Source organism: Kogia breviceps, chromosome X, assembly GCF_026419965.1.
Source record: "Kogia breviceps isolate mKogBre1 chromosome X, mKogBre1 haplotype 1, whole genome shotgun sequence".
In the NCBI taxonomy this organism is placed as follows: Eukaryota; Metazoa; Chordata; class Mammalia; order Artiodactyla; family Physeteridae; genus Kogia; species Kogia breviceps.
Genome location: NC_081330.1, coordinates 63,606,084 through 63,678,172, shown reverse-complemented (window position 1 = coordinate 63,678,172; position 72,089 = coordinate 63,606,084).

Genomic DNA, 72,089 nt, shown 5'->3' with positions numbered 1-72,089 from the left:
ACACCACAGTCACATCAATTGACAGATCTTCTAAGTAGAAAATCAATAAGGCAAAAGAGATCCTAAATGATAAAATAGAACAGTCAGACTTAACTGATATTTTCAAGACACTACATCAAAAAGAAAAATAAAAAAATAGAAAAGAGAATATACATTCTTTTCAATAGCACATGGAACTTTCTATAGGGTTGATCACACACTAGGGCACAAAACAAGCCTCAACGATTTTAAGAGGATAGAAATTATTTCAAGCATCTTTTCTGCCCACAACAGCATGAAACTAGAAATCATCCACTGAAAAAAAAATGAGAAAAAAAGATTACATGGAAACTAAACAACATGCTACTAAAAAACCAGTGGATCAATGATGAAATCAAAGAGAAAATTTAAAAATAACTTGAGACAAATGACAATGAAACCACAATTCTCCAAAATCTATGGGACACAACAAAAGAAGTTCTTAGAGGAAAGTTCATAGTGATAGAGGCCTTCCTCGGAAAACAAGAAAAATCTCAAATAAACAACAAAACCTACCACCTACAAGAATTAGAAAAAGAAGAACAAACAAAATAGAAAGTCAGCAAAAGAAAGGAAAGAATAAAGATCAGAGAGGAAATAAAGAAAATAGAGATTAAGCAAACAATAGAAAATATCAATACACAAAAACGTTGGATCTTTGAAAGGTAAAGAAAACTGATAAACCTCTGGTCATGCTCACCAAGAAGAAAAGAGAGAGAACCCAAATAAAATAAGAAATGCAAGAGGAGAAATTACAACCAATACCATAGAAATACAGAAAAAAAGAGAGAATACTATGAACAATTATATGCCAACAAATTGGAAAAACCTAAAAGAAATGGACACGTTTCTTGAAATATATAGCCCACCAATACTGAATCACAAAGAAACAAATTATTTTAACAGACTGATAACTAGAAGAGAAATATAATTGATTTTTAAAATCCCTGAAAACCAAAGTCCAGGACCAGGTGGCTTCACTGAGAAATTCTAACAAACATACAAGGAAGAACTTATACCAATCTTTTTCAAGTTTTTCCAAAAGATAGAAGAAGAGGGAACACTCCCAAAGTCATTCTATGAAGCCACCATCACCCTGATACCCAAACTGCACAAAGACACTACCAAAAAAGAAAATTACAGGCCAATATTTTTGATGAATATGATGCAAAAATTCTCAACAAAATATTAGCAAACTGAATACGGCAACACATAAAAAAGATCATACGGGCTTCCCTGGTGGCTCAGTGGTTGAGAATCTGCCTGCCGATGCAGGAGACACGGGTTCATGCCCCAGTCCGGGAAGATCCCACATGCTGCAGAGCGACTAAGCCTGTGAGCCATGGCCACTGGGCCTGCGTGTCCAGAGCCTATGCACTGCAATGGGAGAGGCCACAACAGTGAGAGGCCTGCATACCGAAAAAAAAAAAAAAATCATACACCACAACAAAGTTGGACTGATCCCAGGGTCACAAGAATGGTTCAACATAAGCAAATCAAACAATGTGATATATTGCATCAATAAAAGAAAAGACAAAAACCACATAATCATCAGTAGTTGCAGAAAAAGCATTTGATAAAATTCAACATTCATTCATGACAAAAACACTTACCAAAGAGAGTATAGAGGGAACATATTTCAACATAGTAAAAGCTATTTATGACAAACCCACAGCCAACATAATACTCAGCAGTGAAAAGCTGAAAGCCTTCCTGCTAAAATCCGGAAAAAGCCAAGGATGTCCACTCTCACCACTTTTATTCAACATAGTACTGGAAATCCTAGCCACAGCAATCAGACAAGAAAAAGAAATACAAGTATCCAAATTGGAAGGGAAGAGTTAAAATTCTAACATGAAGATGGCATGGTACCCTATATAGAAAACCCTAAAGACTCCACACAAAAGCTAATAGAACTGATAATTTAATTCATCAAGGTAGCAGGATACAAGATTAACAGACAGAAATCTGTTGCATTTCTGTGCATTAACAATGAAATATCAGAAATGGAATGTAAAAAGAAAATCCCTTTTTAAATCACATTAAAAAAAATAAAATACTTAGGAATAAACCTGACCAAGGATGTGAAAGACGTATATGCTGAGAACAGCAAAACATGATAAAGGAAATATAAGATTACTTAAAAATGTGAAATGGAACAAATATCTTATGCTATTGGATTGGAACAATTAATGTTGTTAAAATGGCCTTACTACCCAAATAAATCTACAGATTTAATTACCCATGGTATTTTTCACAGGACTAGAACAAATAATCCTAAAATTTATATGAAACCATAAAAGACACATAATTGCCAAAGTGATCCTGAGGGAAAAGAGCAAAGCTGGAGGTAAAATCCTGCCAAACTTCAGACAATACTACAAAGCTACAAAAATAGACGTAGTATCAATGGAACAGAATAGAGATCCCAGGAAAAAAATACCCACATGCTTATGGTTAATCAATCTTTGACAAAAGTTACAAGAATATACATTGGAGAAAAGACAGTCTCTTCAGCAAGTGGCACTAGGAAAGTTGGACAGCCACATGTAAATCAGTGAAGTTACAATGTACCCTCACATCATACACAAAAGTATGCTCAAAATGGCTTAAAGACTTAAATATAAGACAGGACACCATAAAAATCCAAGAAGATAACATCTGCAAAACATTCTCTGACACTATCAAACTCTTAGATGAAAACATAGGCAGAACACTTTATGACATAAATCACAGCAAGATCCTTTTGGACCCACCTCCTAGAGAAATGGAAATAAAGACAAAAATAAACAAATGGGACCTAATGAAACTTAAAATCTTCTGCACAGAAAAGGAAACCATAAACCAGACTAAAAGACAACCCTCAGAAAGGGAGAAAATATTTGCAAATGAAGCAACTGACAGAGGATTAATCTCCAAAATTTACAAGCAACTCATGCAGCTCAAGAAAAAAAAAAAAAAAAAAAACACAAACAACCCAATCCAAACATGTGCAGAAGACCTAAATAGATATTTCTCCAAAGAAGATATACAGATTGCTAACAAACAAATGAAAGAAAGTTCAACATCATTAATCATTAGAGAAATGCAAATCAAAACTACAATGAGATATCATCCCACACCAGTCAGAATGGCCGTCATCAAAAAATCTAGAAACAATAAATGCTGGAGAGGGTGTGGAGAAAAGGGAACACTCTTGCACTGCTGGTGGGAATGTAAATTGATACAGCCACTATGGAGAACAGTATGGAGGTTCCCTAAAAACTACAAATAGAACTACTATACGACCCCGCAATCCCACTACTGGGCATATACCCTGATAAAACCATAATTTTAAAAGAGTCATGTACCAAAATGTTCATTGAAGCTCTATTTACAATAACCAGGATATGGAAGCAACCTACTTGTCCATCAGCAGATGAATGGATAAAGAAGATGTGGCACATATATACAATGGAATATTACTCAGCCCTAAAAAGAAATGAAACTGAGTCATTTGTAATGAGGTAGATAGACCTGGAGTCTGTCATACACAGTGAAGTAAGTCAGAAGGAGAAAATAAAATATCATATGCTAACACATATATATGTAATCTAAAAAAGAATGTCATGAAGAGACTAGGGGTAGGACGGGAATAAAACACAGACCTACTAGAGCATGGACTTGAGGATATGGGGAGGTGGAAGGGTAAGCTCTGTCTAAGTGAGAGAGTGGCATGGACATATATACACTACCAAATGTAAAATAGATAGCTAGTGTGAAGCAGCCATATAGCACAGGGAGATCAGCTCAGTGCTTTGTGACCACCTAGAAGGGTGTGATAGGGAGGGCGGGAGGGAGGGAGACAGAAGAGGGAAGAGATATGGGAACATATGTATATGTATAACTGATTCACTTTGTTGTAAAGCAGAAACCAACACACCATTTTAAAACAGTTATACTCCAATAAAGATGTTTAAAAAATAAAATAAAATTAAATTAAAAGTCTACAAATAACAAATGTTGGAGAGGTTGTGAAGGAAAGGGAACCTTCCTACACTGTTGGTGGATATGTAAATTGATACAGCCACTATAGAGAATGGTATAGAAGTTCTTCAAAAAACTAAAAATAGAGTTGCCATTTGATCCAGCAATACCCCTTCTGGGCATATATATGGAAAAAAAAAAAAACGATAGTTCAGAAAGATACATGCACCCCTATGTTCATAGCAGCACTATTTACAATATCCAAGATATGGAAACAACCTAAATGGTGAATGTATAAAGAGCGTGAATGAATACAATGGATTATTACTTAGCCATAAAAAAAATAATTCCATTTGCAGCTACATGGATGGATGTAGAGATTATCACACTAAGTGAAGTAAGTCAGAAAGAGAAAGAGAAATACCATAGGATACCATATATGTGGAATCTGAAATATGACACAAATGAATTTATCTATGGAACAGAGGCAGACTCACAGACATAGAGAACAGACTTGTGGTTGCCAAAAGGGAGTGGGTGAGGGAAGGGTTTGATTGGGGCTTTGATTGGGGGTTTGAGATTAGCAGATGCAAACTATTATATAGAATGGATAAAAAAGTCCTATTGTATTGTGCAGGGAACTGTATTCAATATCCTGTGATAAAGCATTATGGAAAGGAAGAATAATTTTAAAAAACAGAAAATAATACGTGTATTAAAATGGGAATACTGTGTACTTAATTTAGTACTTAAAGATAACTAATTGGCATTAGCAAAACTGTCAAGCTGTATTTGTGTTCCCTCCCATGTTTCTTTTTGTGCCTTTTCCACCTCTTTCCAACTCTTGCCTCTCTCTCTTCTTAGTTATATATATATATATTATATATAATATATATTATATATAATATATATATATCCACAAACTTGGTTATCCACAATCCATAAGGAAGCTAGATTAAAAAACAAACTCTTCTCTGCTGCTGTTATCTTAATATTCCTTAGACTGACCTTCCCTGCTCCCCAGAGTTTTCCATCATATTAAGGGATATCAACTACAAATGTTTCCAGAAAAGACTTTAGCCTTATGAGAAATAAAGCAAAACATCCATGGAAGCAGTCCTTTTCTCCTGAGCTATGGTGAGTGGATTCATACCACTTTTGTGGGTTCACTTTACTCAATTTCTAGTGTGGATAAAGAATCTACAATCTCTTTTAATTCCTGAGTATTTATTTATAACTAGTTCCATAAGGAGGTTATTCATAATTGTCACTGTGTCTCCAGGATTATTTTTTATGGAGTGTTTAGAGAAAAGCAAAGTTTAGGGACAAGTCTCCATGTGCAGTCTATCCTAATATTTTCTGCTGAACTTCAGTTTAGTCTCAAGGATTTTTTTTGATAAGAGTTTTTGCTTTTGTTTCTGACTGGTGTAATTTATCTGAAGTAGGAAGAAATTGTACTGGTGAGGTAGGTATAAGCATATTAGTACTTTTACAAAGCTTTATTTTTTATCAAGATTAGTTTAGGTAGAAAATACTGATGTTACTTTTTAATTTCCTTTGAAACATCTGATCACCATGCAATCTATTACATTTGATCCATGTTCAATTTGTTTCATGTAAACCAAAATGATCATTGGAATCCAAATGACCATGTGACAATCTGCCAATTTAGTGCAAATCAACTAGAAAATAGTCAATGCAGTTTTGCAGATATAATTTGTGTTTGTCTATGAAGTCAATAAGAAAAAATCAATTTCTACTAAATCACTTATTACCTTTACAATGTCAGTTATAAATTAGCCTTTTGTTTTAACTGAATCTTATCAGAAGTCATAGGAAGTTTTTGGCAAAACACTTACTGCACCAGTCTATTAAATTAAGCAAAATTATAGATTTTTACTTGAACTCTTTGTAAGTATACAGTGGTAGAACCATTACAGCAATATACTCAATGTTACTGGGAGGTGGGCCAACTATTTTCTCATTTTCTTTTTTTTGGCCACACCATGTGTCTTGTGGGGATCTTAGTTTTCCCACCGGGGATTGAACCCGCACCCTCAGCAGTGAAAGCACGAAGTTCTAATCACTGGACAACTAGAGAATTCCCTCTCATGGTTTTCTTGCCCTGTTCTTCACAACAGTCTACAAAACAAAGCTTGTCTTGCTAGACTTGGCTTCCTATTTCTCTGTACTACTGTGGTAATCTAGCATAGTTTCCCTATTAAAATATAGTAAAGTAAATAAACAAGGAAAAATAACGAAAAGCCAATATTTCTTTAACAATTTAGTTCCACAATTACACAGCTCACAAGTGTAAATTATAGTGTACTATGAAAAGAGTATGAAATTGTTCATTTTATTGCAGGATTTAAAATTGATAGTTGTTATAAGATGGGTTTTCTAGGAACCCTTGCATGATCAGAAATCCAGCTATGAGCAAGCAGCACAAAGCTTCAGCCCTAAGTGAATTTTTGTAGTCAAAACGTCCATAACAGTGGTTCTCAAACGTCAGATTTTAAACAAATTACCACTTTTGTTGATAAAATGTTTAGATTCCTAGGCTTCAAAGTTAGATTTTCTGACTGACAATGAGTCTTGAGTAAGATATAGGTATTTTTAAGAGGTACCGCCAGGTGATTCTGAAGCTTTTGTTATTTGTAACACATTTTGAGAAACCCTATGCTGCTTCTGGCGCTGCTCCTACCCACGCAGATTTATTCAAATCAAATAACTGTTTAACACTTTCAAGTAACTCCTCCCAGAAACTTTGGCTGCCCCAGATACAGCTAATGCCACCATCAAGGCAAGTAGTGGTGCTCTCCTGTCAACAGCCAGTCTCTTCATGATCTCGTTCTCCCTCATACATCTCTACTGTTAAGATACTCAGGCCAAGAAACATCTACACTTCCTTATCTTCTAAACCCAATTCAACAGAACAAAACAAAACAAAACAAAACAAAATAGTATCTAGACATCCAGTGTGACAAGGGGAAAAAAAAAGCAGATCTTCAATGAATCTGCTAATTCCACACCTTATTTTATTGACAGAAAATGTTAAGGATCCCAAATTTGATTGGTTTGAAGAGCATGTGAAGGGTTTGACTAGATAATGAATTACAATATTAAATCTGCAGGAGTTTCCCACACAAAATGAAGAGAGACATCATCCAAAATTAGTTGAGATAATATTCTTAAATGTGGCTTATGTGGTGTGGTCACATAAAACTCTACCTTGGAAATGAGAATAAATCTTAGAGATAAAGTATGGGATGTGGAGCAGAGGTTCACTTTTCATTTGGTTCATTAAATCTATAAGGCCATAAAACAGTTAGGTAATACAAAAACTTCCATGATTCTTTTTATACGTACCTCAGAAGAAACTTCCTGGTGTTACTGTAAATACTCAGTATAGTGTTTCAACAGTATTAACATAATATTTTATATCTGAATGTTGTACATCTATATTGGATTGTGCTTGTGTTTGTGTATTTATGCTTTGATTCATAGTAACTTCTTATATTATGGAATTTGTTTGCATTGAACATAAATTGTAAATAAAAGATGGTTGACAAAACTCACCTTAAATAGATTACCTTTGTACATTCTATGAGAAACCTACTAAATGCCATGGTTCAGCACAATTCTTAAGAGTGATTCCAGTGATTTGAGGTTGAAAAGTATAGAAAATAAAAATACAAGATGCCCAGTTAAACTTGAATGTTAGATAAGCAACAAATAATTTTTAGTAAAAGTATGTCCCATGCAATATTTGGAATATGCAATACTAAGAAAGTACTAATATTTTTCTTTTAAAATATTTTGTGCTGCAACAATTACCATCACCAGTTAGATTTGTTAAAATTGTAAACAAGGGATGATGAGGAGTCTTCAGGAATAACTCTCAGCTGTCCAGTATTAAGGAAATAAAACCAACCAAACTCCATTCCTCCTCACACATGAAAAAAAAAGGAAAAATTAAAGTATACCAAGGATAAAAATTTCCTGATCCATTTTCCTTTAACCTTCATACTTATCTGTCTTGAACATTCCTTTTCTCTTTCTCCAATGAAAGAAATGTCTTCTTCTTTTCTCCAATGCTAATTTCTTCACTTTATTCTCTATCTTCTGCACCTTGATATATAAATATGCCTTTCCTCTTATATCTGTAGCATCTTCTCCTAAGTCTAAAATACTCATGTCCACCCTATCCTCAAAATTTTCTTCTTAAACCTACCTCCACCTCAAACTACCACTTTTCACCCCCTGTTTCCATAACTACTACAGTTCCTGAAAGAGAAACCTACATATACTTTTGTCTCCTTACCACTTCTATCACACCCACTTTAAATTTTTTTCAAATTTTTTAAAGTTATTTTTAAAAAATTTTTGGCCATGCTGCGTGGCATGTGGGATCTTAGTTCCCTAACCAGGGATTGAACCCACACCCCTTGCATTGGAAGAGGGGAGTCTTAACCACTGGATGGCCAGGGAAATCCCATCAACCCACTCACTTTATACCCTGGCAGCCCCACCATACCACAGAAACTGCTCTAACAAAATTTACCAGCTCTCTGCTTTTATAGAGACTTACTATATCCTCTTTTTTAGGCTTCTTATATTTTCACAAAAATAAAAATATTACAAAGAATATTCATATACATTTACCTCAATTCATCTGTTGTAAACATTTCACTCTCTAGCCCTTTAACATTAAACACTTCAGTCTGTATTTCCTAAGAAAAGAGATATTTTTCTTATAAAAACATACATTATCAACTTCAGTAAAATTGGAGGTAGACATAGTAATCTACTCTTTGTATTATAATTTTGTCAGATGACCCAATGATGTCCTTTTTAGACTTTCTTTCTCTTACAACAAAAGATCTAATCTAGGATCAAGTATGGCATCTAGTTGTATTGACATTTTAGCCTCCTTTAATCTAGAACATTTCCATGGCTTTTCCTACTCTTATCTAAAACCAGTATTTATGAAGATAAACAGAATATTCCTCATTTTGGGTTTGTCTGATTTTTCTTTTGGTTAGATTCAGATTATTCATTCTTGTTCCTAATACTCCACAGGGGATATAGTTTCCTTCTCAGGATATCAAATCTGGAGGTCCACAATGTCCATCTGTCCCTTGTTACTAATGTTACTTTTGATCATTTGGTCAAGTGTTATCCAATTTTTCTACTGTATAATTATTGTGTTTTTTTTCTCTTTTACAACTAATAGCAATCTTTGGAGACACATTTAAGACCAAGCAAATATCATGCTACTCATCAAAATTTCCCTCTAGATTTAGCATCTTTTATCATTTATTTCCTGATCAAATCTTTATTATGATGGTTACAAAAAGATTATTTTCCAACTCCAGATCTCCATGTATACTTCTCAGTCAGCATATTCATTTTATTGTAAGAATTCTCCTCGGCCCTTGCCATTTATCAAACTATTTATTTATTTTCCAATTTATTATTGGTATTAGACTCATTAATTACTATGTATTCAATAGTTCATAATTCATCACCATATTTAACTATTTTGGTGTTCATATTTTTCCAGATTTTTCCAGGGGGACCTCCTTTCAAGCTGGCTACTGGGTTATTGTAACAGTCCTAATTTTTTTAGTACTTCCTTACTTTATGTCATTTTCAGTCATCTTTTACTGATTGTGACCCTGTAATTAGTGATTTCTCCAAAGGACTTCTGGTTCTTTTCAGGGGAGAATGATATCAGAGGCCAATATCTGGATGCTAGGTGTTCCCACTCCTACTTGGATGTCTTTGTTTCTTGACTCATTCAGTGGTACTATTTTCTTTTCAGTCATTCTGCTTTATCAATGTCATATGTGATGTTGTTGATAACCCTTTCCGTGAAACATACTCTTCTCTTAATCTCTGTGACATGATTCTTTTTGGGCACTCTTTCTTTTTTTATCTGTTCTTGGTTCTCTTTTTGAACTCCTTTTTTCAGTGTTATGCCTTAATTTTTCATTACTAAAAGTGTGTACCAAAGTTACTTCTCACTGTATTGACTGATCTCAGTAATATCCATGCCTTAGAATTTCACTTATGTATTCATAAATAGGGAACAGTTTATCATCATCAAATAGCTCTCTCTGGAACAATAGACATAATTATCAACAGCAAACTGAACACCTCTACTTCAATATCCTGCAGGTATCTCAAACTCATCATGCTATAAAACACCTCATTATCTATCATCCTCTACTGCCCTTCTCACTAAAGAAACAAGCCTCAAGCTTTTCTTCTATTAAACTGCCTATACTTTACCATCTTCTCAATCTACCCAGTAAGAAACCAGAGGGTAATCTTTGACTCCTTTCTCATCCTTTTTGCCACCAGTCATTTGGTCACTAAATTCTATAATTCTCTACCTCCTAAATAATTGTGGAATCTAGTCCATCTTCCTCATCATTAATATAAATTGTCTTTCCTCTCTTCTTAATAATCTTCTTAATAATATATTATAATGGCCTCCTAATTAGTCATTTTGTTTCTTATCTTTCCCTCTCATCCTGTACATTGAAGCAGGAGTGATCTCCTAAGACGTAAATCTGGCAAAGACACCTTTTTAAAATAAAAACTTCTATGACTATCTACACCCTTATAAATAGTATAGTATTCTGGTTTCATCTTTTCCCACTATCTCTTATAATTCCTGTGTTTTACCCCAGAAGACTCTGTTTTTTAAAAATTCAGCAACTACATATGTATCTTTTCATATCTTGGTTATTGTAAGTAATGTTACAATGGATGTGGGAGAGCAGATATTTCTTTAAGATATTAATTTTGTTTCCTTCAGATATATATACTCAGGAGTGAGATTACTGAATCATATAGTAGTTTAATTTTTATTTTTTTGTAGAACCTTTATATTGTTTTCCATAATGACTGTACAAATTTACATTCCTACCAATAATGCACTAGGATTTCTTTTTCACCACATCCTCTCCAATATTTGTTTTCTCTCATATATTTGATAATAGCCATCATAACAGATGTGAGGTTATATAACTTTGTGGGTTTGATTTGCATGCCCCTGAAAATTAGTGATGTTGAGCACATTTTCATGTGTCTTTTGGCCATTTGTATGCCATCTTTAGAAAAATGCCTATTCATATTCTTTGCCCATTTTTATTTTTTAAACAATTGAGTTTATGTATTCCTTACATATTTTGGATATTCACCACCTATCATATATATATATATATAATTTGCAAATATTATCTTACATTCCTTAAGTTACCTTTTCATTTTATTGATTATTTCCTCTGTTGTGCAGAAGCTTTCTGATTTTTTGTGTGTAGATCCACATTTTTATTTTAGCATTTGTTGCCTATGCTCTTGGTGTCATATCCAAAGTAACTATTGCCAAGATCAAAATCAAGGAGCTTTTTCCCTGTTTTCTTCCAGGAAGTGACATCTTCAAGATGTTAAAATTGGTCAGTCCCAACTTCTGTCCACCTCACAAGAAGACCAACTTGCAACTATCCATATATAAGACATCATTGTGAAAATCCCAGAACCCAAGGTGTAGGCAGAAGCACCACCTGGAACCACATAGACCGAGAAAGACAGCATTGGAAGAATAAGAAGAGTGTCTATACTTTGACTGCATCACTCCTTCTCCAGACCAGTGCAACACCAAGAGGGATCCCTGGTCTTACAGTTTCTCCAGTTGGAATAAAAGAGCACAAGTGGACACCTGGCTCCTCTAGTGTTGCTGGATGCTTCCCAGGAAGCCCAATAAGTAATCATATCACAAGGATCACTGGGATAATCTGTGGGATTCGAGCACTGGGGATAAGATAGAGACAGACAAGAGGGGGAGGACTTTCACAACCAGTGCTCATGTCTTGATGGGTTACATTCTTGCTTACAGTGACATAAGAGCAGAGATCTCAGCCAGTGATTCTGCTCATCTGTAAAGCTGAGTCAGTTGGCCCCATCTGGCCAGGAAACTTGACTAGTAGTTATGTCTGATCTCTCTCCCCAGCCAATGAGCTGTAGAAGCCTTGGAGCTCATTCTATGACCTTGCGTGGGAAGATAATTAAAATATCAGCTCTGCCCAAATACTGAATGCCTCTAATCTTGTCCAACAAGGAAAACTGGCCAGAGAATCCGAGCAGCACTGGAACCCATCCTACAGCCCTGCCTGGGCATGGAGCCAAGCCAGCAGCCCATCTCAAGTGTTAAATATAACTTCTTGTCCAGCATAACCAGGAAGCCTGAGCAGTGACAATGGGTAGATTTGGAGCCTAGTCTAATGTTCTTCCCAGCTGTGGAGAACATCTTATAACCTCACTCCATAGCAGAGCCCAGCTGAAAGTCCTGCCTATTTGCTGAACACAGCCTGTGGCCTTGCCCAGGCAGGGAGTCCAACAGGTGACCCTGACTAACTGTGGAGCATAGACTGTGACTCTACCCAAGGAGGGAAACTGAACAGTGAGCCCACACAATTGCAGAGCACAATATGTAGTTCCACTCAAGTACAGAACACAGCTGGAGATATCTCTTGACAGAGAGTGTAGCTAGTGATATTGCCCAACAGCAGAGCACAGCCTGTGGCCCTCTCCAAATCTAGGAGGCAGCTTTGGCTCTGAATAATAGGGCATAGCTTGAGACTCCAGCCAACCAGGAATGAACCAAGTCGATAGTCTTGTCCAATCATGGAGTCCAACCAGTGACACAACCCTATCAGTGAACACAGTCTGTGACCTCGCCTGAGCAAAGGTGGTTCCAGAGCTCAGCTAGTTGCCCCACCTGAATACAAGACACATCCATTAGCCCCACTCAATGAAGAAGTAAACCCAGTGACCCTGCATGAACACAGAGCCCAGCCAGCAGGCTTAACCAACTGTGGAATATAAACATCAGCAGTCTACTGACTTCAGGGCATGGTGAGTGGCCTTGCCTTACTAGAATCCCTGTAGCAAGCCCAACTTGCCCATGAATGCTACCCACTGACCCATCCAGAACTCCAAGCTGAGCTTACCGGTTAAGGCATTTTCTTGCTAAAGCAAACCTTTAACTTAAAAAAGAGAGTTTACTCAGATACACAGATAGCAATGCAAAGAATCAAGGATCATGAAAAATCAAATAAACATGATACATAAACTAATAAAACTCTGCTAACAAACCCTAAATAAATGGAAAACTAAGCCTGACAAATAATTCAGAAAATTTTATTCAAAGTAATTCAGTGAATAGCAAGAACAGCCACATGGACAACTAAATGAAAGTAGAAAAACAATGTATGGTTAAAATGACTAGATCAACAAAGAAATATAAATCATTAAAAACATAGAAATCCTAGAGGTGAAGAATACAATGTATGAACTGAAGAATTCAATAGAGAGCTTCAATATCAGACTCAACCAAGCAGAAGACATAAGAAATAAGCTGGAAGATAGGCCATTAGAAATTATTTAGTCAATGCAGAAAAAAAAGGATGGAATCAAAGCATACCACCAAAAAAAGTCATCTAAACAAAGAGAAACACAACAAGAGATGAAAGAAGGAAGAAATAAAGGATCTACGAAGGAGTCTAAAAGCAATGAAAAAATAGTAAAGCAAGTCCTTATATATTAAAAATTACTATAACCATAAATGGGTTAGATTCTCCATTCAAAAGGCATAGAATGACTAAGTGGAATAAAAAAAACAAGGTGCCCCTCCTCCTTCCTTCTCCCCACTGGTAACCACTAGTTTATGCTCTATATCTGTGAGTCTGCTTGTTTTCTGTTACATTCTCTAGTTTGTTGTACTTTTTAGATTCCACATATAAGTGATAGCATAGACTATTTGTCTTTCACTTCTGACTTATTTCACTTAGCATAATGCCCTCCAAGTCCATCAATGTTGCTGCAAATCACAAATTTGTGGGTACTTTTATGGCTAAGTAGTATTCCATCATGCGTGTGTGAGTATGTGTGTGTGTGTGTGTGTGTGTATGAGCACATGCCACATCTTCTCTATCCATTCATCTGTTAACAGACATTTTGGTTGCTTCCATAAATTCACAATTATAAATAATGCTGCAATAGGGAGAGACCTTCAAGATGGCAGAGGAGTAAGAAGTGGAGATCACCTTCCTCCCCACAAATACATCAGAAATACATCTACATGTGGAACAACTCCTACAGAACACCTACTGAATGCTGGCAGGAGACCTCAGACTTCCCAAAAGGCAAGAAACTCCCCACTTACCTGGGTAGGGCAAAAGAAAAAACAGAGACAAAAGAATAGGGACAGGACTGGCACCTCTGGGAGGGAGCTGTGAAGGAGAGAAAGTTTGCACACACTAGGAAGACTCTTCAGTGGCAGAGACAAGGGTGTTGGAAGAGGGAAGCTTTGGAGCCACAGACGAGAGAACAGCATCAGGGGTCCAGAGGGCAAAGTGGAGAGATTCCCTCACAGAGGATCATGGTCGACCAGCACTCACTAAGCTGAGACATTTATCTGCTCAACCACCAGGGTGAGTGGGGTCTGGGAGCTGAGGCTTGGGCTTTGGAGGTCAGATCCCAGGGAGACGACTGGGGTTGGCTGTGTGAACACAACCTGAAGGGGGCTAGTGTGCCACAACTAGCTGATAGGGAGTCTGGGAAAAAGTCTGAAACCACCTAAGAGGCAAGAGGTCATTGTTTCAGGGTGCACAAGGAGAGGGGAATTCAGAGCACTGCCTAAACGAGCTCCAGAAATGGGTGTGAGATGTGGTTATTAGCATGGACACAAGAGTTGGGCATGAAATGCTAAGGCTGCTGCTGCAGCCACCAAGAACACTGTGTGCAAGCACAGGTCACTATCAACACCCTCCCTCCTGAGACTCTGTGCAGGCCACCACAGCCTGGATCATGTTATCCAGGGACAACTACCCCGGGAGAACACACAGCATGCCTCAGGCTGTTGGAAGGTTTTGCCAGCCTCTGCCTCCATAAGCTTGCCCTGAATTCTGTACTCCTCCATCCTCCATGCCTGAATGAGCCAGAGTCCCCTAATCAGCTGCTACTTTAACCCCGTCCTGTATGAACGAACAACAGAGGCCCTCAGGCGACCTACATGCAGAGGCAGGGCCTAAACCAAAGCTGAACACCAGTAGCTTTGTGAACAAAGAAGAGAAAGGGAAATTTCTCCCAGCAGCCTCAGGAGCAGTAGATTAAATCTTCACAATCAACTTGATGTACCCTGCATCTCTGGAACACCTGAATAGACAAGAAATCATCCCAAAATTGATGTGGTGGACTCTGGCAGCGACTTCAAACTTGGAGTGTGATTTCTGCATCAAATTTGTTTCTGGTTTTTGGTTTATCTTAGTTTAGTATTTAGAGTTCATTATCATTGGTAGATTTGTTTATTGATTTGGTTGCTTTCTTCCTTTTTTGTTTATATATATATATATTTCCTTTTTCTTTTTTGTGAGTGTTTATGGGTATAGTTCTTTGTGTGATTTTGTCTGTATAACTTTACTTTTACCACTTGCCCTAAAAATCTGTCTTTTTAAAAAATATATAGTTTTCATTGCATGTTATCATTGGTGGACTTCTTTTTTGGTTTGGTTTCTATCTTCTTTCTTTCTATTTTCCTTTTTTAAATACTTTTTAATTTTTTAATTTTAATAAATCTTAATTATTATTTTAATAATTTTATTTTATTCTTTCTTTTTTTTCCCCACATTCCTTCAGCGCCGTGTGGCTAACAGGGTCTTGGTGTTCTGGCCAGGTGTCAGGCCTGTGCCTCTAGGTGGGAGAGCCAAGTTCAAGACATTGGTCCACCAGAGACCTCCCATCTCCATGTAATATTAAACAGTGAAAGGTCTCCCAGAGATATCCATTACAACACAAACACCCAGCTCCACACAACAACCACCAAGCTATAGGGCTAGACAACCTATTCCAAACAACTAGCAAGACAAGAAGACAACCCCACCAATTAGCAGTGAGGCTGCCTAAAATCATAATAAGTTCAAAGATACCCCAAAACAAACCACCAGATGTGGACCTGCCCACAAGAAAGACCTCATCCACCAGAATACAGGCACCAGTCCCCTCCACCAGGAAGCCTACAAACCTACTGAACCAACGTTAGCCACTGGGGGCAGACATCAAAAACAATGGGAACTACGAACTTGCAGCCATCAAAGAGGAGATGTGAAACACAGTAAGTTAAGACAAATTAGAAGATAGAGAAACACACAGCAGATGAAGGAGCAAGGTAAAAACCCACCAGACCAAACAAATGTAGAGGAAAAAGGAAGTCTACCTGAAAAAGAATTCAGGGTAATGATAGTAAAGTTGATAAATATCTTGGAAATAGAATGGAGAAAATACAAGAATTCGTACAAGGACCAAGAAGAACTAAGAAACAATGATGAACAACACAATAAATGAAATTAAAAATTCTCTAGAAGGGATCAATAGCAGAATAACTGAAGCAGAAGAATGGATAAGTGACCTGAAGGATAAAATAGTGGAAATAACTACCACAGAGCAGAATAAGGAAAAAAGAATGCAAAGAATTGAGGACAGTTTCAAAGACCTCTAGTAAAATATTAAACATAAGACATTTCGACTTATAGTTGTCTCAGAAGAGAAAGACAATAAGAAAGGGTCTGAGTTAATATTTGAATACTTTATAATTAAAAACTTCCCTAATATGGGAAAGGAAATAGTGAATCAAGTCCAGGAAGTGCAGAAAGTCCAATACAGGATAAATCCAAGGAGAAACACGCCAAGTCACATACTAATCAAACTATCAAAAATTAAACATAAATAAAAAAATAAAAGTAGCAATAGAAAAACAAACAAAAAAAATAACATGCAGGAGAATCCCCATAAGGTTAACAGCTGATCTTTAAGCAGAAATTCTACAAGCCTGAATAGAGTGACAGGACATATTTATGTGATGAAAGGGAAAAACCTACAACCAAGAATACTCTACTCAGCAAGGATCTCATTCAGATTTTGCAGAAAAATTAAAACATATACAGACAAGTGAATGTTAAGACAATTCAGCACTACCAAACCAGCACTACAACAAATGCTAAAGGAAATTCTCTAGGCATGAAACACAAGAAAAGGAAAAAAACCTACAATAAAAAACCCCAAACAATTAAGAAAATGGTAATAAGAACATACATATTGATAACTACGTTAAATGTAAATGATTTAATGCTCCAACCAAAAGACACAGATCGGCTGAATGTACAGAAAAACAATACCAATATATATGCTGTCTACAAGAGACCCACTTCAGGCCTAGGGACACATAGAGACTGAAAGTGAGGGGATGGTAAAGGTACTCCATGCAAATGGAAATCAAAAGAAATTTGGAGTAGCAATTCTCATAGCATCCAAAATAGATTTTTTTTAATATTTTACTGAAGTGTCTGAGCAGAAGAAGGGAGAACAGAATATATCTTTTTTTTTTCAGATGCACAGGCTCAGTGGCCATGGCTCATGGGCCCAGCTGCTCCGCAGCATGTGGGATCCTCCCAGACCGGGGCACGAACCCATGTCCCCTGCATCAGCAGGCAGACTCTCAACCACTGCACCACCAGGGAAGCCCCCCAAATAGATTTTAAAATAAAGATTATTACAAGAGGCAAAGAAGGACAATACATAATGTTCAAGGGATCAATCCAAGAAGAAGTTATAACAATTGTAAACATTTAGGCACACAACATAAGACCACCTCAATAGATAAGGCAAATTCTAACAGCCATAAAAGGGGAAGTCTACAGTAACACAAACATACTAGGGGACTTTAACACCACACTTTCACCAATGGACAGATCATCCAAAATGAAAATAAAGAGAAATACAAGCTTTAAATGATACATTAAACAAGATGGACTTAACTGATATTTATAGGACATTCCATCCAAAAAGAACAAAACACACATTCTTCTCAAGTACTCATGGAACATTCTCCAGTATAGGTTATATCTTGTGTGAACAAAAAAGGCATGGTAAATTTTTAAAAATTGAATTTTTATCAAGTATCTCTTCCAACAACAATGCTATGAGAGTAGATATCACTTACAGGAAAAAATCTGTAAAAAATTACAAACATATGGAAGCTGAACAAACCACTACTTAATAACCAAGTGGTCAATGAAAAAATCAAAGAGGAAATTTAAACATATCTAGAAACAAATAACAATGAAAACATGATGTCCCCAAATCTATGGGATGCAGCAAAGACAGTTCTAAGAGGGAAGTTTATAGCAATACAATGATACATCAAGAAACAATAAGCAATTCAAATAAACAACCTAACCTTACACTTAAAGCAATCAGAGAAAGAAAAACAAACAAAAAAAACAAATTTAGCAGAAGAAAAGTAATCATAAATATCAGATCAGAAATAAATGAAAAAGAAATGAAGGAAACAAAAGAAAAGATCAATAAACTAAAAGCAGGTTTTTGGAGAAGATAAAAAATTGATAAACCACTAGCCAGACTTATCAGAGAAAAAAGGGAGAAAACTCAAATCAATAGAATTAGAAATTAAAAAGGAGAAGTAACAACTGACACTGCAGAAATATAAAGGATCAGGAGAAATTACTACAAGCAACTCTATGCCAATAAAATGAACAACCTGGAAGAAATGGACAAATTCTTAGAAAAGAACAACCTTTGAAGACTGAACCAGGAAGAAATCGAAAATATGAACAGACCAATCACAATCACTGAAATTGAGACTGTGATTAAAAATCTTCCAAAAAACAAAAGTCCATGACCAGATGGCTTCACAGGTGAATTTTATAAAATATTTAGAGAACAGCTAAAACTTATCCTTCTCAAACTCTTCCAAAATATAGCAGAGGGAGGAGCACTCCCAAACTCATTCTATGAAGCCATCATCACCTGATGCCAAAACCAGACAAAGATGTCACAAATAAAGAAAAGTACAGGTCAATATCACTGAAGAACATAGATGCAAAAATCCTCAACAAAATAATACTGAACAGATTCCAACAGCACATTAAAAGGATCATACACCATGATCAAGTGGAGTTTATGCCAGCAATGAAAGAATTCCACAATATAAACAACTCAGTCAATGTGATACACCATATTATATATTGAAGGATGAAATCGTATTATAATCTCAATAGATGTAGAAAAAGCTTTTGACAAAATTCAACAGCCATTTATGATAAAAACCCTCCATAAAGTAGGCGTAGAGGGAAATTACCTCAACAGAAAAAAGGACATATATGTCAAACCCACAGCAAACGTCATCCTCAATGGTGAAAAATTGAAACAATTTCCTCTAAGATCAGGAACAAGACAAGGTTGTTCTCACTCACCACTCACACCATTATTCTTCAACATAGTTTTGGAAGTTTTAACCACAGCAATTAGAGAAGAAAATGAAATAAAAGGAATCCAAATCAGAAAAGAATAATTAAAACTGTTACTGTTTGCAGATGACATGATTCTATACGAAGTGAATCCTAAAGGTGCTACTAGAAAACTACTAGAGGTAATCAATGAATTTGGTAAAATAGCAAGATACGAATTTATTGCACAGAAATCTCTTGCATTCTTATACACTAATGATGAAAATTATGAAGGAGAAATTAAAGAAACACTCCCATTTACCATAGCAACAAAAATAATAAAATACCTAGGAATATAACTACCTAAAGAGAGAAAAGATCTGTCTGCAGAAAAATATAAAACACTGACAAAAGAAATTAAAGATGATACAAACGGAAGGAAAGATATACCATGTTCTTGGATTGGAAGAATCAACATTATGGAAATTACTATACTACCCAAAGCAATCTACAGGTTCAATGCAATCCCTATCAAACTACCAATGACATTTTTCACAGAACTAGAACAAAAAATTTCACACATTGTATGGAAACACAAAAGATCCTGAATAGCCAAAGCAAGCTTGAAAAAGAAAAAGGTGCTGGAAGAATCAGGCTCCCTAACTTCAGACTATACTACAAAGCTACAGTAATCCAGGCATACGGCACTGGCACAAAAACAGAAATATAGATCAATGGAACAGAATAGAGAGCCCAGATGTTAACCCATGCACATGTGGTCACCTTATTTTTGAAAAAGGAGGCAAGAATTTGCAATGGAGACAAGACAGCCTCTTCAATTCATGGTGCTGGGAAAACGGGACAGCTACATGTAAAAGAATGAAATTAGAACACTCCCTAATACCATGCACAAAAATAAACTCAAAATGGATTAAATACCTAAATGTAAGACCAGACACTATAAAACTCTTAGAGGAAAACATAGGCAGAACACTCTATGACATAAATCACAGCAAGATCCTTTTTGGCCCACCTCCTAAAGAAATGGAAGTAAGAACAAAATATAATCAAATGGGATCTAATGAAACTTCAAAGCTTTTGCACAGCAAAGGAAACCATAAAAAGGCGAAAAGAGCACCCTCAAAATGGGAGAAAATATTTGCAAATGAAGCAACTGACAAAGGATTAATCTGCAAATTTACAAGCAGCTTAATATTCAAAAACAAAAAACCCACTCCAAAAATCGGCAGAGGACCTACACAGACATTTCTCCAAAAAAGATATACAGGGCTTCTCTGGTGGCACAGAGGTTGAGAGTCTGCCTGCCAATGCAGGGGACATGGGTTTGTGCCCCGGTCCAGGAGGATCCCGCATGCCGTGGATCGGCTGGGTCTGTGAGCCATGGCCGCTGGGCCTGTGCGTCCAGAGCCTGTGCTCTGCAACGGGAGAGGCCACAACAGTGAGAGGCCCATGTACCACACACACAAAAAAAGATATACTGATTGCCAACAAACACATGAAAGAATGCTCAACATCACTAATCATTAGAGAAATGCAAATCCAAAATACAGTGAGATATCACCTCACACCATTCAGAATGGTCATCATCAAAAATCTACAAAATATAAATCCTGGAAAGTGTGTGGAGAAAAGGGAACCCTTTTGCACTGTTGGTGGGAATGTAAATTGATACAGCCATAATGGAGAACAGTATGGAACTTCCTTAAAGAACTAAAAATACAACTACCATACAACCCAGCAATCCCACTACTGGGCATATACCCTGTGAAAAACATAATTCATTAAGAGTTATGTACCACAATGTTCATTGCAGCTCTATTTACAATAGCCAGGACATAGAATCAACCTAAGTGTCCATGGACAGATGAATGGATAAAGAAGATGTGACACTTATATACAATGGAATATTACTCAGCCATAAAATGAAGCAAAATTGAGTTAGTTGTATTGAGTTGGATGGACCTAGAGTGTGTCATACAGAGTGAGGTAGTTCAGAAAGAGAAAATCAAATACTGTATGCTCACACATATATAATGGAATCTAAAAAATAGTAATAAATAATGTTTCTGATGACCCTAGGGGCAGGATAGACATAAAGATGCAGATGTAGAAAATGGACTTGAGGACATGAGGAGGGGGAAGAGTAAGCTGGGATGAACTGAGAGAGTGACATGGACATATATACACTGCCACATGTAAAATAGATAGCTAGTGGGAAGCAGCCACATAGCACAGGGAGGTCACATAAGTGCTTTTTGACGACTTAGAGCAGTGGGATAGGGAAGGTGGGAGGCATACACAAGAGGGAGGAGATTTGAGGATATATGTATATGTATAGCTGATTCTCTTTGTTATAAAGCAGAAACTAACACACCATTTTATAGAAATTTTTCTCCAAGAAAGATGTTAAAAAACAATGCTGCTATGAACATTGGAGTGCATGTATCTTTTTGAATTAGTGTTTTTGTTTTTTTTCCAGATATATACCAAGTAGTGGAATTAATGGGACATATGGTAGTTCTTTTTTCATTTTTTTGAGAAAACTCTGCAATGTTTTCCACAGTGACTGCACCAATTTATATTCCCACCTACAATGTGTAAGTGTTCTCTTTTCTCCCCACCCTCACCAACATTTGTTATCTATGTTCTTTTTGATGATGGCCATACTGACAAGTGTGAACTGATATCTTATTGTGGTTTTGATTTCCATTTTTGTGGTGATTAGTGATGTTGAACATCTTTTCCTGTGCCTTTTGGCCTTCTGCTTTTCTTTTTGGAAAAATGTCTATTTGGTTATGCACATTTTAAAATCACGTTTGTGTTTTTGATGTTACATTTATTAGCTGTTTATATATGTTGGATATTAATCCATTATCACTGACATCAGTTGCAAATATCTTCTTCCATTCAGTATGTTGTGTTTTCATTTTGTTTATCGTTTCCTTTTCTGTGCAAAAGGTATTAATTTTAAATAGGTCCCTTTTGTTAATTTTTCTTTTATTTCCTTAAATTTAGGAGACAGATGCAAAAAAAATATCGCTGTGATTTATTTCAAATTGTTTTCTGCCTATGTTTTCATCTCGGAGATTTAATAGTATCTAAACTTACATTTAGGTTTTTAAATCAATTTTAATTTTTTTTTAATATATGGTGTTAAAGAATGTTCTAATTTTATCCTTTTCCATGTAGCAGTCCAGTTTTCCCTCCACCACTTATTGAAGAGAGTGTCTTTTATCCACTATATGTTCTTATCTACATTGTCATAGATTAACTGACAAAGTTTGTGGGTTTATTTCAGGGATCTCTATCCTATTCCATTGATCTATGTGTTTGTTTTTGTGCCAGTATCATATTGTTTTGATTACTATAGCTTTGTAGTATAGTGTGAAGTCAGGGAGCATGATTCCTCCAGCTCTGTTCTTTTTTCTTAAAATTCTTTTGAGAATTCACGGTCTTTTGTGTTCCATAAATATTTTTAAATTGTTCTAGTTCTGTGAAAAATGCTTATACAAAATCCTAAATATGCAACCAGAAACTACCAGAGCTCATCAATGACTTTAGTAAAGTTACAAGTTACAAAATTAATATACAGAATAGTTTTGCATTTCTATACACTAACAAAGAACTATCAGAAAGAGAAATTAAGGTATAAATCCAATTTATTATCACATCAAAAAGAATAAAATACCTAAGAATAAATCTACCTAAGCAGACAAAAGGCCTCTACTCCAAAATCTATAAGACACTGACAAAAGAAACTAAAGACAAGACAAACAGATGGAAAGATATACTGTGTTCCTTGGATTGGAAGAATCAATATTGTTAAGGTAACCATGTTATCCACAGTAATCTACAGATTCAATGCCATCCTTATCAAAATACATAAAAATTAAACAACAAATACTGGAAAAACCAATGGATCAAAGAAGAAATCAAAAGAGAAATTAAAAAAATACTTTGAGACCAAAATGGAACACAATATTCCATATAATATAACGTAGCTAAATCAGTGTGGAGAGAAGAATATACATTTTGTTAAAAAAGAGAGAGAGCACACAGCTAAACAACCTAAATTTACACCTTGGGCAGCAAAAACAAAAAAAAAAAAAAAAAGAAGAAAAAATAGAATAACCCAACTGAGTAGAAGGAAGGATTTATAATAAACATTACAGCAAAAATAAATGAAAAACAGGCTAGGAAAAAAAAAGAAAAGTTGAATAATATTAGAAGCTTTTGTCTGAAAAGATAAATTGGTAAAACCTTCGCTAGGGTAATCAAGAAAAAAGAAGGTCCAAATAAGTACAATCATAAATGAATCATGATAGTTGCCACAGAAATACAAAGGATCATAAGAGAATACCAAGAAAAACTGTATCCCAACAAACTGGACAAACTAAAATAGATGGATACATTATTAAAAACATAAAATCTACCAATATTAAATCATAAAATAATAAAAATCTGAATAGACCTATCATAAGTTTTCAATAAAGAAAAACTTCCTACTCCACATTAACAGAGTAAAAATCATATGACCATCTCAGTAGATACAAAAAATATTTCACAATATTCAACATCCGTTTACAATAAAAATTCTCAAGTAAGTGGGTATAAAGAGAATGTAACTCAACTGAATAAAACCCACATATGAAAAGCCAACAAGTAATATCATACTCAATGGTGCAAAGCTGAAAGATTTTCCTCTAAAATCAGGAACAAGACAGAGATGCCTACTCTCCTCACTTTCATCAAGCATAGTAGTGGAACTTCTAGCCAAAACAATAAGGCAACAAAAAGAAATGAAAGGCATCCAGTTTGGAAATAAGTAAGTAGAATTGTCACTCTTTGCAGATGGATTGATATTATATATATAGAAATACTCCACCAAAAAAACTATTAAAATTAATAAATGAATTCAGTAAAGTTGCAGGATACAAAATCAATATGCATAAAGCTGTAGCATTTCTATACAGTAATAGCAAACTATCAGAAAGAGAAATTATGAAAACAATTCCATTTACAGTTGCATCCAAAAAAGAAAAAATACATGGTACTAAATTTGGCCAAGTAGGTAAAATTCCTGTGAAAAAAAAATTAATGAAAAAATTAAAGAAGACAAAAATAAAAGGAAAAATATTGTGCTCATGGCTTACAAGAATTAATAATGTTAATACATGCATACTACCCAAAACTAGGTACACATTCAATGCCATACCTACCAAAATTCCAATGACATTTTTTACAGAAATAGACAATCTTATACAAATGAACTTATTTAGAAAATAGAAACAGACACACAGACTTAGAGAATGAATTTATGGTTACCAGCGGGAAAGGTGGGGAGGAGGAATAGATTGGGAGTTTGGGATTGACATGTACACACTGCTATATTTAAAATAAAACACCTTTCCATTAAAAAAAAAAAATGGACAATCTTAAAATTTGTATGAAAGCAAAAACGTCCCCAAATAATTGCCAAAGCAATCTTGAGAAAAAAAGCAAAGTGAAGGCAATATTTTCCCTGATTTGAAACCATATAACAAGACTATAGTAATCAATACAGTACGGTATTGGCATAAGAAAAACAGACACATAGATCAAAGGAACAGAATGGAGGGCTTAGAAATAAACTCACACTTATGTGGTCAATTAATATATGACAACAGAGCCAAGAATATACAACTGTAAATTGACAGTGTCCTCAAGAAGTGGTGTGTTAAATCAGAACAGACACATGTAAAAGAGTAAAACAGGGTCAGTATCTTACATCATACAAAAATTACACAAAATGGAGTAAAGACATGAATGTAAAACCTGAAACCTTAAAACTTCTAGAAGAATACAAAATTGTAAGCTCTTTGACATAGGTGATAAATTTTGAATCTGATACCAAACTAAAGCAACAAAAGTAAACAACAACAAAACATATGGGACTACATCAAATTAAAAAGCTTCTGCACACTAAAGGAAACTAACAGCAGAATTAAAGGACAATGTAAATTATATATTTTTTAAGGTATTAATGTTCAAAATATATAAATAACTTGGACACCCAATATAAAAAATTCAACTAAAATGTGGTCAGAATATCTGAATAGACATTTTTCTAAAGAAGACAAAAAGACACATGAAAAGATGTGCAAACTCACTAATCATTATGGAAATGCAAATTAAAACCACAATGAGATGTCACCTCAAACGTGCTAGAATGATTATTATCAAAAAGACAAGAAATAAAAGTTAGTGAGGTGGTGGAGAAAAGATAACTTTTGTGTACTGTTGGTGGGAATGTAAATTTGTGCTGTCACCATGGAAAACAGTATGGAAGTTCCTCAAAAAATAAAAGTAAAATTACCACATGATCAAGCAATTCCAATTCTGGGTAATTATGTGAAGAAAACAAAGCACTAACTCTAAAAGATACATGAACATCTAGGTTTATAGCAGCATTATTTACAAGAGCCAAGATTAAAAAACAAACTACGTGTCCATAATGGATGATGAATAAAGAAAATGTGGTTTTTATATAAGATGGAATGTTAAATAACAAAAATGAATAAAATATTACCATTTGCAACAACTGTGATGTACCCCAAGTTGTTATGTTAAGTGAAATAAGTCAGACACAGAAAAACAAACACCATATATTCTTTCTTATATGTGGAATTTTTTAAAAACTAAAAAAAAATAAACAGACAAAACAAAAAACAAGATCATAGATACAGTGAAGAGTTTGGTAGTTTTCAGAGATGAGGTATGTGGGAGTGAGAGAAATGTGTAAGGGCACAAAATGTACATGTTTCCAGTTATAAAATAATCAAGTAATGGTGATGTAATGTACAGCATGTTGACAATAGTTAACTATACTGTATTTTATATTTAAAATGTTCTATGAGAAAAGATCTTAAAAGTTCTCATCAGAAGAAAAATATTGTATTTGTATCTATGTAAGGTGATGAATGTTGACTAAGCTTATTGTACATTGTACAAAAATATCAAATCATTATGCTTTACACTGGAAACTAATATAACATTATATGTAAATTATTCTACAATATTTTTTACATCTTTATTGGAGTATAATTGTTTACAGTGTTGTGTCAGTTTCTGCTGCAAAACAAAGTGAATCAATTATATGTATACATATATCCCCATATGCCCTCCTTCTTGCACCTCCCTCCCACCCTCCCTATCCCACTCCTCTAGGTGGTCACAAAGCACTGAGCTGATCTCCCTGTTCTATGTAGCTGCTTCCCAATAGTTATCTATTTTACATTTGGTAGTGTATATATGTCAAAGCTACTCTCTCACTTCATCCAAGCTTACCATTCCCCCTCCCTATGTCCACAAGTCCAATCTCTACATCTGTGTCTTACTCCTGCCCCTAGGCACATCAGAACCTTTTTTCTTTTCTTTATTAGATTCCATATATATATATATATATATATATATATATATATATATATATATATATATATATATATCTGTGTTAGCATACAGTATTTGTTTTTCTCTTTCAGACTTACTTCACTCTGTATGACAGACTCTAGGTCCATCCACCTCACAACAAATAATTTTGCTCCTTTTTAATGGCTGAGTAATATTCCATTATATATGTACCATGTCTTCTTTATTCATTCATCTGTCAATGTACACCTAGGTTGCATCCATATTCTGGCTACTGTAAATAGTGCTGCAATGAACATTGTGGTACCTGGCAATTTTTGAGTCGTGGTTTTCTCAGGGTATATGCCCAGAGGTGGGATTGCTGTGTCATATGGTAACTCTATTTTTAGTTTTTAAAGGAACCTCCATGCTGTTCTCTGTAGTGGTTGTATCAATTTACATTCCCACCAACAGTGTAGGAGGGTTCTCTTTTCTCCACACCCACTCCAGCATTTATTGTTTGTAGATATTTTGATGATGGCCATTCTGGCTAGTGTGAGGTGATACCTCATTGTAGTGTTGATTTGCATTTCTCTGATGATTAGCGATGCTGAGCATCTTTTCATGTGTTTGTTGGCAATCTGTATATCTTCTTTGGAGAAATGCCTATTTTGGTCCTCAGCCCATTTTTGGATTGGGTTTTTTGTTTTATTGATATTGAGCTGCAAAAAGTGTGTGTATATTTTGGAGATTAATTGTTTCTCAGTTACTTCATTTACAAATGTTTTCTCCCATTCTGAGGGTGGTCTTTTCATCTTGTTTATGGTTTCCTTTGCTGTGCAAAAGCTTATAAGTTTCATGAGGTCCCATTTGTTAATTTTGGTTTTTATTTCCATTTCTCTAGGAGGTGGGTCAAAAAGGATCTTGCTGTTATGTCAAAGTGTGTTCTGCCTAGGTTTTCCTCTAAGAGTTTTATAGCGTCTGGCCTTACATGTAGGTCTTTACTCCATTTTTAGTTTATTCTTGTGTATGGTGTTAGGAAATGTTCTAATTTCATTCTTTAATGTGTAGCTGTCCAGTTTTCCCAGTACCAATTGTTGAAGAGGCTGTCTTTTCTCGATTGTATACTCTTGTCTCCTTTGTCAAAAATAAGTTGACCTTATGTGTGTGGGATTATATCTTGGCTTTCTACCCTGTTCCATTGATCTATATTTCTTTTCTTGTGCAAGTACCATACTGTCTTGATTACTGTAGCTTTGTAGTATAGTGTGAAGTCAGGGAGCCTGATTCTTTCAGCTCCATTTTTCTTTTTCAATATTGCTTTGACTATTCAGGGTCTTTTGTGTTTCTACACAAATTGCACAATTTTTTTTCGAGTTCTCTGAATAATGCCATTGGTAGCTTGATAGGAATTGCATTGAATCTGTAGATTTTTTGGGTAGTATAATCATTTTCACAATGTTGATTTTTCCAATTCAAGAACATGGTATATCTCTCCATCTGTTTGTATGTTCTTTAATTTCTTTCATCAGTGTCTTATACTTTTCTGCAGACAGGTCTTTTGTCTCCTTAGGAAAGTTTATTCCTAATATTTTCTTCTTTTTGTTGCAGTGCTAAATGGGAGTGTTTCCTTAATTTCTCTTTTAGGTCTTTCATCATTATTCTATAGAAATGCAAGTCATTTATGTGCATTAATTTTGTATCCTGCTACTTTACCAAATTCATTGATTGCCTCTAACAGTTTTCTGGAACTATCTTTTTGTTTCTATATATATAGTATCATGTCATCTGCAGACAGTGACAGTTTCATTTCTTCTTTTCTGATTTGGATACATTTTACTTCTTTATCTTCTATGATTCCGAGGCTAAAAATTCCAAAACTACATTGATAATAACAGTGAGAGTGGGCAACCTTGTCTTGTTCCTGATCTTAGAGGAAATGGTTTCAATTTTTCACCATTGAGAACAATGTTGGCTGTGGGTTTGTCATATATGGCCTTAATTATGTTGAGTTAGGTTCCCTCTATGCCCACTATCTGTAGAGTTATTATCATAAATGGGTGTTGAGTTTTGTCAAATGCTTTTTCTGCCTCTATTGAGATTTTCATATGGTTTTTATCCTTCAAATCATTAATTTGGTGTATCACATTGACTGTTTTGCATATACTGAAGAATCTTGCATTCCTTGGAAAAACCCAAATTGATTATGGAGTATGATCCTATTAATGTGTTGTTGGATTCTGTTTGCTAGTATGTTGTTGAGGATTTTTGCATGTATGTTCATCAGTGATATTGTCCTGTAGTTTTCTTTTTTGTGACATCTTTGTCTGGTTTTGGTATCAGGGTTATGGTGGCCTCATAGGGTGAGTTTGGGAGTGTTCCTCCCTCTTCTGTATTGTGGAAGACTTTGAGAAGGATAGGTGTTAGCTCTTCTCTAAATGTTTGATAGAATTCACCTGGGAAGATATCTGGTCCTGGGCTTTTGTTTTTTGGAAGATTTTTAATCACAGTTTCACTTTCAGTGCTTGTGATTGGTCTGTTCATATTTTCAATTTCTTCCTGGTTCATTCTTGAAAATTTGTACTTTTCTAAGAATTTGTCCCTTTCTTCCAGATTGTCCATTTTATTGACATATGGTTGCTTGTAGTAGTCTCTCATGATCCTTTGTACTTCTGCAGTGTAATTTGTTACTTCTCCGTTTCCATTTTTAATTTTGCTGATTTCAGTCTTCTCCCTTTTTCTTCTTGATGAGTCAGGCTAATGGTTTTTCAACTTTTTTTGACTTCTCAATGAACCAGCTTTTAGTTTTATTGATCTTTGTTATTCTTTCCTTCATTTCTTTTTCTTTTATTTCTGATCTGAACTTTATTATTTCTTTCCTTCCTTTAACTTCACTTTGTTGTTGTTTTTGTTCTTTCTCTAATTGCTTTAGTTTTAAGGTTAGGTTATTTATTTGAGATTTTTTCTTGTTTCTTGTGGTAGGGTTGTATTGCTATAAGCTTCCCTCTTAGGACTGCTTTTGTTGCATCCCATAGGTTTTGGGTCATTGTGTTTTCATTGTCATTTCTTTCTAGGTATTTTTTTTTCTTGGATTTCTTCAGTGATCTCTTGGTTATTTTGTAGTGTATTGTTTAGCCATCTTGTGCTTGCAATTTTTACAGTTTTTTTCCTGTAATTAATATCCAATCTCATAGCATGTGGTCAGAAAAGATACTTGATATGATTTCAATTTTCTTAAATTTACAGAGGCTTGTTTTGTGACCCAAGATATGATCTAACCTAGAGAATGTTTCATGTGTGCTTGAGAAGAAAGTTTATTCTGTTGTTTTTGGATGGAATGTTCTATAAATATCAAATAAGTGTCTGGTCTAATGCGTCATTTAAAGCTTGTGTTTCCTTCTTGATTTTGTTTTTGGACGATCTGCCTATTGGTGAAAGTAGTGTGTTAAGGTCCCCTACTCTTATTGTGTTACTTTTAATTTCCCCTGTTTGGCTTTAGCATTTACCTTATGTATTAAGGTGCTCCTATGTTGGGTGCATAAATATTTAGAAATGTTATATCTTGTTCTTGGATTGATTCCTTGATCATTATGCAGTGTCCTTCTTTGTTTCTTGTAATAGTCTTTATTTTAAACTTGATTTTGTCTGCTATGAGAATTGTTACTCCAGCTTTCTTTTGTTTTCCCTTTGCATGGAATACCTTTTTCATCCCCTCACTTTCAGTCTGTATGTGTCCCTAGGTCTGAAGTGGGTCTCTTGTAGACAGCATATATATGGGTCTTGTTTCTGTATCCATTCAGCCAGTCTGTGTCATTTGGTTGGAGCAATTAATCCACTTACATTTAAGGTAATTATTGATATGTATGTTCTTATTACCATTTGCTTAATTGTTTTTTGTTTGTTATTGTAGGTGTTTTCCTTCTCTTGTGTTTCCTTCCTAGAGAAGTTCTTTTAGTATTTGTTTGTAGGTGGTTTGGCGGTGCTGAATTCTCTTAACTTTTGCTTGTCTGTAAAGGTTTTAATTTCCCTGTAGAATCTGAATGAGACCCTTGCTGGGTAGAGGAATTTTGGTTATATTTTTTTCCCTTTCATCACTTTAAAAATGTCCTGCCACTACCTTCTGGCTTGCAGAGTTTCTGCTGAAAGATCGGTTCTTAACCTTATGGGGTTTCACTTGTGTGTTATTTGTTGCTTTTCCCTTGCTGCTTTTAATACTTTTTCTTTTAATTTAATATTTTCTTCTTTTAATTTAATTTTTTTTTTTCGTTATGCAGCCCTCTGACTGTTGTGGCCTTTCCCGTTGCGGAGCACAGGCTCTGGATGCGCAGGCTCAGTGGCCATGGCTCACGGGCCCAGCCACTCCATGACATGTGGGATCTTCCCAGACCAGGGCACAAACCCATGTCCCCTGCATCAGCAGGTGGACTCTCAACCACCGCACCACCAGAGAAGCCCTTAATTTAATTTTTGATAGTTTGATGAATATGTGTCTTGGTGTGTTCGTCCTTGGATTGATTTATCCTGTATGGGACTCTCTGTGCTTCCTGGACTTTACTATTTCCTTTCCCATGTTAGGGATATTTTCAACTATCATCTCTTCAAATATGTTCTCAGATCATTTCCTTTTGTCATCTTCTTCTGGGACCTCTCTAGTCAAAAGTTGGTGCATTTAATATTTTCCCAGCGGTTTCTGAGACTGTCCTCAATTCTTTTCATTCTTTTTTCTTTACTCTGCTCTGCAGCAGTTATTTCCACTATTTTATCTTCCAGCTCACTTATTCGTTCTTCTGCCTCAGTTATTCTGTTACTGATTCCATCCAGAGTATATTTAATTTCATTTATTCTGCTGTTCATCATTGTTTGTTTGCTCTTTAGTTCTTATAGGTCCTTGTTAAATGTTTCTTGTATCTTCTCCATTCTATATCTGAGATTTTGGATTATCTTTACTCTCATTATTCTGAATTCTTTTTCAAGTAGACTGTGTATTTCCTCTTCATTTGTTTTTGTTTGGTGGGTTTTTACATTTCTCCTTCATCTGCTGCATATTTCTCTCTTTTCTCATTTTCTTTAACTTGCTGTGTTCAGCGTCTACTTTTCACAGGCTGCTGGTTCATAGTTCCTATTATTTTTGGTGTCTGCTCCCAGTGGGTGAGGTTGGTTCTTTAGCTTGTGTAGGCTTCCTGTAGGAGCAGACTGGCGTCTGTGTTCTGGTTTGTGAGACTATATCTTGTCCTTCGTCTTGGCAGGGTTGTCTCCGGTGGTGTTTTTTGAGTGTCTGTGAACTTAGTAGTACTTTAGGCAGCCTCTCTGCTAATTAGCAGTGTTGTGTTCCTGTCTTGCTAGTTGTTTGTTATGGGGCATCCAGCACTGGACCTTGCTGGTGGCTCAGTAGAACTGGGTCTTACATTGAGATGAAGATCTCTGGGAGAGTTCTGACAATTGATAGTACATGTGGACAGGGGTTTCTGGTGGTCCAATGTCCTGGACTCAGCTCTCCCACCTCAAAATCTCAGGCATGACACCTGGCTGGAGCACCAAGACACTGCCACCCACATGGTTTCAAAGAAAAGGAAGAGAGAAACAATGTTTCCTGGTGTTTGGAAACTTTTCCTCCTTCACAGCTTCCTTCCAGTGGTACAGGTCCCATACCTATTCTTTTGTCTCTTTTTTTTTTCTTTTGCCCTACCCAGTTATGTGGGGATATTCTTGCCTTTTTGGAAGTCTGAGGCCTTCGGCCAGTGTTTAGTAGGTATTCTATAGGAGTTGTTCCACATGTAGATGTATTTTTCATGTATTTGTGGGGAGGAAGGTGATCTCCATGTCTTACTCCTCCACCATCTTGATGGTCACCACCCCCGAAGTTTTTTAAAAGTAATGAATCAAAAAATAATGAAACCTCTTAACAAATAAAGACAAGGATCCCATAGTTTCACCAATTAATTCTAATAAGTAGTTTTAAAAATAACAATCCTTTTATATTCTTCTAAAAAACTGAAGAGCTGGAAATCCTCCAAAGCTCATTTTACAAAGCAATCATTATCCTCATACAAAATACAGTACAGGACAAAAGAAGAAATAAACATACAGTCCAATGTCCCTGATGAATATAAATATAAAATGTCTCAATGAAAATAATTGATAACCTAATTCAGCAGTACATTAAAATGGTCATATACTATAATCAAGTTAGATTCATCACTGGGATGCAAGGATGGTTCAACATATACCAATCAATCAATTTGATACATCACATTAATGGATGAAATAAAAAATCATATCATTATAATTTCCATAGATGCAGGAAAAGCATTTTACAAAAAAACATATTATTTTATGAAGATAACTCTAAACTGATTGTGTATAGGTGGAACATAAATGAACATAACAGAAGTCATATATGACAAGCCCTCAGCTAATATCATAGTCGTTGATGAAACTTTGAAATATTTTCCTTTATTACTATGGAAAACACTGACCTCTCTCACTACTTTTTTAATACAATATTATAAATCCTTGGCAGAATTATCTGGAATTAAAAGTTATAAATATATCTCCAAATCATAAATTATGAAGTAAAATTTTCTGTTTTCCAGTGATATGATTTTATATGTAGAGAATCCTTAAGACACCACAAAATACCCTTTGGAATTAATTGACAAGTTCAGTAAAGTTGGAGGAGACAAATCAACATACAAATATTACTGCATTTCTGTACACAGCAACAATTTATATAAAAAATTAAAGAAAACAATTCCATTTACAATGACATCAAAACAATAAAATACTTAGGAATAAATTTAACCATGTAGGTAAAAGAGCTGTGCACTGAAAACTATCAGACATTGATAGAAGTCATTAGAGAAGACACAAGTAATTTTAAAGATATCCCATATAATGGATTAGAGGATTAATATTAATAAATGTTCCATACTACTCAAAGCCATCTGTAGATTCAGTGTGATCCTGAAAAGATTCCAATGGCAATTTTTGTAGAAATAGAAAAAACAATTCTAAAATTTGTATGGAATCATAGTGGAGTCTGAAAATCCAAAGCAATCATTAGAAAGAAGAAGAAATCTAGAGGCATCATTCTTCTTGATTTGAAACTATATTACAAATCTATAATAATCAAGAGAGTATGGCACTGGAATAAAAGCAGATACATATAGCAATGGAACAGAATTGAAATACCATTAATAAACTTATGCATATACTTGACAAGGGAGCCAAAATACTCAAAGGGGAAATAATAGTCTTTTCAATAAATGGTGCTGGGAAAACGGGATATTCACATACAGAAGAATTAAACTAGATCCCTATCTTAAAACACTAACAAAAATTTACTCCCCATGGACTGAAAACTTAAATTTAAGGCATGAAACCATAAAATCATAGGGGGAAATCTCCTTAACATTTATCTTAGCAACAATTTCATGGATATGGTACTGAAAGCACAAGCAAAATAGGAAATATAAAAAAATGTAGTTGCATCTACCTAAAAAGCTTCTGAACAGCAAATTAATGATCAATAAAATGAAAAGACAACATATGGAATTATAAAAATGTTTTGCAAATTGCATATGACAAGGGGCTAGTATAAAAAATATATAAGGAACTTATACAGCTTAAAAGCAAAACCAAAACAAAATGAAACAAAATTATCTGAATTTACAAAAATGGGCAAGGGATCTGAGAAAACATTTTTTCAAAGAGGATATTCAAATGGCCAACAGCAACATGGAAAAGTGCTCAATATTACTAATCATCAGGAACGTGGAAAATAACAATGACATGTCTCATGTCACCTGTTAGAATGTCTATTATTAAAAAGACAAGAAAAAAAAAAAGACAAGGAATAACAGTTGCTGACAGTAATGTGGAGAAAAGAGAACTATTTTACACTGTTGGTTCAAATGTAAATTGGTTTGGCCGTTATGGAAAACAGAATGGAGGTTTCTCAAAATAATGAAAAATAGTACACTCTCATATGATACAGCATTTCCACTTCTGGGTTTATATCCAAAGGAAATTAAATCACTCTTTTGAGGAGACAGACATCTTTTGCTCCATGTTCATTAAAGGTTTATTTACAATACCCAAGACAAGAAAACAACCTATGTATCCACTGACCCATGAATAAAAAAATATTATGTATAAATGTATAATTGTTATATATACTACAGATATATATACATGCACCTATATATTCATATAGATATAGATATTATTTAACCATAAAATGAAAATAATTCTGCCACTTGGAACTATATGGACAAACCTTGAGGGCATTTTGGTAAGTGAAATAAATCATACTGAGAAAGACAAATACTGTATAATCTTACCCATAAATGGAATTAAACAAAATTGAACTCATAGAAAGAGAAAACAGATTGTTGCCAGGTGTGGGGTGTTGCTGGTGGAAATGGATGCTGGTGGCCAAAGGGTACAAAATTCTAGTTACTAAATGAATAAGTACTTGTGATGTAATGTATGGCATGGAGACTATAGTTAACAATAAGATATTGTATATTTGAAAGTTGCTAAGAGTATAAATTCTAAAAGTTCTCACCATGACAAAATTAATTGTAGCTATGTGAGATTATGGATGCAACTAATCTTATTATGGTAATCATTTTGCAATATGTACACATATCAAATTATTACTTTGTGTGCCTTAAACTTACACGTCATTATATGTCAATTATATCTAAATAAAAGTGAATGAAAGTGCAGGTGAAAAAAGAAAATGTCAGAGAGAAAAATATCTGGGAGCTGCCAAGTGGATTTTTCCCTATGTTTCCTTCTACGATTTTATGGTTCAGATCTTACATTTAAGTCTTTGATCTATTTTGAGTTAATTTTTGGGAGTGCTGTAAGTTACAAGTCCAGTTTTACTATTTTACATGTAGATATCCAATTTTCCCAACACCATTTATTGAAGAGACTATCCTTTACCCATTGGAAGTTTTTGGTGAATTTGTCAAGGATTAGTTGACCGTATATGCATGGGTTTATTGTGAGGCTATATATTCTCTTCCATTCATCTATGTATCTGTTTTTATGTCGATTTCATAATTTTTGAGTACTATAGCTTTGTAATGTAGTTTGAAATCAGGAAGTATGATGCTTTCAACTATCTTCTTTCTCAAGACTGTTTTGCCTATTAGGATATGTTCATGGTTCTATATAAATTTTATGATTTTGTTCTCTTACTGTGGAAAAAGCAATTGGGATTTTGATAGAGATTGCATTTAATCTGTAGATTGCTTAGGAGTGTATAAACATTTTAACAGTATTAATTCTGATCCATAAACTTGTGATATACTTCCATTTTGGGGGGACTTATCAAAGTTATTTTTTCATGTTAAAATGTATTGAATGGATAATAAGACACCTTATTATTCTTGCATAATGCTGGAGAAATTCTATTAAAATACTATACAAAATGAGTCTGGCCTTTTAAAGACTGCCTTTTCATTGTATTTTTGTTGGAAATTTGTGTATATAATGTCATACTATAATAACACATTCACTTTATATCTCTATGGACTTAAGTCATATTTTGTTGAGTAGTCAACACCCTCAAATTCAGTGTTTGTATTATTTTATGTCCCATATATCTTTTTTCAAGCTTTATTGAGATATAATTGACATATCACATTGGGTAAGTTTAAGGTGTACAACATAGTGATTATATATAAGTATATAGAGCAAAATGATTAACATAATAAAATTAGTTAACACATCCATCATCTCACATAGTTACTTTTTTCCCCTTTTTAATGGTGAAAATTTTAAAATATGCTCTCTTAGAAATGTTCATATATAGAATAGAGTATTATTAACTATCATAACCATGTTACACATTACATCCCCAGAACCTGTACGTCTTATAACTGGAAACTTGTCTTAGTGTTTTAAGAGTACAGATCATTCGCCATCTTGGTTAAATTTACACCTAGTTTTTTTTTTTTTTTTTTTTTTTTTATGCTCTTGTAAATGGAATTGCTTTCTTTATTTCATTTTCATTGTGCTTGTATAAAAACACAATTTTCTTTGTATGTTGATTTTGTTTTTTGTTTTGGTGGAGTCTTTTAAGTGTATGTTTTAGAAAGGCATGCCATCTGCAAACAGAGACACTTTTACCACTTCTTTCCTGATTTGCATTTTCACTCTTTTTCTTGCCTAATTGCTTGAACTAGAACTTCCATTACTGTGGTTAATAGGAGTGACAAGAGGGGGCAGGCTTGTCTTGTTCCTAAACATAAAGGAAGAAATTTCAATTTTTACCATTGAGTATGATGATCAATATGGGTTTTTTAAAATGTATTATGTTGAGGTACATATCTTCTATGGGAAATTTGCAGAAGTTTTTATCATGAAAGGATATTGAATTTTTTCAAATGGTTTATCTGCATCTCTTGAGGTAATCATAAGATTTTTGTTCATTACTCTGTCAAAGTGGTGCATTTCATTTATTGATTTGCTTATATTGAACCATCCTTACACCTCATGGATAAATCCCATTTGATTATGATGTATGATCTTTATTTTGTTCTGTTCACTTAGGTTTGCTTGTATTTTGTTGAGGATTTTTGCATCTACACTCATGAGGGCGATTGGATTATAATTTTCTTTTCTTGTAGTGTTCTCATCTGACTTTGGTATCAGGGTGACACTAGCTATAAGAAATGAGTTTGGAAGTGTCCCTTCCTCATTAATAGTTTCAATTTATTTTGAGAAGAGTGATATTAATTCTTCTTTACATGATTTGTAGATTTCAGCAGTGATGCCATATGGTCTTGGACTTTACATTGTTGGGAGAATTTGATTACTGATTCAGTCTCGTTACCTGTTATTGATCTGTTCAAATTATCTAATTCTTCATGATTCAGTCTTGGCAAGTTGTATGTTTTTAGGAATGTATCCATTAACTCTAGATTATCCAGTTAATTGAAGTATAATTGTTTATGGTAATCTCTTTTTTGTGTGTGTGTGTGGTATCAGTTGCAATGTCTCCTCTTTCATTTATTGTTTTATTTATTTGGGTCTTCTCACTATTCTTCTTATTTAATCCAGCTAATATTTTTTTTTTTGATTTTGTACATATTTTCAACAAAGAATCTCTTAGTTTCTAATATTTTATATTGTTCTTCTGGTCTCTATTTCATTTATATCTGCTATAATCTTAATTTTTCCCATCCTTCTGCTTATTTTGGGCTTAGTTTGTTCTTATATTTTTAGTTCCTTAAGGTGTAAAGTTAGATTCCTTAGATATGTTTTTTTTTTTTTTTTTTTTTTTTTTTTGCAGTACACGGGCCTCTCACTGTTGTGGCCTCTCCCGTTGCGAAGCAGAGGCTCCGTACGTGCAGCCTCAGCGGCCATGGCTCACAGGCCCAGCCGCTCCACGGCATGTGGGTTCTTCCTGGACCGGGGCACGAACCCGTGTCCCCTGCATTGGCAGGCGGATTCTCAACCACTGAGCCACCAGGGAAGCCTTAGATATGTATTTTTAATATAGGCAATTACACTACAAAGTTCCTTATTATAATTACCTTGCTACATCCCATGTTTTGTATGTTGTGTTTCCATTTTATTTGTCTCAAGATATGTTTTTGATCTCTTAATTTATTTTTTTAGTCATTGATTTTTCACGAGTGTATTGTTTAATTTCCACACATCTGTGGATTTTCCAGCTTTCCTCCTCTTATTGATTTCTAGTTTCATACAATTGTTGTTGAAATAATTTCAATTACCTTAGACTTGTTAAGACTTACTTTTTGATCTAATATATGATCTATTGGCGATTATTCCATGTGTGCTTGAAAAGAATGTATATTTTGCTGTTGTCGAGTGTAATGTTTGGTACACAACTGTTAGATCTACTTAGTGTATAGTGTTGTTCAAGTGCACTCTTTCCTTACTAAATTTTTGTCTGAATGATATATCTATTGTTGATATGGCATTTTAAACTTCCCTACTATTATTATAATTATTACTTTTTTTTTTAACATCTTTATTTGAGTATAACTGTTTTACAATAGTGGGTTAGTTTCTCCTTTACAACAAAGTGAATCAGTTATACATATACATATGTTCCCATAACTCTTCCCTCTTTTGTCACCCTCCCTCCCACGCTCCCTATCCCACCCCTCTAGGTGGTCACTAAGTACAGAGGTGAACTCCCTGTGCTATGCTGTAGCTTCCCACTAGCTATCTAATTTACATTTGGTAGTGTGTATATGTCCCTGCCACTCTCTCACATCGTCACAGCTTACCCTTCCCCCTCCCCATATCCTCAAGTCCATGCTCTAGTAGGTCTGTGTTTTATTCCCTCCTACCACTAATCTCTTCATGACATTTTTTTTTTAGATTCCATATATATGTGTTAGCATACGGTATTTGTTTTTGTCCTTCTGACTTACTTCACTCTGTATGACAGATTCCAGGTCTATCCACCTCATTACAAATAACTCAGTTTCATTTCTTTTTATGGCTGAGTAATATTCCATTGTATATATGTGCCAAATCTTCCTTATCCATTCATCTGTTGATGGACACTTAGGTTGCTTCCATGTCCTGGCTATCGTAAATAGAGCTGCAATAAACATTTTGGTACATGACTCTTTTTGAATTATGGTTTTCTCAGGGTATATGCCCAGTAGTGGGATTGCTGGGTCATATGGTAGTTCTATTTGTAGTTTTTTAAGGAACCTCCATACTGTTCTCCATAGTGGCTGTATCATTTTACATTCCCACCAGCAGTGCAAGAGTGTTCCCTTTTCTCCACACCCTCTCCAGCATTTATTGTTTCTAGAGTTTTTGATGATGGCCAATGTGGCCGGTGTGAGATGGTATCTCATTGTAGTTTTGATTTGCATTTCTCTAATGATTAATGATGTTGAGCATTCTTTCATGTGTTTGTTGGCAATCTGTATATCTTCTTTGGAGAAATGTCTATTTAGTTCTTCTGCCCATTTTTGGATTGGGCTGTTTGTTTTTTTGTTATTGAGCTGCATGAGTTGCTTATAAATTTTGGATATTAATCCTTTGTCAGTTGCTTCATTTGCAAATATTTTCTCCCATTCTGAGGGTTGTCTTTTGGTCTTGTTTATGGTATCCTTTGCTGTGCAAAAGCTTTTAAGTTTCATTAGATCCCATTTGTTTATTTTTGTTTTTATTTCCATTTCTCTAGGAGATGGGTCAAAAAGGATCTTGCTGTGATTGATGTCATAGAGTGTTCTGCCTATGTTTTCCTCTAAGAGTTTGATAGTGTCTGGCCTTACATTTAGGTCTTTAACCCATTTTGAGTTTATTTTTGTGTATGGTGTTAGGGAGTGTTCTAATTTCATACTTCTACAGGTAGCTGTCCAGTTTTCCCAACACCACTTATTGAAGAGGCTGTCTTTTCTCCAATGTATATTCTTGCCTCCTTTATCAAAGATAAGGTGACCATATGTGTGTGGGTTTATCTCTGGGCTTTCTATCCTGTTCCGTTGATCTATATTTCTGTTTTTGTGCCAGTACCATACTGTCTTGATTACTGTGGCCTTGTAGTATAGTCTGAAGTCAGGGAGCCTGATTCCTGCAGCTCCATTTTTCGTTCTCAAGATTGCTTTGGCTATTCCGGGTCTTTTGTGTTTCCATACAAATTGTGAAATTCTTTTTTCTAGTTCTGTAAAAAATGCCAGTGGCAATTTGATAGGGATTGCATTGAATCTGTATATTGCTTTGGGTAATACAGTCATTTTCACTATGTTGATTCTTCCAATCCAAGAACATGGTATATTTCTCCACCTATTTGTATCATCTTTAATTTCTTTCATCAGTGTCTTATAGTTTTCTGCATACAAGTCTTTTGTCTCCTTAGGTAGGTTTATTCCTAGATATTTTATTCTTTTTGTTGCAATGATAAATGGGAGTGTTTTCTTAATTTCATTCTCAGATTTTTCATCATTAGTGTATAAGAATGCCAGAGATTTCTGTGCATTAACTTTGTATCCTGCTACTTTACCAAATTCATTGATTAGTTCTAGTAGTTTTCTGGTAGCATCCTTAGTATTCTCTATATATAGTATCATGTCATCTGCAAACAGTGACAGCTTTACTTCTTCTTTTCCTATTTGGATTCCTTTTATTTCTTTATTTTCTCTAATTGCTGTGGCTAGAACTTCCAAAACTATGTTGAATAAGAGTGGTGAGAGTGGGCAACCTTGTCTTGTTCCTGATCTTAGTGGAAATGGTTTCAGTTTTTCACCATTGAGAACAATGCTGGCTGTGGGTTTGTCATATATTGCCTTTATTATATTGAGGAAAGTTCCCTCTATGCCTACTTTCTGCAGGGTTTTTATCATAAATGGGTGTTGAATTTTGTCAAAAGCTTTCTCTGCATCTATTGAGATGATCATATGGTTTTTCTCCTTCAGTTTGTTGATATGGTGTATCACGTTGATTGATTTGCGTATATTGAAGAATCCTTGCATTCCTGGAATAAACCCCACTTGATCATGGTGTATGATCCTTTTAATGTGCTGTTGCATTCTGTTTGCTAGTATTTTGTTGAGGATTTTTGCATCTATGTTCATCAGTGATATTGGCCTATAGTTTTCTTTCTTTGTGACGTCTTTGTCTGGTTTTGGTATCAGGGTGATGGTGGCCTCGTAGAATGAGTTTGGGAGTGTTCCTACCTCTGCTATCTTTTGGAAGAGTTTCAGAAGGATAGGTGTTAGCTCTTCTCTAAATGTTTGATAGAATTCGCCTGTGAAGCCATCTGGTCCTGGGCTTTTGTTTGTTGGAAGATTTTTCATCACAGTTTCAATTTCAGTGCTTGTGATTGGTCTGTTCATATTTTCTATTTCTTCCTGGTTCAGTCTCGGCAGGTTGTGCATTTCTAAGAATTTGTCCATTTCTTCCAGGTTGTCCATTTTATTGGCATAGAGTTGCTTGTAGTAATCTCTAATAATCTTTTGTATTTCTGCAGAGTCAGTTGTTACATCTCCTTTTTCATTTCTAATTCTATTGATTTGAGTCTTCTCCCTTTTTTTCTTGATGAGTCTGGCTAATGGTTTATCAATTTTATTTATCTTCTCAAAGAACCAGCTTTTACTTTTATTGATCTTTGCTATTGTTTCCTTCATTTCTTTTTCATTAATTTCTGATCTGATCTTTATGATTTCTTTCCTTCTGCTAAATTTGGGGTTTTTTTGTTCTTCCTTCTCTAATTGCTTTAGGTGCAAAGTTAAGTTGTTTATTCGAGTTGCTTCCTGTTTCTTAAGGTATGATTGTATTGCTATAAACTTCCCTCTTAGAACTGCTTTTGCTGTATCCCATAGGTTTTGGGTCGTCGTGTCTCCATTGTCATTTGTTTCTAAGTACTTTTTGATTTCCTCTTTGATTTCTTCAATGATCACTTCGTTATTAAGTAGTGTATTGTTTAGCCTCCATGTGCTTGTATTTTTTACAGATCTTTTCCTGTAATTGATATCTAGTCTCATAGTGTTGTGGTCAGAAAAGATACTTGATACGATTTCAATTTTCTTAAATTTGCCAAGGCTAGATTTGTGACCCAAGATATGATCTATCCTGGAGAATGTTCCATGGGCACTTGAGAAAAATGTGTATTCTGTTGTTTTTGGATGGAATGTCCTATAAATATCAAGTAAATCCATCTTGTATAATGTATCATTTAAAGCTTGTGTTTCTTTATTTATTTTCATTTTGGATGATCTGTCCATTGGTGAAAGTGGGGTGTTAAAGTCCCCTACTATGATTGTGTTACTGTCGATTTCCCCTTTTATGGCTGTTAGTATTTGCCTTATGTATTGAGGTGCGCCTATGTTGGGTGCATAAATATTTACAATTGTTATATCTTCTTCATGGATCGATCCCTTGATCATTATATAGTGTCCTTCTTTGTCTCTTGTAATAGTTTTTATTTTAAAGTCTATTTTGTCTGATATGAGAATTGCTACTCCAGCTTTCTTCTGATTTCCATTTGCATGGAATATCTTTTTCCATCCCCTCACTTTCAGCCTGTAAGTGTCCCTAGGTCTGAAGTGGGTCTCTTGTAGACAGCATATATATGGGTCCTGTTTTTGTATCCATTCAGCCAGTCTGTGTCTTTTGGTGGGAGCATTTAATCCATTTACATTTAAGGTAATTATTGATATGTGCGTTCCTATTACCATTTGCTTAATTGTTTCAGGTTGTTCTTGTAGGTCTTTTCCTTCTCCTATGTTTCTTGCTTAGAGAAGTTCCTTTAGCATTTGTTGTAAAGCTGGTTTGGTGGTGCTGTACTCTCTCAGCTTTTGCTTGTCTGTAAAGGTTTTAATTTCTCCATCAAATCTGAATGAGATCCTTGCTGGGTAGAGTAGTCTTAGTTGTAGGTTTTTTTCCTTCATCACTTTAAATATGTCCTGCCACTCCCTTCTGGCTTGTAGAGTTTCTGCTGAAAGATCAGATGTTAGCCTTATGGGGATTCCCTTGTGTGTTATTTGTTGTTTTTCCCTTGCTGCTTTTAATATGTTTTCTTTGTATTTAATTTTTGACAGTTTAATTATTATGTGTCTCGGCGTGTTTATCCTTGGGTTTATCCTGTATGGGACTCTCTGTGCTTCCTGGACTTGATTGACTATTTCCTTTCCTATATTAGGGAAGTTTTCAACTATAATCTCTTCAAATATTTTCTCAGTCCCTTTCTTTTTCTCTTCTTCTTCTGGGACCCCTATGATTCGAATGTTGGTGCGTTTAATGTTGTCCCAGAGATCTCTGAGACTGTCCTCAGTTCTTTTCATTCTTTTTTCTTTCTTCTGCTCTGCAGTAGTTATTTCCACTATTTTATCTTTCAGGTCACTTATGCGTCCTTCTTCCTCCGTTATTCTGCTACTGATCCCGTCTAGAGTATTTTTCATTTCATTTATTGTGTTGCTCATCGTTACTTGCTTCCTCTTTATTTCTTCTAGGTCCTTGTTAACTGATTCTTGCAATTTGTCTATTCTATTTCCAAGATTTTGCATCATCTTCACCATCATTATTCTAAATTCTCTTTCAGGTAGATTGGCTATTACCTCTTCATCTGTTAGGTCTGGTGTGTTTTTATCTTGTTCTTTCATCTGCTGTGTGTTTTTCTGTCTTCTCATTTTGCTTATCTTACTATGTTTGGGGTCTCCCTTTTGCAGGCTGCAGGTTCGAATTTCTATCTATTTTTGGTGGCTGTCCCCAGTGGCTGAGGTTGGTTCAGTGGGTTGAGTAGGTTTCCTGGTTGGGGGGACGAGTTCCCCTGATCTGGTGGATGAGGCTGGATCCCGTCTCCCTGGTGGGTAGGTCCACGTCTGGGGACGTGTATGGGGATGTCGGTAGCCTTACTGTGATTCTAGGCCGCCTCTCTGCTAATGGATGGGGCTGTAGACCTGTCTCACTCTTTGTTGGGGATAGGGTGTCCAGCACTCTTTGTTGCTGGTCCTTGAGTGAATCTGGGTCTTGGTGTTGAGATGGAGATCTCTGGGAGATTTTCGCCGTTTGATATTACGTGGAGCTGAGAGGTCTCTTGTGGACCAGTGTCCTGAGGTTAGTTCTCCCACCTCAGAGACACAGCCTTGACACCTGGCTGGAGTGCCAAGAGCCTTTAATCCACACGGCTCAAAACAAAAGGGAGAAAAAAGTAGAAAGTCAAGAAAGGAAGGAAGAAAGGAGGAAGGCAGGGAAGGAAGGAAGAAAGGGAGGGAAGGAAGGAAGAAAGGAAGGGAGGGAGGAGGAAAGGAAGGGAGGAAGGAAGGAGGGAATAAAGAAAGGAAGGGAGGGAGGAAGAAAGGAAGGGAGGAAGGAAGGAGGGAATAAAAGGAAGGGAGGGAGGAAGAAAGGTAGGGAGGAAGGAAGGAGGGAATAAAGAAAGGAAGGGAGGGAGGAAGAAAGGAAGGGAGGGAGGAAGAAAGGAAGGGAGGAAGGAAGGAGGGAATAAAGAAAGGAAGGGAGGGAGGAAGGAAGGATGGAATAAAGAAAGGAAGGGAGGGAGGAAGAAAGGAAGGGAGGGAGGAAGGAAGGAGGGAATAAAGGAAGGAAGGGAGGGAGGAAGAAAGGAAGGGAGGAAGGAAGGAGGGAATAAAGAAAGGAAGGGAGGGAGGAAGAAAGGAAGGGAGGAAGGAAGGAGGGAATAAAGAAAGGAAGGGAGGGAGGAAGAAAGGAAGGGAAGAAGGAAGGAGGGAATAAAGAAGGGAGGGAGGAATAAAGGAAGAGAGGGAGGAAGAAAGGAAGGGAGGGAGGAAGAAAGGAAGGGAGGAAGGAAGGAGGGAATAAAGGAAGGAAGGAAGGGAGGAAGAAAGGAAGGGAGGAAGGAAGGAGGGAATAAAGAAAGGAAGGGAGGAAGGAAGGAGGGAATAAAGGAAGGAAGGGAGGAAGGAAGGAAGGGAGAAAGGAAGGAAGGAGGGAAATAGGAAAGGGAGGGAAGAAAGGAAGAAAGAAAGGGGAGAAGACAAAATAAAGTAGGGTAAAATACAGTTATTAAAATAACAAAATAATTATTAAGAAGAAAAATTTCTATTAAAGAAAAAAAAAAAAAAAAAAAAAGGTCGGTGTAACCCCAGGACAAATGGTGAAAACAAAGCTATACAGACAAAATCTCACACAGCAGCACCCACATACACACTCACAAAAAGAAAAAAGGGGAAAATAATAGTATATCTTGCTCCCAAAGTCCACTTCCTCAACCTGGGATATTTCGCTGTCTATTCAGGTTTTCCACAGATGCAGGGCACTTCAAGCTGACTGTGGAGCTTTAAACTGCTGTTTCTGAGGCTGCTGGGAGGGACCACCCCCTCTCTTTGTTCGCACAGCTCCTGGGGCTCAGCCCTGGACCTGGCCCCGCCTCTGTGCGCAGGTAGTCCGAGGGCGTCTGCCCTTCGCTCAGAGAGGGCGGGGTCAAAGGAGCAGCGTTAACGGAGCAGTTGATTCGGGGGCTCTGGCTCACTCAGGCAGTGGGTGGGGGGGCACGGATGTGGGGCGAGTCCGCGGCGGCAGAGGCCGGCGTGACGCTGCACCGGCCCGAGGCACGCCGCGCGTTTTCCCGGGGAAGCTGTCCCAGGATCCCGGGACCCCGGCGCTGGCGGGCTGCACAGGCTCCCGGGAGGGGCGGTGTGGAGAGTGACCTGCGCTCGCACACAGGCCTCTTGGTGGCGGCAGCAGCAACCGTAGCGCCCCACACCCGTCTCTGTTGTCCGGCGCCGACAGCCGCAGCTCGCGCCTGTTTCTGGGGCTCCTTTATGTGGTGCCCTTAATTCCCTTTCCTCGCGCCCCAGGAAGTGAAGAGGCAAGAAAAAGTCTCTTGTCTCTTCGGCAGCTCCTCGCCCGTTTCTGGAGCTCCTTTAAGCGGCACGCGTAAACCCCTCTCCTCGCGCAGCAGGAGGTAAAGAGGGAAGAAAAGGTCTCTTGCCTCTTCGGCAGCTCCAGACTTCTCACGAACTCCCTCCCGGCCCGCCGTGGTGCGCTAACCCCTTCAGGCTGTTTTCGCTCTGCCAACTCCAGACCTTTCCCTGGGATCCGCCCGAGGCTCAGTTCCCAGCCCCGCCCGCCGCGGCGGATGAGCAGAGCAGCCTCTCGGGCTGGTGAGTGCTGATCGGCACCGATCCTCCGTGCGGGAATCTCTCCGCTTTGCCCTCCGCACCCTGTTGGCTGTGGTCTCCTCCGCGGCTCTGAAGCTTCCCACTCCGCCACCCGCAGTCTCCTCCCGCGAAGGGGCTTCTAGTGTGCGGGAACCTTTCCTCCCTCTCGGCTCCCTCCCACTGGTGCAGGTCCCGTCCCTATTCTTTTGTCTCTGTTTATTCTTTTTTCTTTTGCCCTAACAAGGTACGTGGGGGGGTTTCTTGCCTGAGGTCTGAGGTCTGAGGTCTTCTGCCAGCGTTCGGTGGGTGTTCTATAGGAGAAGTTCCACGTGTAGATGTATTTCTGATGTATCTGTGAGGAGGAAGAGTGATCCCCGCGTCTTACTCTTCCGCCATCTTCTCGCTCCCTCCCCCTACTATTATTGTGTGCTCTCTATTTCTTATTTCAGACCTGTTAGTAATTACTTATTATATTTGAGTGCTCTTATGTTGTGTGCATATATATTTATAATGGTTATATTCTCTTTATGATTGGCCAGTTTATTATTATATAATGACCTCCTTTCTTTTGTTACAGTTTTTGACTTAAAGTCTATTTGTCTGATGTAAATATAGCTACTTATGCACTCTTTTGTTTTCCATTTAAGTTGAATACCTTTTTCTCTTTGTTTTCAGTCTATGTCTGTTTTGAAAGCTGAAATGAGTCTCTGGTAAGCAGTGTGTGGTAGGCTTTTCTTTTTTAACAATTCAGTCCTTCTATGGTTTTTATTTGAATATTTAGTCTGTTTATATTTAGGATAGTTATTAACAGGTAAGAACTCAAAACGGAATAAAGCTTTCAGCATAAGGACTGAAACCATAAAACCCAGAGAAGAAAACAGGGGAAATGTTCCTTGACATTGGTCTTGAACAATATTTTTTGATATAACACACAAAACAAAGTATAAAAGCAAAAATAGACAAGTGGGACTAAACTGAAATTCTTTTGCACATAAGGGAAATAATCAACAAAATAAAAAGGCAAATTACAGATTGGGAGAAAATATCTTCAATCTACGTATCTGATAGAGTTAATATCCAAAATTTATAATGAACACCTACATTTCAATAGAGAAGCAACAACAATAAATAATTTAACTAAAATATGGGCAAATAACTGAAGTCATTTATCAAAAGAAGACATACAAATGGTCAATAAGAACATAAAAATGTGCTCAGAAGTACTAAAAATACAAATCAAACGCACAATGAGATATCACCTCATACCTATCAGAATGGCTATTATCAAATAACCAAATATAACAAGTGTTGGTGAAGGTGTGGGAGAAGGGAATCCTTTGTACATTTTAGGTGGGAATGTAAATTGGTGCAGCCACTATGGAAAGCAATATGGTGGTTCCCATAAAAATTTATAAATAAGAATACCATATAATCCAGAAATCTCACCTCTGCATATATATATCCAAAGAAAATAAAATCATTATCTTGAAGAGATATATACACTCTCATGTTCACTGCAACATTATTTACAACAGCTAAGACATGGAATCAAGCTAAATATCCATCAACATTTGAATGGATAAAATAAAATTGGTATATACATACAATGGAATATTTTCCAGCCTTCAAAAGAAGAAAATATGAGAAATCAGGATGGTGGAGGAGAGAGAGAGGATGTGGAGTTCATCTCTCCCCACAAATGCATCAAGAGTACATCTACAAATGGAAAAATTCTCGCAGAGCACCAGCTGAACAGTAGCAGTAGACATCAGATACCTAAAGTACCAGAAAGATCATCATGTAACTGGGTAGGATGAAAGAAAGAAGGGAAAAGGAAGAGGAATGGAAGCAGGAAGAGAACTGTGCTCCTGATGGGGGAGATGAAGGAGAGGAGAGGTTCCTGTATCAGGGTAAGCCCCCTCACTGACAGGAAGTACAGTTGGAACAGAAGGGAAATTTTGGGGGCTATTGGAGGAGAGTGTAGCAACTTGTCTGTAGCAGGCAGGACAGAATGAGACATAGACTGATGGTCCATGCCACAGCCCTTCATGCCCCAGCCTGAGATGTGTGTCTGCCAATTAGGATGGAGACAGAGTGCTGGAATGGGGGTTTGGAGAGCAAACCTGGTAAGAGGACTGCTATTGGCTGTGAGGAGACAGACTGAGGGTATGGGAGTGAGGAAATCTGCAACTGGGAATGCTTGTGGAGGAAACCCAGATTGCCATAGAAGCAAAGCACCATTGTTGAGTGACATGCAAGGGAGAGGGCCACATTGCAGCCTCTCTCCCCATTTACTGGTCACTGCCTCCCTGAGCACTAAGAAGGGATCTCACCTGGGCCGACATTCTTACACCTGCAGCTGCTGGCTCCACCATGAGACACATCCCCACCAGGGCTCCCATGACCCTAGTGGCTGCTGACTCCTCCTCTACACCGCTTATTTGTCATGGTGGGCACTCTCATAACCCCAGCCACCACTCCCTCCAGGCCTCCTCCTCACCAGAGTGGACTCGTGTGCTCCAGGACAGCCTTGGGAGCAGCATCCTGTGGGTGGCCCACATGCAGAAGTGAGGCTGAAACCACAGGTGAGCCCCAAGGGCCATGCAAATAATGAAGAAAAGCTGAAATCTCTCCTTGCAGCTGTCCAAATTGCCACCCCACTGACCAGCTTTGTAAACTCAGTGCATACACAATATCTGAACAGACAACAAGTGCTCCTAAAGCCAAGACAGGTCTAGCTTTAACAACAGTAGACTTTGTGGGCACCTTCATGTGGGGATTGGGCCAGGCCAGAGTCTGAGCTGCCCCCATAGCACCCACAGCATGTCCAGATCTGTGATTATTGCAATCATAGGACCTGACTTCATTAGAGCTATGCTGGTGGCCTGGTGAAAGCAATGTCTGAGAGACATCATACCAATTGCTGGCATACAACAGTTAAGGTGGGGCTGAGAGCAGTGCCAACAACAGTGTAATCTGAGAGCTCACACAACAGGTGAAAAGTAACACAACAGAGTATGTGCACAGGTGAACAACTCCAGAGGAAGAATACTCAGTGGCTTCCCTCCCAATGGGAGTGCTCCAGTTCCACCTACCTTGCACCACAGATCAGAAACATAGCTAATAAACTTATCTGGGGGTCTCTACTCCAACAATTAGAGAGCAGACCCCATTCTGACAAGGCAGTGACAACAACAGAGCAAAGGGGAAGGCCCTGCTCAATATCCAGTGCAAGTTCTGGACACCACAACATCAATCACACCTCCTATCAAGGGGATAACAGTCAGCATACACTGAAGAAAGAGGTGGCAGATATCTATGCTGAAGACAGCCTTTGCACCAAAAAATATTAAACCCACCCAGGCTACACAGGGACGTTCTCACATAAAAAGAGCCCCCCAAGTCAGTCTGAGGGTCTGGCATTTGGAGAAAGAACACCCCCTAGAGCATTTAGCCTTAAAGCCCAATGAGGATTGAGTGCAGGAGATCCACAGGGCTGGCGTAAACAGAAACTCGACTCATGGAGGATGCACACAAATTCTCAGGTGCACTGAGACCCAACACAGAGCAGTACCTTCATGGCAACTTGGGCTACACCTACCTATTGTCATAGAGGGTCATTGGGGGAGGGGATGGTCAACTATAGTTCACTGTGGGAGCTAGAGCCCAGGTAACAGAAGCCCGAGGGAATATTGATCAGAGTGAACTCTCCTGGAGGCCCACATTTTGACACCAAGACGTGTTCCCCCCAGCAATATGCAGGGTCCAGTTCCGGAAAGCCTCAGGCCAAACAACCAGCAACATAAAAACATAGCCCCACCCATTAGAAGACAGGATGTCTAAAGTTGTACTGAGTTCATAGCAACCTCAAAATACAAACCTTGACATGGTCATGCCCATCACAGGAAAAAGACCCAGCTCCACACATCAGAGGGCACGTACCTTTCCCTCCCACCAGGAAGCATGCACAAAGACTGGGACCAAACTAACTCACCAGGGAGCAGAAACCAGAAGCAAGAGGAACTAAAATCCTGCAGCCTAAGGAAAGGAGAACATAAGCACAGAGATTAGACACAATGATACATCAAAGAAATATGTTGCAAATGAAGGAACAAGATAAAAACCCACAAGAACAACTAAATGAAGAAGAGATAGGTACTTTATCTGAAAAAGAATTCACTGTAACGATAGTAAAGATTATCCAAAATCTCAGAAAAAGAATGCAGGTACAGATCGAGAAGATACAAGAAATGTTTAAGAAGGAGTTAGAAGATTTAAAGAACAAAGTTGAACAATACAATAATTAAAAGGAAAAAATACACTAGAAGGAATCAATAGCAGAACAACTATGGGAGAAGAATGAATAAGTGTGCAGAAAGACAGAGTGGTGGAAATCAATGCCACAAAACAGAATAAAGAAAGAAAAGAAATGAGGGCAGTCTCAGAGACTTCTGGGACAGCATTAAATGCACCAACTTTCACATTATAGGGATTCCAGAAGGAGACAAGAAAGACAAAGAGCCTGAGAAAATACTTGAAGATATTATGGCAAAACAACTTCCCTAACATGAGAAAGGAAACACTCAAGTCCAGGAAGCACAGAGAGTCCCATACAGGATGAACTCAAGGAGAAACACACCAAGACCCATATTAATCAAATGGACAAAGATTAAAGACAAAGAAAAAATATCAAAAGCAACAAGGGAAAAGCAACAAAAAAGGTACAAACCAATCCCCATAATGTTATCAGCTGATTTTTCAGCAGAAAGTCAACGGCCCAAAAGAGAGTGGGACAATATATCTCAAGTGATGAAAGGGAAAAACGTACAACCAAGAATACTCTACACAACAAGGCTCTCAGTCAGATTTGACAGAGAAATTAAAAGCTTTACAGACAATTGAAAGCTAAAAGAATTCATCATCACCAGACCAGCTTTCAAACAAGTGCTAAAGGAACATCTCCAGGTGGGAAAGAGACCAGCAACTTAAAACAACCTTTTACATATATAGACTGCTATATCAACATCCCATGGGAAAAGCAAACCAAAAAACTACAATAGGTACACACACACAAAGAAAAAGAAACTCAAACACAATACACAAGATGGTCACCAAACCATAAGAGAAGAGAACAAAAGATGAAGGGAAGAAAAAAGACCTACAAAAACAAATCCCAAACAATTAACAAAATGGCAAGAAGAACATACATATCAATAATCACCTTAAATGTAAATGGATTAAATGCTCCAGACATAGATTGGTTGAATGGATATAAAAGCAAGACCCGTATGCATGCTATATACAAGAGACCAACTTCAGACCTAAGAACACATACAGACTGAAAGTGAGGGAACGGAAAAAAGATATTCCATGCAAATGGAAATAAAAAGAAAACTGGAGTAACAATACTCATATCAAACAAAATAGATTTTAAAATAAAGACTGTTACAAGAGACAAGGAAGGACAGTATATAACAATCAATGGATAAATACAAGAAAAAGTTATAACAATTGTAAATAATTGTAAATATATGCACACTCAAAATAGGAGCACCTCAATATATTAAGGCAAATCATAACAGCCATAAAAGAGAATATTGAGGGTAACACAATAATAGTGGGTGTCTATGACACCTCCCTCAATTACACCAATGGATGGATCATCCAGACAGAAACTTAATAAGGAAACATAAGCCTTAAGTGACACATTAGACCAGATAGACTTAATAGATATTTATATGACATTCCATTCAAAAGCAGCAGAATACACATTCTTCTCAAGAGCACATGGAACATTCTCCAGGATAGATCACATGGTGGGCTACTAATCAATCCTCAGTAAATTTAAGAAAATGAAAACCATATCAGGCATCTTTTCCAATCATAATGCTATGAGAGGAAAAATCAATTACAAGAAAAAAAAAAAAACACACACATGGAGGCTAAACAATATGACACTAAGCAACCAATAGATCACTGGAGAAATCAAGGAGGAAATCAAACACTACCTGGAGACAATTGACAATGAAAACACGATGATCCAAAACCCTTGGGATGAAGAAAAATCAGTTCTAACATGGAAGTACATAGCAATACAATCTTATTTAGGAAACAAGAAAAACCTCAAATAAACAACCTAACCTTACACCTAAAGCAAGTAGAGAAAGAAGGAAAAACAAAACATAAATTTAATAGATGAAAATAAATCATAAAGATCAGAGAAGAAATAAATGAAGTAGAGATGAAGAAAGCAATAGCAAAGATCAATGAAATTAAAAGCTGTTTTTTTTGAGAAGATACACAAAATTGATAAACATTTAGCTAGACTCATCAAGAAAAAAAGGGAGAGGACTCAAATAATTAATACTAGAAATGAAAAAGGAGAAGTTACAATGGACAAAACAGAAATACAAAGCATCATAAGAGACTACTATAAGCAACTATATGTCAATACAATGGACAATCTAGAAGAAATGGACAGATTCTTAGAAAGGTACAAGCTTCCAAGATTAAACCAGGAAGAAACAGGCTTTTGTTATAAAAAATGTAGTGAAGAGTTAGCAACTATCCTTCTCAAAGTATTCCAAATAATCGCAGGAGAAGGAACTTTCCCAAGCTCATTCTATGAGGCCACCATCACCTTGATACCAAAACCAGACAAAGATGTCAAACAAAAAAGAAAATTACAGGCCAATATAACTGATGAACATAGATGCAAAAATTCTCAACAAAATACTAGCAAACAGAATCCAACAACACATTAAAAGGATTATAAACCATGATCAAGTGGAATTTATCCCAGTGATGCAAGGATTTTTCAATATCTGCAAATCAGTCAGTGTGATACACCACATCAACAAATTGAAGAATAAAAACAGTATGATCATCTCAATAGATGAAGAAAAAGCTTTCAATAAAATTCAAAAACATTTAGCATCAAAACTCTCCAGAATATTGGCATACATAGAACCTACCTCAACATAATAAAGGCCATGTATGAGAAACCCACAGAAAACATCATTCTCAATGGTGAAAAACTGAAAACATTTCCTCTATGATCAGGAACAAGAAAAGGATCCGCACTCTTGCCACTTTCATTCAATATAATTTTAGAAGTCCTAGCCATAGCAATCAGAGAAGAAAAAAGAAATAAAAGGGATCCAAATTCTAAAAAAAGAAGTAAAACTGTCACTGTTTGCAGATGACATGATATTATACGCAGAAAATCCTAAAGATGTTACCAGTAAACTACTAGAGCTCATCAATGAATTAGGTACAGTTGCAGGATAAAAATATTAACACTGAAATCACTTGTATTCCAATACACTAACAACAAAAAATCAGAAAGAGAAATTAAGGAACCAATTACCTTTACCATCGCATCAAAAATAATAAAATACACAGGAATAAAACAACCTAAGGATACAAAAGACCTGTGCTCAGAAAACAATCAGATACTGATGAAACACATTAAAGAAATAAAAGATGATTGCACAAAGAGATGGAGAGATATACCATGTGCTTAGATTGGAAGAATCAATAATGTCAATATGACTGTACTACCAAAAGGAATCTATAGCTTCAATTCAAGCCCTTTCAAATGAACAAAAAATATTTTCACAGATTTATTACAAAATTTTTACAATTTGTATGGAAAGACAAAAGATCCAGAATAACAAAAGCAATCTTGGGAAAGAAAAATGGAGCTGGGAGAATCAGACGCCCTAACTTCAGACTATACTACAAAGCTACAGGCATCAGAACACTATGGTGTTGCCACAAAAACACAAATGTAGATCAATGGAATAGTATAGAAATTTCAGAGATAAATGTGTGTACCTGTGGTTTGACAAAGGAGGCATAAATATACAGTGAAGAATAAGTTGTGCTCAGAAAATCGGACAACTACATGTAGGACAATATAATTAGAATATTCTCTAACACTATACACAAAAATAAGCTCAAAATGGATTACAGACCTAAATGTAAGACTAGATACTATAAAATTCTTAAAGAAAACCATAGCAGGACACACTCTGACATAAATTGCAGCAAGATAATTTTTGATCCACCTACAAGAGTAATGAAACTAAAAGCAAAAAAATGAACAAATGGGATCTAATTAAACTTAAAAGCTTTTGCATAGCAAAGGAAACCATAAAGAAAATGAAAAGACAACCCACAGATTGGGAGAAAATATTGGCAAATGAAATGACCAGCAAGGGATTAATATCCAAAATATACAAACAACTCATGCAGCTCAATATCAAAAAAACCAAGCAAACCAATCAAAACATTGGCAGGTCTAAATAGACATTTCTCCAAAGAAGACATACTGATGGCCAAAAAGCACATGAAAAGATGCTCAACATCACTAATTATTAGAGAAATGCAAATCAAAACTGCAGTGAGGTTTCACCTCACACTGGTCAGATTGGACATCATCAAAAAATCTACAAACAGTAAATGTTGGAAAGGGTGTGGAGAAAAGGGAACCCTCCTACACTGTTGCTAGGAATGTAAATTTGTACAGACACTATGGAGAAGAGTATGATGGTCCCTTAAAAAACTAAAAATAGAACTACCATATGACCAAGCAAGCCCACTTCTGGGAATGTATCCGGAGAGGACCATAATTCGAAAAGATATGTGTACCCCAATGTTCATTGCAGCACTAGTTACAGTAGCTAGGACATGGATGCAAACTAAATATCCATCAATGGAGGAATGGATAAAGAAGATGTGGTATATATATATATATATATATATATATATATATATATATATATATATATATACACAATGGGATATTACTCAGTTATGGAAAAGAATTAAATAATGCCTTCTGCAGTGACATGGATGGACCTAGAGATTGCCATAATGAGTGAAGTGTGTCAGACAGAGAAAGACAAATATCATATCATGTCACTTATCTGTGGAATCTAAAAAACTGGTACAAATGAATTTATTTACAAAACAGATATAGAGTCACAGATGTAGAAAACAAACTTATGGTTACCCAGTGGGAAGGGGTGGGGAATAAATTGGGAGACTGGGACTGACAGATACACACTACTATATATAAAATAGATTACTAATAAGGTTCAACTGCATAGCACTGGGAACTTTACTCAGTATTCTGTAATCACCTATACAGAAAAATAATCTAAAATATAGTGGATATATGTACATGTATAACTGATTCTCTTTGCTATACAGCAGAAGCTAACACATTTTAAATGAAATATACTCCAAGAAAAATTAATTTTTTAAAAAAGAAGAAAATACTGCCATTTGTGCCAATATTGCTCTACGTGGAGGAAATTATGCTAAGTGAAGTAAGCCAGACAGAGAATGGCAAATATTGAATGATTCCCTTGTATGTGGAATCCAGAAAATTTGAATTTACCAAAACATAATGGAATGGTAGTTGCCAGGGCTTAGGTGGAGGAAGAAATGTGTCTAAGGTTCATCAAAGGATAGAAACTTGTAGTTATCAGTTCAATAAGTTCTGGGTACCTAATGTACAGCATGGTGATATAGTTAATAATACTGTATTTTATACTTAAGATTTGCTATGAGAGTAGACCTTAATGTTCTCAAGACACACACAAAAGAAGTGGTATCTATGGGAGGTGATGGCTGAGTTAAAGAATCTGATTGTGATAATTATTTCACAGCGTATGTGTATATCAAATCTTCATGTTATATAACTTAAATATATGTATTCTTATTTGCAATTTATACCTCAATAAAGGAGGAAGAAAAAGAAAACATAACTTCCAACTCTTAATATATAAATAGCTAAAAAATAAAACCTATCATTTAGTTAAAAAAAGCTTTTGTATGAAAAATTGGAAGATAATTTTTGTGAATTGGTTTAGACAAATACTTCCCAGTAGAACCTGAGCACAAGCTAAAAAATTAAAAATTGTATTTCACCAAAAATTAAATTTCTGCTTTTGAGAAGTAATGTTAAGATAATGAAAAGACAAGCCACATGCCATAAAAGCTATTGTCAAAAGACATGTCTGGAAAAAGGACTTGTAACCAGAATATATAAAGATCCCTTACAATGCAATAGAAAGTGGACAATTCATTTTTTTAATGGACAAAGATGTGAACAGATATGACACCAAAAAAAGAGATACAACAAATAAACAAATAAATACGTGTTCAATACCATTAGTCATTAGTTATTTATAAATTAGAGAAATCCTGGAGACCTAATACACAGTACAATGATTATAGACAACAAAACTGTATTATAAACATTAAACTTGCTAAGAGACTAGATTTTAGCTGTTGCCAACACTAGAAGAAATGATAACTGTGTGACAATAGAGGTGTTAGCTAATGCTAATGTGGCAATCTTATTGCAATATAAATGTATCAAATCAATATGTTTACAATGTAAACTTACACAATGTTACATGTCAAATATAACTCAATTTTTAAAAAGACAGTGAAACACCACACCATGTCCACTACAATGACCAAAATAAAACAAAACAGAGCATAAACATGAAACAAACCACCACACACTGAAAATACCAAGTGGTATTGATTTGGTATTTGTATTTGGTAATGACTTGGAAACATTTACATGCTTATATATTGTTGGTAGGAGTATACTATGGTACAGCAACTTTGGACGTATTTTGGCAGTTTCTTATAAAGTTAAATTTATACTAACCATATGACTCAATAATCCCAACCTTAGGTATTTATCAAAAGAAATCAAAGTATATGAGGAAAAGTTACCCTAGTAGGAGATTCAAACTGGCGGTGTAAGGTGAAACTATTAAGGGATCAAAAAAGAAAATGTCCCTGGCTGAGGAAATGCACTGAGCTACTAGCATCTCCTTGTGAATAAGACCATTATGTCAGTGCCCTTTGGGACAAGAAGTCATTATAGTGGAAAAAATATGAAAAGATATCAAAGAGACAGGTGCTTGAATACTGACTATGCCACTTAATGACTATATGACATTGTGAAATTTAATGACCCTTTGTGGTTCTCAATTTATAAAGTTGGGACAATAATGCTACAAAATTACAGATTTGTTCTGAGGATTACTTAAATTGATACTATTAACAGTTAATATTTATGGAGCACTTACTATATGCCAGAAACTTTTTTTAATTAACATTTTTTTTTCTCTATGGGTCCAAATTCCTTTTTTTTAACATCCTTATTAGGAGTATGATTGCTTTACAATGGTGTGTTAGTTTATTCTTTATAAAAAAGTGAATCTTCTATACATATACATATATCCCCATATATTTTCTCTCTTGCATCTCCCTCCTTCCCTATCCCACCCTATCCCACCTCCCTACATGGTCACAAGCACCGAGCTGATCTCCCTGTATTATGCGGCTGCTTCCCACTAGCTATTGGTTTTACATTTGGTAGTGTATATATGTCCATGCCACTCTCTCACTTTGTTCCAGCTTAACCTTCCCCCTTCCCGTGTCCTCAAGTCCATTCTCAAGTAGGTCTGTGTCTTTATTCCCGTCCTGCCCCTAGGTACTTCATGACCATTTTTTTTCTTTAGATTCCATATATATGTGTTAGCATATGGTATTTGTTTTTCTCTTTCTGATTTATTTCACTCTGTATGATAGACTCTAGATCCATCCATCTCACTACAAATAACTCAATTTCTTTTCTTTTTATGGCTGAGTAATATTTCATTGTATATATGTGCCACTTTTTTATCCATTCATCTGTTGATGCACCCTTAGGTTGTTTCCATGTCCTGGCTATTGTAAATACAGCTGCAATGAACATTGTGGTACATGACTCTTTTTGAATTATGGTTTTCTCAGGGTATATGCAGAGCAGTGGAATTGCTGGGTCATATGGAAGTTCTATTTTCAGTTTTTTAAGGAACCTCCATACTGTTCTCCATAGTGGTTGAATCAATTTACATTCTCACCAACAGTGCAAGACGGTTCCCTTTTCTCCACACCGTCTCCAGCATTTACTGTTTGTAGATTTTTTGTTGATGGGCATTCTGACTGGTGTGAGATGATATCTCAATGCAGTTTTGATTTCCATTTCTCTAATGATTAATGATGTTGAGCATTCTTTCATGTGTTTGTTGGCAATCTGTATAACTTCTTTGGAGAAATGTCTCTTTCGGTCTTCTGCCCATTTTTGGATTGGTTTGCTTGGTTTTTTTGATATTGAGCTGCATGAGCTGCTTGTAAATTTTGGAGATTAATCATTTGTCAGTTTCTTCAATTGTAAATATTTTCTCCCATTCTGAGGGTTATCTTTTCGTCTTGTTTATGGTTTCCTTGGCTGTGCAAAAGCTTTTAAGTTTCATTAGGTAACATTTGTTTATTTTCGTTTTTATTTCCCTTTCTCTAGGAGGTGGGTCAAAAAGGATCTTGCTGTGATTTATGTCACAGAGTGTTCTACTTTGTTTTCCTCTAAGAGTTTTATAGTGTCTGGCCTTACATTTAGGTATTTAATCCATTTTTAGATAATTTTTGTGTAAGGTTTTAGGGAGTGTTCTAATTTCATTATTTTACATGTAACTGTCTAGTTTTCCCAGCACCACTTTTTGAAGAGGCTGTCTTTTCTCCATTGTATATTCTTGCTTCCTTTATCAAAGATAAGGTGACCATATGAGCATGGGTTTATCTCTGGGCTTTCTATCCTGTTCCATTGATTTATATTTCTATATTTGTGCCAGTACCATACTGTCTTGATTACTGGGCAACCTGGAAGAAATGGAGAAATTCTTCAAAAAGCACAACCTTTTGAGACTGAACCAGGGAGAAAACGAAAATGTAAACAGAACAATCACAAGCACTGAAACTGAAACTGTGATGAAAAGTCTTCCAATAAACAAAAACCCAGGACCAGATGACTTCACAGGCAAATTCTATCAAACATTTAGAGAAGCACTAACACCTATCCTTCTCAAACTCCTGCAAAATAGAGCAGAGGGAAGAACACTCCCAAACTTATTTTACAAGGGCACCATCACCCTGATACCAAAACCAGATAAAGATGTCACAAAGAAAGAAAACTACAGTCCAGTATCACTGATTAATATAGACATAAAAATCCTCAACAAATACTAGCAAACAGGATCCAACAGCATATTGAAAGGATCATATACCATGATCAAGTGTGGGTTATCCCAGGAATGCAAGGATTCTTCTATATATGAAAATCAATCAATGTGATATACCATATTAGCAAATTGAAGAATAAAAACCGTATGATCATCTCAACAGAAGCAGAAAAAGCTTTCAACCTAATTCAACACCATTTAGTGTAAAAACCTTCCAGAAAGTAGGCATAGAGGGAACTTTCCTCAACATAATAAAGGCCATATATGAGAAACCCACAGCCAACATCTTCCTCAATGGTAAAAAACTGAAACCATTTCCACTAATATCAGGAACAAGACAAGGTTGCCCACTCTCACCACTAGTATTCAACATTGTTTTGGAAGTTTTAGCCATATCAATCAGAGAAGAAAAGGAAATAAAAGGAATCCATATCAGAAAAATAGCATTAAAGCTCTCACAGTTTACAGATGACATGATACTATAAGTAGAGAATCCTATAGATGCTACCAGAAAACTACTAGAGCTAATCAATGAATTTGGTAAAGTAGCAGGGTACAAAATTAATGCACAGGTATCTCTTCCATTCCTATACACTAATGATGAAAAATATGAAAGTGAAATTAATGAAATATTCCCATTCACCATTGCAACAAAAAGAATAAAATACCTAGGAATAATCATCCCTAAGGAGCCAAAGACATGTATGTAGAAAACTATAAGACACTAATGAAAGAAATTAAAGATGATACAAAGAAATGGAGACATATACCATGTTCTTGGATTGGAAGAATCAACATTGTGAAAATGACTATACTACCCAAAGCAATCTCCATATTCAATGCAATCCCTATCAAACTACCACTGTCCTTTTTCACAGAACTAGAACAAAACATTTCACACTTCGTATAGAAACACAAAAGACCCTGAATAGTCAAAATAATCTTGAGAAAGAAAAACGGAACTGAAGGAATCAGGCTCCCTGACTTCAGACTATATTACAAAGCCAAGTACCTTTCATGTTTAATTTAATGAATACTTCAAAGTAAACATAAGGGATAATGATTCCATTTTGGACATTGATTTATTAAATCAGAGAAGAAAAAATTGTTGTATTTAGTCTAAAGTATGTTTAAGAATGTTTCTATACTGGGCACTGGGAAAATGGCCAGGAGAATCATTTCACTTGGCTTCCATGATAACAATAATTGTAGATTTTGCTCATTTGTGGTGGTACCTTTCTCAGTGATTTTAGTCTTATCATTTATGTAAATTGAATAGTGATGTGTAGATGTGTGGAACGATAAGCACTGTTGTACTGAAAGAATGGTATGTCAAAACTATAAAAAGATGCTCATTTTGAACCTCTAAGAATGGCATCAGCTTGGTAAGTTACCACCTCTAATGCCACTACTAATATTTATCACAATGAGTTCAACTATTATTAGTAATAGCATTTACTGTCATCTTTAATGTAATTACTATATGTCTGCCACCATTTCAAAAGTTACATGCAACACCTAACTTAACCCTGTGAGGCAGGATTTTTCAACTGAATAAATAAAGGCTTAACATATTACATAACTTGCCCAAGTCTCCTAGAATATAGTGACAAATGGAGATTCACATCATGGTTACCTATTGTTAAGTGATTCATCTATTCAGTATTTTTTTGAACATCTACAATTTACCAGGCACTTGGGATTCAATAGTGAGTAAGACAGACGAAGACATTGTGCTCATGAAACACATTAGTTCTCTTAAATATTGGACTATAGTGACTCCTATGAACCTTGGGTTTAACTTTCAGCTTTTATCTTCTTACGTAGAGGTGTTTATCTTTATCAAACTTGCATTTCTTTGACTGGAAAATCAGAGTTTTAATTTATTTACTGTGGAAGGCATAATTGGTGATGATATAACTAGCATTGGCCCTATTTACCTACACATTTAAGATTAAACCTTCCTGGGAGAGTAAATTAGATCAAAAAGCGGTTGATGGAAATGGAATGAAAACAAAGAGGTTGGCTTAAAGAAATCTTATTAAATAAGGGTAACTAGATTACTATTTACTCTGAAAACATTTCTTTCTTTGTATCTGGTACTGGGATACACACTATAGATATCTGTCCCTTTGGTTTGCTCTTTTTTCTAAACTTCATGTAGACTATCCTCCTTTTGACAAGTCATTATCTCAGATAACCAGGTTATAATTTTTAATTTTATAATTTATTACATTTCAGTCTTCTTTAAATTCCAGCTTAATTACAATCTAGTCCTGAAGTTACACTTTGGACGGATTGGGAGGCATTATTGTCTCTTGATTGCAAGGAGATATACTCAGACCTTCTTGTAACTATGCTGTGTTCTCAGTAATATTCCATTTACACACATCTTACATGGGGAGAGAGAAAGAAAAGAGTTTCTTCTTTGGTGCTGATTCTATTAGTGCAGTTTTCTTACTATTCACTAAAATTCTGGGTGTGCTTCCACTTTAGAACATTTTCTCCCCAAACACTGACAACTCATAGGCCTTGAATATAAAATATGGATATGGCAGGGAAATTGGTTTTAGAAAACAGGATTCAAGGAAATATAGAGAAATAGAAGCTATGTTTAACATAAATAAAGGGTTATTAAGTATTAGTTTTTTGAGCAATAGATACACCCTATTTGGGGAAGGGAGAATGTGACCCCATGAGCTAGGCCACCTTCTCAACCCTCTCCAATGTTTCACTTTCACCTCCTTTCATCTAATAATTCTAAAGGATGTTATTCTTTTTGTACATAAGGAGAGAGCCAGGAAAATTATATAGCAACTTCAGAATAATAGTAAAAATAAGAAAATCCCTACCACTCAAGCTTACATTTACCAACTAAAGTCTTACTAATTCACAAATAGCTCCAATTCCATCCTGCATAGGCCTTCTCAGAAGCTTTTCCTATCAGTCATAAATTAACTTATTCTTTCCTCCAGAGTTCACAGGACGTCCTTTACCCCTCTGTTCTATCACTTACTATGGTTCATTTTCCTGGAAATTGGCTTAGATTTGTTTTTATCATTCCCAGTAGATTGTGAATGCCTGCAGCCTTATATAGCTCTCTTGTGTTGTTCATGGTAACTAGTACAATGCTTTGTATATACAGTTGGCCATTGCAACAAGGAAGTTAAGGGCATCAACCCTCTAGGAAGTCCAAAATTCATGTATAACTTTACAGTAGGCCTTTCATATTCACAGTTCTACATCGGTGGGGTCAACCAACCACAGATTGTGTAGTACTGTAGTATGTATTTATTGAAAAAATCCACATAAATGTGGACCTGCACAGTTCAAATTCGTGTTATTCAAGGGTCAACTGTAGTTAAGACCTAGAAAGTCTTTTATTATTTTCAAACTCCAAAATACAATACTTGTCTTTGTCAGCTCAGGATGGTTTAACAAAATACCATAGGTTGGGTGGCTTAAACAATATATTATTTTTCATATTTATAAAGACTGGAAAGTCCAAGATCTAAGTGCCAGACAATTTGTTTCCTGGTGAGATATCTCTTCCTTGTTCCTGGTAGACAACTTCCTTCTCTCTGTGTCCTCACATGGAGTTGAGAGACAGAACTCTGGTCTCTGTTCTGCATCTTATAAAGACACTAATTCCATCAAAGGGACTGCACCTTGATACTATCATCTAAACTTAATTACCTCCCACTGATCCCACCTCCAAATGCCATCACATTGGGAGTTAGGGATTCAGCATATGTATTTTTTATGTTGCTTTTAAAAAGTTAAATTTGATTCTTATAGGTATTGTCTTACCATTATTTCTAATTATTATTATTTTTGCCATTAAGCATTGCATTATACCAGTCTGGAACTAAAACAGAAAAGACCTACACTTAATAATTATCTGGATCATTGGACCAAACTTCAATGTGCATATTGATCACTGGGATCTTGCTAAAAGTTTACATTCTGATTTAATTATTCTAAAATTATTTTCTTCTTCTTTTCAGAAAAAGAAGAAGATAATTTTCCTCAGCAGGTATTTACCTAAAATGACTGCTAGCACATTTCTACTCAACATATGATTTTTTAAGGGACACAAATATTTAGTCCATAACAGTGCTCAATCAATGTCTTTAATCTTAACATCAGTTTTGCAGTGGTCAAGATATACACTTTTCTTTCCAGCATTAATTTTTCATGTTAAATGAACCAGTAGCAAATGTCGAAGTTTGCAGGGGAATAACTGACTCTACTATCTTGTTAAACTTGAATTAAAAAAAAAAAAACCCTAGAACAAAATAATATGTCACACTTAATAAGCTAAAGGACTAGACAAATCATATCACATGCTTTTTGGCTGGCCACTGTTTACCTATAATTCAATATTCCTGCTAACCAACAGAGGGTTATAGCTGTACATGAATGAACTAATTCCGTCACTCACAAAACTTCCCTCATTACTGTGCAAAACATAGTCTAATATATGTGACCATAGGATGCTTAAAGTTACTCTCCAAACTGAAAATGTATAAAAGGGTATAATATCTATATTTATCTCTCTCTCTATATATATATATATGTGTGTGTGTGTGTGTGTGTGTGTGTGTGTGTGTGTGTATATATGTATATAAAACAATGATTCCTTTTTCTCAAATGAAAAAGAACTAAATACAGGCTATTGCATCTGATGGAAAAGATAATGAGGCAATGAGATTTTAATTTATGCTAGCAATGATTTTTAAACATGCAATGATTTTCATAGCTATATTTTTGCCACACTTTCACAGTTAAGGAAAAATTTCCTGATAATAAAACCTGAGCTCTATAGACTAAAATTCTTTTTTAAAAGTACTACAAATTTTGTTGTCCTTCGATAATTAATTTTGTACATTTCCCTCCCCCCATTTTGTAAAAAGTTTTCTATTTTTCCTAAGGTTTTCAGAGACGCCCTCAAAGCACATCTGCCTGCAGGCTGGCTTACTTTTGAACTGGGTTCCCAGATGGGCAAATAAGAGTAAAAATGTCTGCCAAGCTGTTTTAAGAATCCACCTAGGATGATACATTTTATACTGGTTTGGTTTGAGTTATATAGTCCGAAGCTACAAACAGTAAGAATTTTGATCTAAGAACCACAGAGCCATACGCTATTGTCAAGGAAAAGCAGTAAGTTTAGCAAATATCTTTAAACAGTAGAGTACACCTAGAGAATACAAGATATCCTGCTGCTGTATGTTACTTAGTGTCACTAAGCTATCTAGATCAAAATTTTGACCCAGTAAGAACCTGTTTATATTTCTATAATATTAACTATATACTTAATTTTGTTTGTTATTCAGAAAATGAAGATGAAGTGAGGCAGTGCATGATACTTCAAGGGAGTGAGAATCAAGGAGCATCCTCAAAAGCCAGGCAAGAGAGTTTTCACAGGCTCAGTACATTCTGATGAAGAGAAGTGGCATAATAGAAACTGCTGTCTTAGGAAGATTTCTCTGAGGACATCCATGAGTTTTCTGTAAATGAGGACATTATTACTTGAGGCATCGACGGCTAATTTTGAGGCCCATTTACAAAGTAACTGCTAAAACCCAAGCAGAATTTAGAGAGAAACACGCAAAGGTGAAAAGATGTGGGAGAAAGAGAATAATCATTTCAGCCTCTTGGCAGAATCTGCCACCACATTCCCCCAGTCCCATTCATGCAAAGTGAATTCCCCCCCAAGAAGATATTCTAGCGTGTCTATAAGTTAATATTGTTACAAAATGTTAATGAAATAATAGGATTTTCAAAGTTAGTGATTTAATTCCACATATAATAAAAGCCTCTATCTTTCATTACCAACCCATATTTCATATACATAGAAACATGAAAACCAGCAATTTTTTTCAAGTTAATGTGAAAAGCTAATAATTTGGTTAGATACCATACAATGTGAAAATTACTGCCAAAAGGCTGTTAATGCAAGTCGACTTGTACTTTCAGAAAACACCATACCTGATATGAAGCTGTACATAAATCAGTTTTCAAACCTCTGCACTTAGAGTTGTACATATTGGTGGTTTGTTGTCTGTTAATAATGAGCTTCTGAGTTTACATACTTTATCCTGATAACTTGAACCCACTGGACATTCCCATGTTTCACACAATAGCTTCCTTAACAAAAAAAGCTGAATCAAAGATACTTACATTTGAGAATATATTGAACTAATCACAGCCCCTCACCTTCCACCATCCTGTCTCCCCTTCCACCTAATCTTACTGTCAAATGATAAGGATGATGATATTGCAATGGCTTCAAGTGGGTGAAATAGTCATAAATTTGGAAGACAATCAGTGAATCCAGATTTCTGGATTTAAGCACTTTGGGTCAGTTTTCCATTACACAGATAATCCCAGTGTGTTTGTATTAAATATATATATATATATATATATATATATATATATATATATATATTTACACAAATACATTGTTTTCTACATATTTCAACCTTACCTTGGGGAAGTAAACAAATGTCTTGTGATTACTGTCCTTGTCCCTGTAAGATAATTAGGGAGAAATATCAAGAACTATTACTTTATATTAGAATTACTTAGCAAAATTGTTGGAACTTACACCCTCTTTATCAAAAGTATTCTGTACAATAAGCTGCTATTTAATCAAAGTGTTTGGTAAGATAGTATATTGAATAAATCAGCAGATGAGAAATCTATTTTTTCCCTATTTTTTTCCTAGAAGTATAACTGATTTACAATGTTGTGTTTTTTTGTATACAGAAAAATAATGCAGTTATGCATATATTTTTTTTCTCAGATTCTTTTCCATTATAAGTTATTATAATATATTGAATATAGTTCCCTGCTCTATGCAGTAGGTCCTGGCTGTTTACCTATTTGATATATGGTACTGTGTATAAATGAATCCCAAACTCCTAATTTATCCCTCCTTCCCCTTTCCCCTTTGGTAACCATACGTTGGTTTTCTATGTCTGTGAATATATTTCTGTTTTCTAAATAAGTATAATTGTATCATTTTTTAGATTCTACATATAAATATTATATGATATTTGCCTTTCTCTGAAAGATTTTTAACAGCAAAGAATCAATAAAAAAATTAAAAGGGCCTATGCAATAGGAGAAAATATTTGCAAAGGATGTGATCAATGGGGGATTAATTTCCAAAATATACAAAGAACTTACACATATGAATATCAAAAAAAAACCCCAATCGAAACAATGTACCTAAAAATAATTCAACCATAGAATACATACAGATGGCTAGCAGGAACATGAAAATATGCTCAATATTTTTAATTATTATCAGAAAAATGCAAATCAAAACTTCAGAGAGGTATCTCCTCACACTGGTGAGAAAAGCCATCAACAAAAATCTACAAATTATAAATGCTAGAGAAGGTGGGGAGAAAAAGGAACCCTCTTACACTGTTGGTGGGAATGGATATTGGTGCAGCCACTATGGAGAACAGACTGCAGGTTCCCTACAAAAATCGAAAATAGAGTTACCTTATGATCCAGCAATCCCACTCCTGTGCACATATCCAGAGAAAACTCTAATTTGAAAAGGTACATGCACCTCAGTGTCCATAGCAGCACTGTTTACAATAGTCAAGACACGGAAGCAACCTAAATGTCCATCAACAGATGAACAGATAAAGAAGATATATATATACATATATATGTATATATATATATGTATATATATGCATATATTTGTGTATACATATATATATATACATGTCCACACACAATGGAATATTACTCAGCCATAATAAAGAATAATTCTTTTTGTAACAAAATGCATGGATCTAGAGATTTTCATATTAAGTATGGTAACTCAGAGAGATCTATACTTAAAATTGAACCATGCACACAGGCTGTTAACAATTAACCTTTTTGTTAATAGTTTTCTTTTTTCTTAAACATCTTTATTGGAGTATAATTGCTTTACAATGGTGTGTTAGTTTCTGATTTATAAGAAAGGGAATCTGCAATACATATACATTTATCTCCATATCTCCACCCTCTTGTGCCTCCCTCACACCCTCCCTATCCCACCCTTCTAGGTGGTCACAAAGCACCGAGCTGACATCCCTGGGCCATGCAGCTATGTCCCACTAGCTATCTATTTTACATTTGGTAGTATATATAAATCCATGCCACTCTCTCATTTCATCTCAGCTTACCCTTCCCCCTCCCTGTGTCCTCAAGTCCATTCTCTATGTCTGCATCGTTTTTACTGTCAGAACACTAGGTTGTTCAGAACATTTTTTTTCTTTTTTCTTTTAGATTCTATATATATATATATATATATGTGTGTTAGCATATGGCATTTCTTTTTCTCCTTCTCACTTACTTCACTATGTATGACAGATTCTAGGTCCATCCACCTCACTACAAATAACACAATTTTTTTATGGTTGACTAATATCCCATTGTATATATGTGCCACATCTTCTTTATCCATTCATCTGTCAATAGACACTTAGGTTGCTTCCATATCCTGGCTATTGTAAATACAGCTGCAATGAACATTGTGGTACATGACTCTTTTTGAATTATGGTTTTCTCAGGATATATGTCCAGTTGTGGGATTGCTGGGTCATATGGAAGTTCTCTTTTTAGATTTTAAAGAACCTCCATACTGTTCTCCATAGTGACTGTATCAATTTACATGTCCATCAACAGTGCAAGAGGGTTCCCTTTTCTCCACACCCTCTCCAGCATTTATGTTTTGTAGATTTTTTGATGCTAGCCATTCTGACTGGAGCGAGGTGATCCCACATTTTAGTTCTGATTTGCAATTCTCTAATGATTAGTGATGTTGAGCAGTCTTTCATGTGTATGTTGGCAATCTGTATATCTTCTTTGGAGAAATGTCTATTTACGTCTTCTGCCCATTTTTGGATTGGGTTGTTTGTTTTTTTTGATATTGAGCTGCTTGAGCTGCTTGTAAATTTTGGAGATTAATCCTTTGTCAGTTGCTTCATTTGCAAATATTTTCTCCCATTCTGAGGGTTGTCTTTTGGTCCTGTTTATGGTTTCCTTTGCTGTGCAAAAGCTTTTATGTTTCATTAGTCTCATTTGTTTACTTTTGTTTTTATTTCCACTTCTCAAGGAGGTGTGTCAAAACGGATCTTGCTGTGATTTATGTCATAGAGTTTTCTGTGTATGTTTTCCTCAAAGAGTTTTAGAGTCTCTCACTTTACATTTATGTCTTTAATCCATTTTGAGTTTATTTTTGTGTGTGGTGTTTGGGAGTGTTCTATTTTCATTCTTTTACATGTAGCTGTCTAGTGATCCCAGCACCACTTTTTGAAGAGGCTGTCTTTTCTCCATTGTATGTTCTTGCCTCCTTTATCAAAAATAAGGTGACCATATGTCCATGGGTTTATCTCTGGTCTTTCCTTCCTGTTCCATTGATCTATATTTTTGTTTTTATGTGAGTACTATACTGTCTTGATTACTATAGCTTTGTAGTTTAGTTTGAAGTCTGGGAGCCTGATTCCTCCAGCTCCATTTTTCTCTCTGAAGATTGCCTTGGCTATTCGGGATCTTTCATGTTTCAATACATATTGTGAAATTTTTTTCTTCTATTTCTGGGAAAACTGCCAGTGGAAGTATTATAGAGATTGCATTGAATCTATGTATTGCTCTGTGAAGTACAGTCATTTTCACAATGTTGATTCTTCCAATCCAAAAACATGGTATATCTCTCCATTTGTTTGTATCATCTTTAATTTCTTTCATCACTGTGTTATATAGTTTTCTGCAGACAGGTTTTTGTCTCCTTAGGTAGGTTTATTCATAGGTATTTTATTCCTTTTGTAACAATGGTAAATGGGAGTGTTTTCTTAATTTCTATTTCAGAATTTTCATCATTAGTGAATAGGAATGTAAGATATTTCTGTACATTAATTTTGTATCCTGCTACTTTACCAAATTCATTGATTATTTCTAGTAGTTTTCAGGTTGCATCTTTAGGATTCTCTATGTGTAATATCATGTCATCTGCAAAGAGTGACAGCTTTACTTCTATTCTGATTTGGATTCCTTTTATTTGTTTTTCTTCTTTGATTGCCTTGGCTAAAACTTCCAAATCTATGTTGAATAATAGTGGTAAGAGTGGGCAACCTTGTTTTATTCCTGATCTTAGTGGAAATGCTTTCATGTTTTCACCATTGAGAATGATGTTGGCTGTGGGTTTGTCATATATGGCCTATATCATGTTAATGTAATGCCTATTTTATCGAGTGTTTTAACATACATGTGTGTTGAATTTTGTCTAAAGCTTTTTCTGCGTCTATTGAAATGATATGATTTTTCTCTTTCAAATTTTTAGATGGTCTATCACATTGATTGATTTGCATAGACTGAAGAATCCTTGCATTCCTGAGATAAATATCATTTGATCATGGTGTATGATCCTTTTAATGTGCTGTTGGATTCTGTTTGCTATTATTTTGTTGAGGATTTTTGCATCTATGTTCAACAGTGGTATTTGCCTGTAGTTTTCTTTCTTTGTGACATCTTTGTCTGATTTTGGAATCAGGGTGATGGTCACCTCATAGAATGAGTTTTGGGAGTGCTCCTTCCTCTTCTGTATTTTGGAAGAGTTTGAGAAGGATAGGTGTTAGCTCTTCTCTAAAGGTTGAGAGAATTTGCCTGTGAAGCTGTCTGGTCCTTGGCTTTGGGTTGCTGGAAGATTTTTAATCACAGTCTCAATGTCAGTGCTTGTAATTTGTCTGTTTTTATTTTCAATTTCTTACTGGTTCAGTCTCAGAAGGCTGTTCTTCTCTAAGAATTTGTTAACTTTTTCCAGGTTGTCCTTTTTATTGGCATATAGTTGCTTCTAGTAATCTCTCATGATCCTTTGTATTTCTGCAGTGTCAGTTGTTACTTTTCCTTTTTCATTTCTAATGTATTGATTTGAGTCCTCTCCCCTTTTTTCCTGATGAATCTGGCTAATGGTTTATCAATTTTGTTTATCTTCTCAGTAAACTAGCTTTTAGTTTTATTGATCTTTGCTATTGTTTCCTTCATTTCATTTTCATTTACTTCTTCTCTGATGTTTATGATAACTTGCCTTCTGCTAACTTTGGGTGGGTGGTTTGTTGTTCTTTCTGTAATTGCTTTAGGTGTAGGGTTAGGTTGTTTATTTGAGATGTTTCTTGTTTTTTGAGTTAGGATTGTATTGCTATCAACTTCTCTCTTAGAACTACTTTTGTTGAATCTCATATGGTTTGGGTCATCATGTTTTCACTGGCAATTTTTCTAGGTAACTTTTGATTTCCTCTTTGATATCTTCAGCAATCTCTTGGTTATTAAGTAGTGTAATGTTTATCCTCCATGTGTTTGTATTTTTTACAGATTTTTTCCTGTCATTGCTATCTAGGCTCATTGTGTTGTGGTCAGAAAATATACTTAATATGATTTCAATTTTCTTAAATTTACCAATGCTTGATTTGTGACCCAAGATATAATCTATCCTGGAGGATGTTTCATGAGTACTTGAGAAGAATGTTTATTCTATTTTTTTGGTTGGAATGTACTATAAATATCAATTTATTCCATCTTGTTTAATGTATCATTTAAAGCTGTGTTTCCTTATTTATTTTCAGTTTGGATGATCTGTCCATTGGTGAAAGTGAGGTATTAAAGTCCCCTATTATGATTGTGTTACTTTCGATTTCACCTTTTATGGCTGTTACCATTTGCCTTATGTATTGGGATTCTCCTATATTGGGTACATCAATATTTACAATTGTTATATCTTCTTCTTGGATTGATCCCTTTATAAATTTGTAGTGTCCTTCTTTGTCTCTTGTAATAGTCTTTATTTTAAAGTATTTTTTTCTGTTATGAGAATCACTACTGCTCCTTTTTTTGCATTTCCATTTGCATGGAATATCTTTTTCCATCCCCTCACTTTCAGTTTGTATGTGTCCCTAGGTCTGAACTGGGTCTCTTGTAGACTGCATATATATGCATCTTCTTTTTGTATCCATTCAGCCAGTCTATGTATTTTGCTTGGAGCACTTAATACATTCAAATTTAAGGTAGTTAATAATATGCATGTTCCTATTACCATTTTATTATGGTTTGGGGTTTGTTATTTTAGCTCTTTTACTTGTATTGTGTTTCCTGCCTAGAGAAGTTCCTTTAGCATTTTTTGTAAAGCTGTTTTCGTGGTGCTGAATTCTCTTAGCTTTTGCTTGTCTGTAAAGATTTCAATTTCTGCATAGAATCTGAATGAGATCCTTGCTGGGTACAGTAATCCTGGTTGTATTTTTTTTTTTCCTTTTCATCACTTTAAATATGTCCTGCCACTCCCTTCTGGCTTGCAGTGTTTCTGCTGAAAGATCAGCTGTTAACCTTATGAGGATTCCCTGTATGTTATTTGTTTCTTTTCCCTTGCTGCTTTCAACACTTTTTCTTTGTAGTTAATTTTTGATAGTTTGATTAATAAGTGTCTTCATGTGTTTCTCCTTGGATTTTTCCTATGTGGACTCTCTGCACTTCTTGGACTTGCTTAACTCTTTCCTTTCCCATATTAGGGAGATTATCAACTATAATCTTTTCAAATACTTTATCAGTCCTTCTTTTTCTCTTCTTCTTCTGGAACCCCTATAATTCGAATGTTGGTGCTTTTAATGTTGTTCCAGATGTCTCTCATCCTGTCCTCA